The 72089-nt window shown below is 47.3% G+C and overlaps 1 pseudogene; it reads left to right on the top strand.

The window, feature by feature from the left end:
• The first annotated feature begins 27454 nt into the window (after positions 1–27454).
• Positions 27455–44974, top strand: LOC132344429 (ubiquitin-like modifier-activating enzyme 1; annotated as a pseudogene).
• The last annotated feature ends 27115 nt before the right edge of the window (positions 44975–72089 follow it).

Raw genomic sequence — 72089 nt, 5'->3', positions numbered from 1 at the left:
AAATACAAAGGATCAAGAGACTGCTATGAGCCACTATATGCCAATAAAATAACAACTTGGAAGAAATGGATACATTCTTAGAAAATTATAGCCCTCCAAAACTGAACCAGGACGAAATATAAAATATGAACAGACAAAGCACAATCATGGAAATTGAAACTATAATAAAAAATTTTCCAACAAACAAAAGTCCAGGGCCAAAGGGCTTCACAGTTGAATTCTAACAAATGTTTAGTGAACAACTATTAGATATTCTGATCAAATTCTTCCAGAAAATTGCAAAGGAAGGAAAATTGAAAAACTCATTTTATGAGGCCACCATCACCCTGATAGCAAAGCCATAAAAAATGTCACAAAGAAGAAAATTACAAGCCAATAACACTGATGAACATGGATTCAAAAATTCTCAACAAAATTCTAACAGAATCCAGCAACACATTAAAAAGATCATACATCATGACCAAATAGGCTTTATCTTAGGGAAAAAAAAAAAAAAACAAATAAGAAATCATAAAAGGATGGTTTCACAGCTTAAATGCCAAGGTGGGACAGAGAGGGACTGAAACTTAAGGGACCATGACACATTGGAAAACTCAGGCAATGACGACTTGCACCACCTGCTTACCCACAGTATAAAGGGGAAGTGAAAGTGTTAGTCAGTCCTGCCTGATTCTTTGTGATTCCAGGGCCTGTAGCCTGACAGGCTCCTCTATGGAATTTTCCAGAAAAGAATAATGGAGTGGGTAGCCACTCTTTTCTCCAGGGGATCTTCCCAATTCAGGGACTAAGCCTGTGTATCCTGCATTGTAGGTGGATTTTTTTGCCATTTGAGCCACCAGGAAAGCTCAAATCAAGGTGATGCTAATTTCCAGGACATTCCTAGATTATACAGCCCCATGTATATATGATGCCAGTCCCAGCTCCTTCGGTCACAAAAAGGGATATAGTTGGAGCCCTCCACTCTTAAGGGGTGCTCTTATTTTGTTTAGTTTCTAAATCTTCTCTGAATCTTAGAGGACTTGGTCTCAGCAAAGAGCTCAGATGGGAAAAGAGAATTAATTAAAAACCTTAGTGCTGCCAGGTTGGCAGAGAACCAGTATTTGGAGGGAATTTTATCTTTACCATGTAGCTTAAGGTAAAAACTTAAGGATTTTTTTTTTTAAGTTACATATGAATCACACCAAGGATAAAAATGCCAAGTTACAATCGACGCTGAAATATTGAACTCAGAAGTGACTTTTTTTGACAATTGGGAATGAATTTCTGTCAGCCTTTGAATACATAATTGTGTGTGAAAGTTTTGATTAATGTAAAAACAAAATAAAACCTGTGGGGATATTAGTGGCATAAAAGCACCTTTAGACAATGGATTTAGGGATGTTGGGTTGTTTCTTAGAAACTGGAGGCTTCCCTGGCAGCTCAGATCGTAAAGAATCTGCTTGCAATGGAGGAGACCAAGTTCAATCCCTGGGTTGGGAAAATCTCCTGGAAAAAAGAATGTCTACCCACTGCAGAATTCTCACGTGTAGAATTCATAGGCAGAGAAGCCTGGCAGGCTACAGTCCATGGAGTTCCAAAATGTCAGATATGGCTGAGTAGTGGGAAGGTGGGTACAGGCTGGTGAGTCCCAGAAGTGCCAGATTGTCTGCTGGTGATTATCCCCCAGGACTCCGGGCCTGACATTGCACAGTGAACCTGTCTTGGCACTGCCCAGGGTCTGAGATGGAGGCTTCGCATCTGCTGGATCCACTGGGGAAAATGCTCCAGTCTAGTCCTTGGCAGCGAGGGTCCCTTGAAGGAAGGTTCCCTCCAGTGGTGCTAACTCCTGGACACTTAGTTTGTTCCAGGCCCTGAGGACGCACCTTGTATATGATGACAGATTGAACAGCCTCCGAAATAAGTAAGGAGGTGGATGCCCTGGAAATGAGAACCACAGGGCATGGGTAAATGGTGCCCTGAACTTCTGTAGCTGATCCTTGCCTATCAGAGACCATATAGGCCCCACTCATGCTCAGGCCCTTTTATTTAACCACCAACAGGAAAGTCATGAGTTTAAAGGGGAGAATCATGGTCATAGATCACAGTGGACACCCAATGATTGACACTGAAGTTCCCTTTATTTCTTTGTAACAATCCAACAGAAGGGTAACAACCCCATCAACCTCCCAAGCCCAAAATTCTCCCTCAAAATTCAGATTCACATTTATAACTTTGTAGGAACACATGTCTCCAAAAATCCCACCAAGGCCTCCCTTCTGCCCACTCTAAATCACCTTTCCTTTTCCTGCATGCACTGAACAATTGTCTGAAACTCTGGTTTGTGCTCCTTCTAGAAGCACTGTCTGGGTTGCAGTATCCCAATGCCAGGGACAAAGCCTGAAACTCGTGAGCTGGGTTAGGCGGGCATGTAGCAGGGGCACAGGATGGGCTCATTGTCATAGAAGATCTGGTCACTGCCATGTGGACAGGGGCTGGTGTTGAACCAGACCATGCTGGGCCACCCAGACTCACACAGCAGCTGCTTGAGTCAGGCGTGTGGCTGAGCCATGAGGCCCAGGTACAGGATGCCATTCACATCCTCATAGCTCTCCAGGAGTGCGGGATACAGCATGTAGCTCAGCTTGATCAGCCCCACGGTGTAGAGCAGCAGGATCTCCAGCATGGCCATGGAGATGGTGTTGCCACCCGAAGCTGTAAGTGGTGAGCTGGGAGCAGTGGCTCAGGGAGGGCAGTAGGGCACTAAACTGGGAGTCCATGATGCCACACTCATCCAGGTCCAGGTCCTGCAGGGTGGCCGAGGTCCACTTGATCAGGACCTGCAGGGGCTACAAGCTGAGGCCGGTCAGGTTGACCCCACTGAGGCCCAGGTCCTTCAGCAAGCTAACGCTTGGGCACTGTGACAGGTATGTCAGGTCTGACTCCGAAATCAGGCATTTGGTGATCCACAGGGTCTCCACGGGTGTCTTCAGGCACCTGGGGAGAGGCAGGGCAGTCAGTCCCAGGAGCAGAAGTGTTGGACAGAGAGATGTGGCGAGGAGAGGCCTATTTCACCAGAACACAGGGCATCTCATTGGCTTGGAGCTGGCCTCTCACCTTGACAGGAAGGCAGGGGGTCTTCCAGAGGGAAGGTCATGCTCACATGAGTATGACATCCCCCTGCCCAAAATGATTTATTATTTTCAATGTGGGAAACAAACAGTAAACAAACCTTATTTGCCTATTTCAGCTTACTACTATTTGCTTTGCAGGAATTAAGATGTTTTTACAGGACACGACTAGTTGAATTCAGCAGCAGGCTGGATGCAGTGGACGTGGGTTAGTGGTTCCCAGCAGTTACAGACAATCCCTGGGTGAATATCCCCCAAATATTCAGGGGCCACAAACCTTCCATCAACACCTACAATTCTTTTTTTTTTTTTTCCTGTTTCTTTCTTTCTTCTGGTTTCTCAGGGAATATATTGATTTCTAATACTTGGAGTTTGCAGCTGCCAAAGAGGGAATCAATGCAACTCATTCATACATACAGACTAGGCTGCATCCTCTGTTTTTATCACTATGGTTAAGGCATAGCTGTAACTTGTTACTGAGGATTTCCAATGTATTCAGCAGTCTTAGAGGAAAACAATAATTGTAATTTGGACTTAAAGAAATTGGAGCCACTTCAACAAGGATGCTCATTTCAATTTTTCTCTTCTCTTGACTACTTAGTAGCCACAATTTCCCCTTCCTGATCCCAATGCTTCTGAACTGTGGTGTTGGAGAAGGCCCTTAAGAGTCCCTTGGGCTGCAAGGAGATCCAAATAGTCCTTTCTAAAGGAGATCAGCCCTGGGTGTTCTTTGGGAGGAATGATGTTAAAGGTGAAATGCCAGTACTTTGGCCACCTCATGTGAAGAGTTGACTCATTGGAAAAGACTCTGATGCTGGGAGGGATTGGGGGGCAGGAGAAGAAGGGGACAACAGAGATGAGATGGCTGGATGGCATCACTGACTCAACGGATGTGAGTCTGAGTGAACTCCAGGAGTTGGTAATGGACAGGGAGGCCTGGTGTGCTGCAATTCATGGGGTTGCAAGAGTCGGACATGACTGAGCCACAAACTGAACTGAACTGACCCTCCTTGTCATCTCCAGAATCACCCACTTCCCACAGTTCACCTGGAGCCCAAAACAGCTCAGGACAGAAGCAGCAGGTGGGAGGGAGAGACAGAGCTTTGGCATTCAAACTTCACACCTCATGGACCAATGTCCTTCTCGCTTAGTTATCTGTCATCATCTCAGCTAAGACATCACTCTCTTGGAAAGAATTCCCAAGGGAAGTACACTTGACCCCCACTACGTGGACTCCCAGCAATAAGTCCCCTTTGTCATCGTCTAACCTAGGACATGCCTCTGACCCTAACCAGGGAGGTGACCTGACAAGATACCTGGGGACAGAGTGGCAGCATCCTGAGGAATTCCGAGAGGCCCGTGCACCCTGGTAATGTCCTCAGCGGGCACAGAGAAGATGCCCCAAGGGTAATGAAAAGGAAGAGGCCCACTCTGGTCTGTGGAGCTGGCGCCACACCTCGCCTGAACACCTGGGGCAGGCAGCCTTCAAGGAAGGAGATGGAGTCCAGGTAGAGCTCCTGCAGGTGGGGCAGGTTCAGGAACTGGGTAGTGAGCTGGCCAATGCAGTGCTTCTCCTGGTCGGGGGTGGTATGCTGCCGAGATCTAGCCCCGGCTGATCCAGGGAGTTCTAAGCGGGGATGGCATTGGTGAGGATCAGGATACAATAGCTTCAATTAAATATTAATTAGAGATGTAAAGAGTAATAGAATGAGGATAGCTCAGCAGGAAAAATCAGTGGAGAAAAGAGGCTGAATAGCTTGGTTTATGCGGGAGACCAATAAAACTTCAAGACAAGAAGTTTGCACCACTTATGTAGGCCGCAGGCGTCCTTCCGTTCTCCCAAAGGAGAGGAGACACTGAGGCCTCCTCGGTTGGATCTTAGAAGCCCAGGCAAAATTAGTAAGCTTGGTGGGTTCCACACTCCAGATGGATACTCAGCCAGAGTTTGAGAAAAAGAGCGACATGGGGAGACCAGTATTTCGAGAAACTGATCCCGATTCTTTATTTTCCATGGTCTACTTTTACACACTGAGATGTTATGCAAAAGTCACACGGGGTCAGGTGCTTCATACAAATGTATACAGAGGTCTTAGGGGTGTTACATCATCTTCTGGCCAGGGGGCATGCTGACAATTTATGACCCTCTCCTTGTGACAGCAGTCAGTCAACCAGGACACTTATTTCTCCAGGGGTGATTATTCTTAAAAAAGACTCCACCTTCCAAAGGTACCAGATAAAGTTACATTCCTATAGGGTGAGGGTGTAGTGGGTTTTAATTAAGGAAAGAATCTACTTAGCCTAAGGTCTAACGTGATTAATATCAAAGGTTAATACTTATTTCTTCTATATATTCATTAATGTGTGTAACGGCAGGGGATGTGGAGACTCAGCAGCAAACATTGGCTCAACAAATGAAAAACCCTTCACCAATACAATTTCTAATCAGCCCACTATATTTATACTAATGGTTTTCTAACTTCTATAAATAACCTGTTTTTAGAAGGTTTAAAGCATCTCGTGCTTCTCATGGTTAGGAGGCTGTGAGCAATCACATGTGGCCGGACAAGCCTATAAGGCAGGCTAGAGAACCTTCAGAGGAGTTTGTAGGTTAAAACACTCTTGTCATGCCCAGGAGTTTTTCTTAACTGGAGCTCTAAGTTAACTCATTCTCTGAAAGAGGTGGCGGGGGACAGCCCCCCGTAAAGTCAGGGGTGTAGGTGAGAGCACAAAGTAGTAAAGTAGGCAGGCTCTGGTTATGGGTGTAGATGCTCGAGGATTTCCAGGGGGACTCCTGAGGCTCGATCCCGCCTTTGTGTATGTCGAGCCTCCTTCCTCATGACCTTTGCCACGGGCTGAGTGCCTCAGGTTGGCCCCCAACAGTATGCAGCAACTCATGGATGCAAGACAGCTGCAGCAGGCACAGGTTGCCCATCCAGCCCAGATGGGCACAAACCTGCCCAGCATGGCCAGCTTCCAGGTGCAGTTCACCTCCAGGTCCTGGACGGTGTCACCTGCACCACCTTCAGGATCATCCTGATGCTCTACATGGGCACGGCTAAGATTTTCAGCTTCTGGCAGTGTAGCTGCAGCAGGCTCCTCCTCTGCTTGGCCGTCTTCAGCAGGTAGCTGAGGGTCTCATCCAGGGTGTCCTCCTTGAGGCACAGGTTGACCAGCACCTCCACAGGGGCCTGCACTGGCTTCAGCCCCACCTGCGCATCCACCCTGCACCTCTTCTGCATGGTCTGGACTGGCTCAGGCCCCAGCAGTGATTGAATGCCAGTGATTATGCCAGACCACAGGGTCCAGAAGTCCTGGCGGGCGTTCCAGCGCAAGTCCAGCACCTGCAGCTTCCACCACCTTTGGGGCTGTGGGGGACATGCTGAGCTGTGCAGAGGCCCACAGGCACCAGGACCCTACGAGTGCTCTGTACTCCTCACACCACAGCTCCTCCAGCTTCTGCCCCCCCCCTTGGTCCCCACACTAAGGGACCCTGGGTGGGGGGGTGGGCCCACATGCCTTTTATCCCCTCTGCCCCTCTAAGCAGTCCTGTACACCCAAACGCCTGTTCCCAGGTGACCCTTCATCTTCTGCCCCAGCTGCATCTTGCTTACACCCCTAGTCCCCACCACTCTGCCAGATTAACCTTAGCTGGGGCGGACCTCCTGGGCAAGCAGGAGGTCCAGGCCATCGAGTGCAGCCTGGAAGGTCTCCAGATGAGGCTGGTGGTCCTTCAACAGGGTGCCCAGGGGGAGGCAGGGTAAGGGCCAGGCCTGCAACATCACCTTCAAGGCCTGGGTGTGCCTCCTGGCAAAGGCCACTGTAAACAGCGGCAGGAATAGCTCGATGGGCAGCTCCTACAGAGCCATGATGGCCAAGTCCTCATTCTGCAGCAGGCTCCATCCAGCCAGCTCCAGGACCTGCGGTGGGTCCCAGATGGCCATCCTGAAGAGCCTAGGCCAGAACGAGTCCTGGGGGGATGGCAGAGAGTAAGTGGGGGGAGGGTCCTTCTCTGGCCAAGGAACCGGGGAGACCCTGCTGTCCCTCCACCCTCAGGGAAACCAAGGCAGGGTCAGAGACATCCTCTGGCCACAGAGTCACAGCTTTGGCCCTGCTGGCACCAGGACAAAGATCTCTCCAGGCAGAATAAAGGGACAAGGTGATTTCTTGCCCCATACCACATCTACCAGCTGGTGCATTTTATCCCAGCCCTGCTGGCCATTAGAACCTAGGACTCTGACAGATGACACCACTCTCTTCAGAGAAAGCTTCTGATTATTATTCAAAGGCTGAAAACAGGAATGAGTTTAGCCCAAAATGGCCTGTCTCTAAACACCAACCAATAACTCACGCAATGGCTTCTGTCATGTCACTCAATAAAAAGATGTACCTTTCACTGTGTGTCTCTTCTACAAATGTTATTACCATTCGGTTCAGTGGTGCAAAGCACTCACATTCAGAACAAAGCCTCTTTCAAATATTCTACAGATTTTTTTTTTTTTTTTTGGTATTCCATGGAATTAAAAAACAGTTTTTAGCTTTAAAAACAAAAAGAAACCCCAAGTAAAATAAAAAAAAAAAACTATAAAATGATATGAACTATAATCACTGGTCACAATAAAAAATGTAAATTGTCACCCAAACATTCCTAATTAGATATCTTTCATTAAATCAATTCCAGGAACTTCCCTGGTAGATCAGGAGGAGGACTCTGTGCTTTTACTGCAGAGGTATGATTTCTATTCCCATCAGGGAACTACGACCCCAGATGCTGTTCAGTGTGCCCCCATCCCCTCAGTCTCACCCCACCCTACCCCATCCCCCACCCCGCCAAATTCTATTTAGTTAAGAAATATTGTAACGGTTTGTACAAGGGGCAAAAATCAGAGATGTAACAAAACTGTCTGGCAGAAAGGTAAAACTGCATGTAGAAGCAAAAGCAAAGCATGCAATTGCCAACGTGAATCGAAAGGCAAAGAAAATTCTCTACAGGATCATGGCCTGTGTGGCTTGTCCCATGAAGACGCCAGCAGGTACAGCTGTCAGAGCCCAAGGCTCCAGCATGGAGCAGTGTGCTCAGGCCTGAGTGCCTCTTCTCTTTCCAGGACACGCTTTTTTGATTTTGGCTGAAATTTCCATTTCTGGCTAAAGTGCTACCTTACTATTAGATCTCCATCCAGCTTAGTCTGAGTGTTTTTTTTTTTTGTTTGTTTGTTTGTTTTTAACTTTCTCACTACATACACCCGGTGGGATCCTATGTCTGTTCACAAAAGCAAAATATAAAAGAGGAAAACCAACCTGAAAGTACATTCATTGGGGGAGTTTGGGCCACATCAAAATCACCCAAATGTTCACATTCATACAGCTTTGGGCAGATGGTGGTGTCACCCCAGAAGAAAAACAAATAAAGTAAGATTTCCAAGTATCACATTGTCACTTACACATTACGTCTGATGGCGAAATATGTGCCTGTTCACCGGGGAACAGAGGTATAATGAAGGGATGGTAGGTCCTCCAGATTTTGAGGGTCCAGGCTTCCCTGGAGCTGGCCAGGTCAAAATGACACCTAGGAGCTGGCCAGGAGAATAGAGGGACCAGACACTTATAAAGAAACCAAGGAAAGTACCCAAGACAAATGCGTTTTGTTTGGAGGAATTCCAGGACTTTTCTTTGGCTAGGCTTGAGAAATTGCCAGCAGTTCAGTTCAGTTCAGTTCAGTCACTCAGTCGTGTCTGACTCTTTGCGACCCCATGAATCACAGAAAGCTAGGCCTCCCTGTCCATCACCAATTCCCGGATTTCACTCAGACTCATGTCCATCGAGTCAGTGAAACCATCCAGCCATCTCATCCTCTGTCGTCCCCTTCTCCTCCTGACCCCAATCCCTCCCAATATCAGAGTTTTTTTCCAATGAGTCAACTCTTCCCGTGAGGGGGCCAAAGTACTGGCATTTCAGCTTTAGCATCATTCCTTCCAAAGAACACCCAGGGCTGATCTCCTTCAGAATGGACTGGTTGGATCTCCTTGTAGTCCAAGAGTCTCTACTCTCAAGAGTCTTCTCCAAGACTCTTGGACTTTTGAACCACAGTTCAAAAGCATCAATTCTTGGGCACTCAGGTTTCTTCACAGTCCAACACTTACAGCTATACATGACCACTGGAAAAACCATAGCCTTGACTAGATGGACCTTTGTTGGCAAAGTAATGTTTCTGCTTTTCAATATGCTATCTAGGTTGGTCATAACTTTCCTTCCAAGGAGTAAGTGTCTTTTAATTTCATGGCTACAGTCACCATCTGCATTGATTTTGGAGCCCCCCAAAATAAAGTCTGACACTGTTTCCACTGTTTTCCCATCTATTTCCCATGAAGTGATGGGACCAGATGCCATGACCTTTGTCTTCTGAATGTTGAGCTTTAAGCCAACTTTTTCACTCTCCACTTTCACTTTCATCAAGTGGCTTTTTAGTTCCTCTTCACTTTCTGCCATAAAGGTGGTTTCATCTGCATACCTGAGGTTTTTTTATATTTCTCCCTGCAATCTTGATTCCAGCTTGTGCTTCTTCCAGCCCAGCATTTCTCATGATGTACTCTACATATAAATTAAATAAGCAGGGTGACAACATACAGCCTTGATGTACTCCTTTTCCTGTGAGGAACCAGTCTGTTGTTCCATGTCCAGCTCTAACTGTTGCTTGAGGAAGTGGCTAAAAAGGGACCAGGTGGATCCCTTAAACCCAAGGCAAACCCAAGACCCACACTTCCTCCCTCCCTGAAGGCAAAGGGCACTTCCACCCTGAAGCTAGGAGATTAAATTTAGGAATGTGGGTTAGGATAGGATGGAACTGTTTTGGCTGGCCAAACCTGGGACATGCCTTGTTCTGCCTGAAACCCCATGAGGGCTTAGGGCCGTGGGCTCTCCTAAAGGGAAATAAACGTGGGCCAAGGACATAAATCTGTGTCAGCAAACGGCTGCAACGGGAGGCTCCAGTGTCCCCCTGCACATCCCAGCCTGGGCTCTGTCCAGCGACCTGTACCCGCACCATGACCTTCACAGGCTTCTTCCCAAGTGTACCTGGGTAACCTGACGTTCCCTCTGTGCCAGTGAACAAGGAATGCAAAGCGCCTTTGAAACCCCCACTCCCCACACCTCTCCCTCCCCTAAGGCTCTCACTTACACAGATTCTGATGGGAGCTCAACTTTAAGCCCACAAACTCAATTTAGTTTTTCCTTTGCTCTGCCTTAAGCACAGGTAGCAACACAGACTTTCTCCCTGGGGAGGTGCAAAGCCTGCATGAAAGGGCCTGGGGTGAAGCCCCTGATGGGTTGCTGACACACTGGTTCTGCTGTGGTCTCAGAACACAGATGGATGGAACCTCTCCACCCCTGGCATTGTGATGCCCCAACAGTTGTTCCATTTAGAGGGCAAGAAGGTGTCCTTCCCTGAAGGATACTCTACAGTTTGGTAACTGCCTAGATGTGGCATTCACCAAATTCCTACCATTCCCATCATCAGCCGGAGATGTGGGTGTCCCTTAAATAAAGTGAAAACCTAAAAATAGGGTTAAGTTGGAATGTGCCTTGTGGGCATTTTGACTTCCGGCAATTACCTTGATCAATCAGCTGCAGGAGCCAAGGTTCGAAACAAAGATAATCATCAAGTCCCTGATTAAGGAGCAGCCATGATGACATTGGCACTTTCCAACAGTGCCTCAAATACCTTTCAGAGAGAAGCCAAAGTTCACCCCTGGTTTCCTTTCCAGCCTAGTGAGCCCAAGACAGCCAAGGCAGGATGCTGTCATGCTCCATGAAGGAGGAACTGGAAGAACCACTTGGGAAAACATGGATGGATGGACAGATCTGCCCCACTGAACATTAGGAAGAACTAGCCAACTTCATTGGGACTTGGAGGGACAGGAAACAGCAGAGGTCTAAGCTTGGGATGTTTCCATGGGAACTCAGCATCCAGATCTAAGGTTGCAGGAGGGACCACTGTCTTTAAATGATCTAAAAATGGGAAGTATCAGTCAAAAAGTCTTTCTGAGTGAGGCAGGGGACAGGCCTCTGTCCACCTCCAGCTCCACAGAGTCTGTTTGTGCAGGGGACTCGCTGGACACAGAAGCCCTAGAGGCTCATCTGCATGAAGATGTGTTCTTTCGGCCCATTGTCAGGTAATCCCAGGACAACTCCCAGGGCCTAAGCATGAGTCAACCTGGGGGACATTTCTACCTGTTTTTGTGTTTCACAGGCTGGTGCAGCCTCTGAGCTCATTTTGGGGTGGGAAGAGCTCATTCCCTCTCTAGTTGCAGAATTCTTTCTGCGACTGCAAATCATGTGCTACCCAGGGCCTTCCTGGGGGATCTTTGGAACACATCTGTGCCCAAAGAGGCACTGGAAGGCTGGAAGATGACCCTCCCTTGATCCTGGAGAAAAAGCACAGCCTGGCTGGTCCTCAGAGGCCCCAGACTGACAAGAAGCCCTGGAGACCCAGCCTCCAGCAGACAAAATCCCACCTGGAGTTCCAGTATGACTGTCCTCCCTCCACTCTGGAGTCAGATCTCTTCTTACCCTAGAAGAGTCTACCCTTTCTATGAGCCCTCTCTGCCTCTTGTTGTGCTTGGCAAGACAGATTCAATTACATCTAGATCTAAACAAAAGAGGCTTCCTCCTTCCTACTCACCAGTGAAGACTTGTCAGATGTCCAGGTCACCCTAACTCTAGCCAGTTACTCCTGAGGGTGGTGCGCCTAGAGGCAAAGCAGCAGTAGGGTGTAGTGGGCAGGGGTGGGAGGTTGAGGGTCTGCTCCAGGCAGGTAGGACTGCAGGACTTGGAAGGGGAAGCCCAGATCTAGGGGGAGGAAGGAAATGACAGCAGAACTAGGAACCTGGTCTCCTGGCTCTTAGAGCTGCATCTCATTTGATGGAGTGGTGTTGGGATCACTGAGGGCACTGCAGCCTGCACTTGGGGGCTGGGAGAGTCCCCAGGTGGCAGGGACAGAATAAGAGAACAGAATACTCAGTTAGCATGATATCGTATTAGGGAACTGTAGATAGAGAGGAAACATTATGGGGTTTTCAGGAGACCACAATAAGACTAATGACATTCAAGGAAGTAATGAGAAAATTATGAAACATGTCGGCTTTCTCTATTCATAAAGCAAAACAAGTCACTTAGCATCAAAGCCAACTTGCTTTGCTTAAATCAAGCCAACTTGCTTAGCAACAAAACCGTGCAACAGAACCATGAGACATGGCCCAAAACAATCAAACAATGGTGGCATGAGACTTACATCCTGCCAAGTGAGCTCCATGAGTTAATAAACCCCAAAACATGCTCTTTGGCCCCTAAGACATGTTGTTTCCAGAATGTGCCCCCAAACAATAAAACAATAGCAGAAAACAAGACTTACAACCTGTCCAGTGGTCATCAAGGTAATAACTCCCCAAAACAGGCTCTGCACATACAAAACACAATAACTTATGGAAAGGTGACTTTTCAAAATGAAAGACCTGCCTTGTACTGAGACCTGAAAATATTTTTCCCAAGTAATACGACAGGGAAGTGTAGTGTGCTGCAGTCAATGAGATCGTAAAGATTCGGTATGACTGAACAACTGAAGTGAACTATAATAGTCCTAGCATGACCATATAGAGTGGGACAAGTAAACTTGCCTGTCCTACCTTGGGGAGGCACTGATGATGGAAACGTGCTGTCTACTCAAGAAAAAGAAGATCTTTCCCCGCTCCCCTCATCCTCTGATTGTGAAAGTGTAAGTGAGTACTTAGGGCAACACAACACTTGGGAACTTCCCAAGTGCCCTACTCTAATAAATCACTTCTTTTCTAGCACTTCTCTTCTTGCCTAACTTCTTTCTAGTATTAAGTCATAGTCACTCAGTTGTGCCTGACTTTTTGCCACCCCATGGACTGTAGCCCACCACTCTTCTTTGTCCATGGGATTCTCTAGGCAAAAATACTGGAGTGGGTTGTCATTTCCGATTATAGGGGACCTTCCCAACTGTACATGAATAAGACTTCATTAATGTGCAGTAGAGGATATCCCCGGTTAACCTTTTACAGAAAACTGCTTCTTGAGTCTTTAAATTCTATACCAATTCTATACCTCTGCTTGGCCGATTGTCTATTTATGTTGGTTTTAAGGTGAATGATCTGGGACTATTTGTTCCATCATGAGACATAAAGGACTATGGTGCCAGAGCTCTTTGGAGCCCTGGAAACAACACCTAATGTTTTCACAGGGCCCGACTCCATTTCTCTTTGCCTAGGGGAGATGCCAGTGGCTCTTCCCCCTTCCTACTTGCAAGGGCATATGGAGGGAGCACTGAGACTGGACACACAGATGAGAGAGGTTCAGAGAGAAGTAAGTGTGGGCAGCTTGGGAAGGGATGTTTCAAATATTTACAAAGTGGCTGGGGGTCATCTTTCTCAGTGACAGGAGAGACACCTCGTGAAACTATCATGTTCATCTTCTAGTTAGAAGTATGTATGAGGGAGGTGACATACAACACAAGTACAACTAACACTGTTTTATTAGGTGACATACAACTCAAGTATAACTAATGCTGTTTTATGTTAGATATTAAAGTTAATAGAGTAAAATCTAAGAGTTCTCATCAAAATGAAAATACTTTTTCTATTTAATTTTGTATCCATATGAAATGATGAATGTTCAATAGACTTACTGCACCCACCACTGCAGGATGGAGTGGACTCATGATGCTGAACCCCTTAAACTTACACAGGGCTATATGTCAATTCAATTAATATCTCAGTAATACTGAAAAGAAAAAAAAAGTCATGATCTTCCACTCAGGGTGTCTGAACAAATGAAAAGCAAGCAAGCCTCAAAAATAATGACAGGCAAACCTAATCTGTACAGTGGAGCAGGGCCACCAGGGTGACCACTCATGCTGAAACTGCAAAGCCAACCTTCATAATCTAAGGCACAATTATGATATTTTCCATGGCCATTCCCTATTTTTTTTTAAGTTAAGACCCCTGTTATACTGACTGTTGTAAATGTTTGTTGTTGTTCAGTCACTCAGTCCTGTCTGACTTCTTAGGACCCCATGAACCTTAGCACACCAGGATTCCCTGTCCTTTACTGTCTCCCAGAGTTTGCTCAAACTCATGTCTATTGAGTTAGTGATGTCATCCATCATCCATTTCATTCTCTATCATCCCTACTCCTCTTGTCTTCTATCTTTTCCAGTAGCAGAGTCCTTTCCAATGAGTCAGCTCTTTGAATCAGATGGCCAAATTTTTGGAACTTCAGGTTCAACATCAGTCCTTCCAATGAATATTCAGGGTTGATTTCCTATAGGATTGACTGATTTGTAAATGTTTAGAGAAATAAATATAGTAAGGTTTTTTTTTTAGTACTCTGTGATCTTAAGCATTAAGAATTAAAGTGTTTCATTTCTTTGCAAAAACATCAGCAAGGAGTCCTCTCAACTTTATTTCCTTCTTTTCTCAGCACATACCTTCCAACTAGGGTGAGGATCTTTCCTATGCATGACCTGGCCAATCTACTTCCTAAGCCTGTATCTGCTTCCAAAGTCCTATTGTCCTTTCAGGCCTGATACTAACTCCAAGTTTCTTTATCACTGTCAACTGAAGTAACATTTGCTGGCATCATTGACTCTGAGACATCTTCATTTCTTTTGTCACAAACATGCTTTTTATTCCAGTTTTTCCAGGGGATGGGGAATGAGAGGCTGAAGCTGGATTATAAATCAAAATGACAGTTCAGTTCAGTTCAGTCACTCTGTCATGCCTGGCTCTTTGCGACCCCATGAATTGCAGCATGCCAGGCCTCCAGGTACATCACCAACTCCTGGAATAAACTCAGTCTCACGTCCATCGAGTCAGTGATGCCATCCAACCATCTCATCCTCTGTCGTCCCCTTTTCCTCCTGCCCCCAATCCCTCCCAGCATCAGAGTCTTTTCCAATGAGTCAACTCTTCACATGAGGTGGCCGAAGTACTGCAGTTTTAGCTTTAATACCATTGCTTCCAAAGAACACCCAGGGCTGATCTCCTTTAGAATGGACTGGTTGGATCTCCTTGCAGTCCAAGGGACTCTCAAGAGTCTTCTCCAACACCACAGTTCAAAAGCATCAATTCTCAGGCTCTCAGCTTTCTTCACAGTCCAACTCTCACAGCCATACATGACCACAGGAAAAACCATAGCCTTGACTAGATGGACCTTTGTTGGCAAAGTAATGTCTCTGCTTTTGCATATGCTATCTAGATTGGTCATAACTTTCCTTCCAAGGAGTAAGCATCTTTTAATTTCATGGCTGCAGTCACCATCTGCAGTGATTTGGAAGCCCAGACAAATAAAGTCTGACACTGTTTCCCCCATTTCCCCATCTATTTCTCGTGCAATGATGGGACCAGATGCCATGATCTTCGTTTTCTGAATGTTGAGCTTTAAGCCAATTTTTTCACTCTCCACTTTTACTTTCATCAAGAGGCTTTTTAGTTCCTCTTCACTTTCGGCCATAAGGGTGGTGTCATCTGCATATCTGAGTTTACTGATATTTCTCCTGGTAATCTTGATTCCAGCTTGTGCTTCTTCCAGCCCAGCATTTCTCATGGTGCACTCTGCATATAAGTTAAATAAGCAGGGTGACAATATACAGCCTTGACGTACTCCTTTTCCTATTTGGAACCAGTCTGTTGTTCCATGTCCAGTTCTAGCTATTGCTTCCTGAAATGCATATAGGTTTCTCAAGAGGCAGGTCAGGTGGTCTGACCTGTGAAATTCAGCCTTTAGCCTTTGTTCTGTCCTTTTCGTCATAGCTGAGTGTGATGTAAAAACAGGGAGTCAAGAAATACATGTAGTAACAGGCAAGTTTGGACTTGAGGTACAAAATGCATCACTTCATGGGAAATAGATGGGGAAACAGTGGAAACAGTGTCAGGCTTTATTTTTGGGGGCGCCAAAATCACTGCAGATGGTGACTGCAGCCATGAAATTAAAAGATGCTTACTCCTTGGAAGGAAAGTTATGACCAACCTAGATAGTATATTCAGAAACAGAGACATATTGAGTGTTTTGAATAAAGCCAGCCTGGGAAATGGTCAATAACGTAACATGATTAAAAACAAAAATAAAAGTATTACAGTCCCCATACCTCCCCCTTAATGTGGGAAATGAATTCATATGATTTTACCATCCCTATGACAGGAGCATAGACATGATCCTTGTCCCCAGCGTTAGAGAATTCAAGGGTAAGAAAGCTACACAAACAAAATCTGATAGTTCTCTATTAATGTTATTTTCTAAGCACAAGCTTCTTTATTTGTGAAATCTACAAATAAATATCAATCCAAAAATCATATAGAGTCCTCCTTCATCTTGCGTAGGGATTAGATATTCTCCCTGTTTCTGAAGAAGATATTAGTTTCTTCTCATGATTGGAGAGCTATATATTTTATCTTTATTAAAGATAAAATCATATATATTGAGCGTGTTTTGGTCACTTAAGGCATCCCATTTCTTTGAGACCTCTGTGTTCATGAATTAAATTGGTTGATTTTTTCCTGTCTCCAGAGAAGGATACATGAGTGGGTTGCCACTGCCATTGGAGGAGAATGCTACACACGAGGGAGCCTAGTGGTCTAGCTTCCAAGTGGTCACAAAGAGTTGGACATTACTGAAGGAATTTAGCACACAACATAGCACTTTAACTGATGACTAATGTATCTAGTACACCTGTGCTTTTCATATTTGCCATTTAAATGCTCATAAAAATATTGGGTACAGTACACCATAAAGATTATCTGGTTATATGCTTCTATTTATAGAAAATATGATTACTAATATATCCTCTTTGTTGTTAAGCCTATTCCGATTTTCTCATGTTTTAAATTGTTTCAGCAAGTCTGTTCTTATAGCAATTTACTGCTTCATAAAACTTAAGACTTCTCTTGGCATAAATATTTGTCCAAAGTACCTAACAATCCTCTTTATTTAGTATGAATTCATAGCAATGCCATTTTAATCATTCCCCTTTCAGTATCTGAATCTCTTACCCTTCTGTTTGTTCAGTTTACCTATTTTTTTCCATTTTTATTAACTTTGTTTTTTGACTTTTTTCTCTTCTTTTTCTATTATTGCATTTCAAATCTAAACTATTACTTTTCTCTTTCACCTTTCTTTGGGGTCAGATTTTTTTCACACTGTTTCTGAAGGAGATACTAGGTTCTTCTCTTGATTGCAAACACACACACACACACACACACACACACACACACACACACACACACAATCTTTATTAAATACAAATGCATTAGGTACTTATTGTGTATTGAGAGTTTATTAATGGATCGTGCCTCTGATGACACTTATTGTTTTACTCATTTTATTGTATTGAAATAAGAAACTGCTTTGGTAACATCAGCTTTTTGATATTGAGACTCGGTGTGGATGGGGGTTTCATGGACTTATTATAAAATAATGCTCCCAGATGGAGGTTTCTCTGGTATTTGGGTATATCATAATCCATAACTAATTTTATATGAATATGGAAAGTAGACAGTAAATTCAGATGGTAAACAATCCGCCTGAAGTAACAGACCTGACTTCCATCACTAGGTTGGGAATATCCTCTGGAGTAGGCCATAGCAACTGATTCCCATATTCTTGTGTGGAGAATCCCATCAACAGAGGAGCTGGTGGGTTACAGTCCATGGGTTGCAAAGAGTCAGAGACAACAGGGAGTAACACGGTTGCTGCTGCTGCTAAGACACTTCAATCATGTTCAACTCTGTGCGATCCCATAGATGACAGTCCACCAGGCTCCCCCATCCCTGTTAGTTTCATGAAAAAGTTGTATTAATATATTCTATGGAAATATTTAAAATTAACAGTGTTTACTGCATAAGATCAGTTCAGTTCAGTTCAGTCGCTCAGTCATTTCCGATTCTTTGCGAGCCCATGAATTGCAGCACGCCAGGCCTCCCTGTCTATCACCAACTCCCAGAGTTCACTCAAACTCATGTGCATTGAGTCAGTGATGCCATCCAGCCATCTAATCCTATGTAGTCCTCTTTTCCTCCTGCCCCCAATCCGTCCCTGCATCAGAGTCTTTTCAAATGAGTCAACTCTTCGCATGAGGTGGCCAAAGTACTGGAGTTTCAGCTTTAGCATCATTCCCTCCAAAGAAAACCCAGGACTGATCTCCTTTAGAATGGACTGGTTGGATCTTTTTGCAGTCCAAGGGACTCTCAAGAGTCTTCTCCAACACCACAGTTCAAAAGCATCAATTATTCGGTGCTCAGCTTTCTTAACAATTCAACTCTCTGTACATGACTACTGGATAAACCATATCCTTGATAAGACGGACCTTTGTTGGCAAAGTAATGTCTGCATAGAAAACATTACTTTGTTGTGTGAAAAGTTTTTACACAATATTGATTACATAAGTCATCTTATTTCCATATACCAAGGACTTCAAATTTCATAACTGACTGAACATATGAGATTGCTGCTGTCATTATACTTGCATAAAAGAGGGAAGAGAGGCATTAGTCCACAGTGAAGTATTCAGTTCAAGAGTGAGGAATGGAACCAGTCAGCTGAAGCCACAGACTTGAAATTTTAATCTGTTACAGTATGTCCTCTAGTCTTTCCCAGTCAATGGTTTTCCTCTATTTCTTTGCACTGGTCACTGAGGAAGGTTCTCTTATCCCTCCTTGCTATTCTTCAGAACTCTACATTCAATTGGGTATACCTTTCCTTTTCTCCTTCGCGTTTTAGTTCTCCTCTTTTCTCAGTCTAAGTGTAAGGCCTCCCCAGACAACCATTTTGAATTTTTGCATTTCTTTTTCTTGGGGATAATCTTAATCACTGCCTCCTGTACTGTGTGATGTGCTGCCATCCATAGTTCTTCAGGCACTCTGTCTATTGGGGAATCTGTTTGTCACTTTGACACTACAATCATAAAGGGTTTGATTTAGGTCATACGTGAATGGTCCAGTGGGTTTCTCTACTTTCTGCATTTTCAGCCCGAATTTTCAAATTCAGAAGTTAATGATCTGAATGACAATCAACTCCAGGCCTTGTTTTTGCTGACTGTATAAAGCTTCTCCATCATTAGCTGCAAAGAATATAATCAGTCTGATTTTGGTATTGACCATCTGTTGATATCCACGGGTAGAGTCATCACTTGTGTTGTTGGAAGAGGGTGTTTGCTATGACCATTGCATTCTCTTGGTAAAACTCTTGTTAGCATTTGCCTGCTTCATTTCGTATACCAAAGCCAAACGTTCCTGTTGCTCCAGGTATCTCTTGGCTTCCTACTTTGGCGTTCCAGTTCTCTATGATGAAAAGGATATTTTCTTTATTTTATTTTCACAGTGTTAGTCCTGGAAGGTCTTTTAGGTCTTCTTAGAACTGCTCAACATCAGTCTTCAGCTGTACTGGTTGAACCATAGACCTGGATGACTGTGATGTTGAACAGTTTGCCTTGGAAATGAACAGAGATCATTCAGTCATTTTTGAGATTTCACCCAAGTACTGCATTTGAGACTCTTTTGTTGACTGTGAGGGCTATTCCAGTTCTTCTTAGGGATTATTGCCCACAATAGTAGATACAATGGTCCTTTGTATTAAATTCATCCATTCCAGTGCATTTCAGTTCACTGATTCCTAACATGTTGATGTTTACTCTTGCCATCTCGTTTGACCACTTTTAATTTATGTTGATTTGTGGACCTAACATTCCAGGCTCCTATGCAATATTGTTCTTTACAGAATCAGACTTTACTTCTGTCACCAGTCACAGTCACCACTGGATGTTGCTTTCCCACTGGCCCTGTCTCTTCATTCTTTCTGGATTTATTGCTCCATTCTTTCCCACTAGCATGTTGGTCACCTACAACCTGGGGAGTTCATCTTTAAGTATCCTAACTCTTTGCCTTTTCAAACTGCTCATGGGGTCCTCAAGGCAAGGATACTGAAGTGGCTTGACATTCCCTTCTCCAGTGGGCCACATTTTGTAAGACTCTCCACCAAGACCCTAATATTTTGGGTGGCCCTACAAGGCGTGGCTCATCACTTCATTGAATTAGACAAGGCTGTGGTCCATGAGATCCGTTTGATTAGTTTGCTGTGATTGTGATTTTCATTTGGTCTGCCTCTGATGGAGAAGGATAAGAAGCTTATGAAAGCTCATTGATGGGAGAAACTGACTTTGGGGGAAACTGGGTCTTGTCCAGATGGGTGGGTCACGCTCAGTAAACCTTTAATTCAATGTTCTGTTGATGGGTGGGGCTGTGTTCCCACCCCCCATTGTTTGGCATGAGGGCAAATTGGGTAAATTGTGGTAGGGGTAATGAAGATAATATCCTCCTTCAAAAGGACTTGTGCAGGCACTCTTGTATTCAGTGTCCATGGCCCTGCAGGAGGACACTGTCAACCTACACCTCCACCGGAGAATCCAGGACACTCACAGGGAAATTGGCTGAGTCTCTTGTGGGGACACTGCTCCTTTCTCCTGGCTCCTGGTGCACACAATGTTTGGTTTGTGCTCTCCAAGGGTCTATTTCCCCAGTCCTGTGGAAGATCTGTAATTAAATCCCATTGGCCTCCAAAGTCAAAGGGATTCTCAGTTCCTTTGTCAGATCTCCAGTTAGGGAAACCTGTTGTGGGTCCTGGAACATTCGTAACAGTGCAATAATTTCTTTGGTATACTTGTCCTGTAGTTTGCAGGTCATCTGCTCAGTGACTTAATGGAGGCTAATGGCAACCTCCTCCAAGAGAGATTATGCTATATTCTGTGAGCCAGGCTGGCTGTGCCCAGAGCCCCTGCTGCTGCAGCAGGCCACTGCTGACCCAAACCTCTACAGGAGGCACTCAAAGCCAGTTCTGGATGTTTGTCTGTGGGGTCTCGGCTCCTGGTCCACACAAACTTTGTTTGAGCCCTCCAAGCATCTCTGGTGGATGTGGGGTTTGATTCTAAATGTGATTCTGTCCCTACTGCCATCTTGCTGGGGCATGTCCTTACCCTTGGATGTGTAGTATTTTCTTTGGGTGGGATCCAACATTCTCCTCTTGATGGTTGCTCAGCAGAGTTCTTGTTTTGGAGCACTCACAGAAAAAGATGAGCAAAAGTCCTTCTAGTCCACCTTCTTGATGGAATAGTACTGCCCTCAAGAAAGGTCCCAGGCATGGTCACCAATGAAGAATCCAATACACAGCAGAATGCAATTCAGGAGACGGTTACACTCACATCCCAGATCAAATTCAAGGGAAGTTGTGAAGCTCATTGTCTTTGTGGGAGCCCACATTTATGGAAAAGCACTGTGAGTAGTGTCCACTAGTAGCCACCATGTGTTGGGTCCTCTGGATGACCTTCAGTCGCAACTCTCCACTCAATGCCCTGATGACGCTGGGATGCTAGAGACCCCAAGGCCAGGTCTTTCCTATGGGAAAGACTAGGGACCCCTTTAGGGAAATTAGAGATACCAAGGGAATATTTCATGCACAATTGGGCACAATAAAAGACAAATCTTTGGACCTAACAGAATCAGAATATATTAAGAAGAGGTGTCAAGAATACACAGAAGAACTATCCAAACAACAACAAAAAAACCCAAAAACTTAATGACCCAGATAACCATTATGATATGATCACTGACTTAGAGCCAGACTTCCTGGAGTGTGAAGTCAAATGGGCCTTAGGAAGCATCACTATCAACAAAGCTAGTGGAGCTGATGGAATTCCAGCTGAGCTATTTCAAACCCTGATTATGGTGCTATGAAAGTGCTGTACTCAGTATGTCAGAAAATTTGGAAAACTCATCAGTGACTACAAAGCTATAAAAGGTCAGTTTTCATTCCAATCTCAAAGAAAGGCAATTGCAAAGAATGTTGAAGCTACTCACCTCACACACTAGCCAAGTAATGCTCAAAATTCTCCAAGCCAGACTTCAACAGTACGTGGACCAAGAAGACTTCCAGATATTCAAGCTGGATTTTTAAAATGGCAGAGGAACCAGAGATCCGATTGCCACCATCTGTTCAATCATAGGAAAAGGCAGAGTGTTCCAGAAAAACATCTACTTCTGCTTTATTGCTTATTCCAAAGCTTTTGACTGTGCAGATCATGACAAACTGGAATATTCTTAAAGGGATGGGGTTTCTAGACCACCTTACCTATCTCCTGAGAAATATGTATGCAGGTAGTGGGCAACAGTTAGAACTGGACATGAAACAATGGACTGGTTTCAAATTGGCAAAGAAGTACATCAAGGCTGTATATAGCCACCCTACTAACATGCAGAGTACATCCATGGATAAGTGGGGCTGGATGAAGCAGAAGCTGGAATCAAGATATCCATGAGAAGTATCAGTAGCCTAAGGATGCAGTTGACATCATTCTTATGGCAGAAAGTAAAGAGGAACTGAAGAGCCTCTTGATGAGAGTGAAAGAAGAGAGTGAAAAAGCTGGCTTGAAACTCAACACTCAGAAAATTAAGATCATGACATCCAGTTCCATGTCTTCTTTGAAAATAGATGGGGAAAGAATAGAAACACTCGGAGACTTTCTCTTCTTGGGCTCAAAAATCACTGCAGATGGTGAGTGCAGTCTTGAAATTGAAAGACCCTTGCTCGTTGGAAGAAAAGTTATGGCCAACCAAGACAGCATATTAAAAAGAAGAATATAGGAAGACAGTGAAAAAGCTGGCTTAAAACTCAACACAAAAAAACTACGTTGATGGGAACTGGTCCCAACACTTGATGGCAAATAATTGTGGAAATCGTGGCTGACTTTACATGGGCTCCAAAATCACTGCAGATGGTGATTGCAGCCATCAAACTAAAAGACGCTTACTCCTTGGAAGAAAAGTTATGACCGACCTAGACAACAAGTTAAAAAGCAGAGACATTACTTTGCCATCTAGTAATGGTCCAAAGGTCCATCTAGTCAAGGCTAAGGTTTTTCCACTGGTCATGTATGGATGTGAGAGTTGGGCTATAAAGGAAGCTGAGTGCCGAAATATTGATTCTTTGGAACTGTTGTGTTGGAGAAGACTCTTGAGAGTCCCTGGGGCTGCAAAGAGATCCAACCAATCCATCCTATAGGAGATCTATAGGTGCTGGGTGTTCATTGGAAGGACCAATGTTGATGCTGAAACTCCAATACTTTGGCCACCTGATGCGAAGAGCTGACTCCTTTGAAAAGCCCCTGTGCTGGGATGGATTGAGGGCAGGGGGAGAAGGGAATGACAGAGGATGAGATGGTTGGATGGCTCAATGGACATGAGTTTGGGTAGGCTCCGGGAGTTGATGATGGACAGGGAGGCCTGGTGTGCTGCAGTTCATGGGATCGCAAAGATTCGGACAAAACTGAGCGACTGAAATGAACTGAACTGAACTAATCTGAACTAATCTCTGGAAGAACAGCTATGACCAACCTAGACAGCGTGTTCAAAAGAGACATTATTTGGGGACAAAGTTCTGGTCCAAACTATGGTTTCTCCAGTAGTTATGAATAGATGTGAGCACTGGTCCCTAGAGAAAGCTGAGAATCCAAGAACTGACGCTTTTAAACTGTGGTGTTGGAGACGCCTCTTGAGAGTTCCATGGACTGCAAGGAGTTCAAGCAAGTCAAACCTGAAGGAAATTAGTCCTGAACTTTCATTCAAAGGACTGAGGTTGAAGCTTAATCTCCAGTACTTTGGCCACCTGATGTTAGAACTGCCTCACTGGAAAATACTCTGATTCTGAGAAACATGAAGGCTGGAGGACAAGTGGAGGACAGAGGATGAGATGGTTGGATGGCATCACTGACTTGATTGACATGACTCTGCCAGAGCTGAGGGAGTGGCTTTTGGACAGGGAAGCCTGGCATGCTGCAGTCCATGGGGTCTCAAGGAGTCTGACATGGCTGAGGGAATGAAGTAACATTAAAGTACTTGTCTAAGTACTTAAAGTACTTAGAAGAAGAAGAAAGAAAGAAAGCAGATAGGAAAGTTTGCTCGTTTAATTTTCCTGTTTCCACCCCAAAACACTGCATTGAACTCATGGGCACCTGAACTTTCTCTATTTCTTGCTTTGATAGGCCAATACTTTACCACTGAGCTACGAAGGAAGCCCACAAAGACGATGCAACTATTGCATTTTATTTTGTACCAATTTTAAAATGGCAAGCCATTCCACTATTGTATTATAGAGAATTCCATGGAAAGAGGAGCCTCTGGGACTACAATACTTGGAGTCACAGGCTGTAGGACATGACCGAGCTATTAACATTAGTGTAATTTTGAAAGAGATGGGAATACCAGACCACCTGAGCTGCCTCTTGAGAAACCTATATGCAGATCAGGAAGCAACAATTAGCACTGGACATGGAACAACAGACTGGTTCCAAATAGGAAAAGGAGTACATCAAGGCTGTATATTGTCACCCTGCTTGTTTAACTTCTAAGCAGAGTACATCATGAGAAACGCTGGGCTGAAAGAGGCACAAGCTGGAATCAAGGTTGCTGGGAGGAATATCAATAAGTTCAGATATGCAAATGACACCACCCTTACAGGGGCAGAAAGTGAAGAGGAACTAAAAAACCTTTTGATGAAAGTGAAAGAGGGGAGTGAAAAAGTTGGCTTAACGCTCAAACTTCAGAAAACTAAGATCATGGCGTGTCCTCCCGTCACCGCATGAGAAATAGATGGGGAAACGGTGGAAACAGTGTCAGACGTTACTTGTCTGGGCTCAAAAATCACTGCAGATGGTGACTGCAGCAGATGAAATTAAAAGACACTCCTTGGAAGGAAATTTATGACCAACCTAGATAGCATATTGCAAAGCAGAGATATTACTTTGCCAACAAAGGTCCGTCTAGTCAAGGCTATGGTTTTTCCAGTGGTCACGTATGGATGTGAGAGTTGGACTGTGAAGAAAGCTGAGTGCCGAACAATTTACACTTTTGAACTGTGGTGTTGGACTGCAAGGAGATCCAACCAGTCAATCCTAAAGGAGATCGATCCTGGGTGTTCATTGGAAGGACTGATGCTGAAGCTGAGACTCCAATACGTTGGCCACCTCATGACAAGATTTGACTCATCGGAAAAGACCCTGATGCTGGGAGGGACTGGAGGCAGGAGGAGAAGGGGACGACAGAGAATGAAATGGCTGGAGGCATCACCGAGTCGATGAACATGAGTCTCAGTGAACTCTGGGAGTTAGTGATGGACAGGGAGGCCTGGCGTGCTGCGATGCATGGGGTGGCAGAGTCCGACACGACTGAGCATTTGAACTGAACCGAACGAATCCAGCCACCAGAGGAAGCGATCTTTATCCCTCTTGCGGCACACGTAATGACGTCTCAAACGCTGCTGAAGTCTGCTGGGATTCACTAGTGGGCGTGACAGACAGTAAGAACAAGCTTAGGCGGCCAGCGAAGCGGCCGCCATTTTGTCTCGGTGTTTGAGGTAAACAGGTGTATCCATGAAATGGACAGCAGGGAGAGCGGGGAAGGCTGAGGCTGCCGCAACTATCTTTAGCTAGTCGGCGGGGGAGGAAGAGTTAAAAGAGTGCCGCGGCTGGGTTTGTCTTCTGTTCCACGTGAAGTTGCCTGCGGAGCCACCTGGCGAACAGGCATTGGTAACAAATGGCCTTTCTCTGCTGCTCTCGCCTGGCAGCACTTTCTGCCAGGGATTCTTCTGCAGCCTCTTTGGGCAGAGTTTTTGGAAGCTCTTGTATACCCTAAAGTGAGCTTAAGTGGTGGTGTAAGTGCCAGCACAGGGGCGTAACATCCAAGTGCAGGGTGGATGTTCCCCTTTCTTCCCTTGGGTTCCAAAATTGGACCTCAGTACACCAGAGGCCCCAATTTCTGCCTTTAGACGCTGAGGCCCAGCATATGTGGTAAAAAATTCTTATTTCCTAGTATGTTACAGTACCAGGTTCAGAATCACTAATCATGTATTCCTAGGAAGACTTTAAATCAAGTTATTACCCTCACAGCTTCCAAGAAGAACCAGAGACCAGGCAAGGTCTTTTTACGCTTCAATTCCCTCAAAGAAACTTTTCTCTAACATCTTGCTTAGACACCATTTTTCTCACTCGTTTTCTCCTCCTGGTCACAGTTCAGAGATTAAAAAAAAAAAAGTGCAAGACCAGTGAATACTACTGACCCTAACCCCTACTTCAAGACCCCATCCACACAGCTCACCTTCCTTGTAATCCCGAGATCACTCTGGACCCAGTATTTCCAGTTAAAATACAATGTGTGTGTGTGTGTGTGTGTGTGTGTGTGTTTTAAGCATGTCAGTTCATTGCTACATCACTTTTAAGAAATGTCCCTATAACCCAAGATTTCTGCTTAGTGGCCCAGCTCCAGAAATTCCACTTTAGCATTTCCATCAAGAAACAGCTCTGAATCCAATTTTGTCATTCACTAACATGCTATACTGCTATGCCAGTACTTGCTGTTGGAGAATACCCAGTTTTTTCTTGTGTCATAATTCTTTTCAAATAACCCCAAGTATCTTTTCTCAGAAACCCCTAAGGGGTAAGACACCAGCCAGGAATCCTTTGGATACATAATCCTTCAGACATCCTTCCCCTTTACCTCCCATCACCGTGGCAGCATCTGATAACACCCTTTCAGATTTTGGTCCTAATCATCCCTATTAGAGGCTCATCATCCCAGTCTTGCCTTGTGCTCTATGTGTGTATTCAACAAGTAGCTGGTTTTCTAGCTTTTTAAAAAATCCAGTTACTCCACATTGCCTTAGAGTATACCCAGAGTGCCTTGGGAGAGCCCCTGAATCCTCGTTCAGAAGCTGGAAACCTTCACTCACAGTCTCAATGGTCCATGTGGCATTATAATAGCCCCTCCTCCAATAGCGTTATATCAGTCTGCCTCTCCTTCTCAGCATCTGTTCATCTTGCCTGAAACCCAGCCAGACTTCATGATCTAGCCAGTGGGTGGTCACTGAGTCTTTGGTTTATTATGTTCCTGAAAGTCTTTTGTCTCTTCTGATCCTAGGGAATGCCAACTGTCTGAGCTCAGCCTTCTGTTTCTTTCCACTCACGGTGGCTTTAGTACCTAGCATGTCTTCATTCCTGTTTTCTTAAAATGAGATTATATAGTCCTAAACCCCTTCTCTCCCTCAGAGTTGCCATTATCAAAGAGAAAAGTCTGCCTACATCTGGCTCATCTCTGACCCTTTTTCTGAAGATGTCCAGGGCCACTGTTGAAGAAACAGTGTGTGTCTGGGCCTGATTCAAAACCAAGTCCTGATTTCTCCTCTGCTTGTTCTCTAATGTCCAAAGACCCATCAGAATCACCCAGCGTGAGTGTCTGACATAAATCATGAAGGTGGGATGGAATTGGTGGTGGTGGGAAAGTATCTCTGTTATTTAGTAAGCTCTTCTTTTATCTTGTTGAAATTTCTTTGCCTCCATTCGTAGGGAACGCCAACAAACGGCAGTGAAACGGACATAGATGAAGGTCTTTACTCTTGACAGTTGTTAAGTGTGACTCAGCCTGGTTACATGAAGCAGGAGAGGGACAGAGAATATAAACGGAGATGGGCCAGGCCCTGACCCAGAGTCTTCTTCAAATCTGGCAGATATGGCCTTGGCCATGAGGCTGTGAAGCATCTCCAGGCATCCAGTGTGCTGGTATCAGGGCTTCAGGGCCTAGGGGTGGAGATTTCCAAGAATATCATCCTTGGTGGTGTCAAAGCTGTCACCCTGCATGATCAGGGTACTGCTCAGTGGACTGACCTATCGTCCCAGGTACCTCTTTCTGACTCCGTTTCCTTGCCCAAGCACAAAACTGCCTGATCTCTGCATTCGCCTCACTGTTTTCCTTTCTATACCTTGTAGTTCTACCTGTGAGAGGAGGACATTGGTAAAAACTGGGCTGAGGCATCACAGCCCCACCTTGCTGAACTCAACCGCTATGTGCCAGTCAACTCCTACACTGGGGCCCTTGTGGATGACTTCCTTAGTGGTTTCCGGGTATCTTGCAACATCTACTTGCCTTACTTTTCTCAGATCCATTTTCTGGTTTGTTTGCTTGTTTTCTTTAACGGACTGAGCATGCCGGGTGCTGAAACACTGCCTGGAGTTTCCTAAAAAACTTGGGCGCTGAAACTCTTCTTTTGTGGTAGATCCTTACCCTGCTGAAAAGAGAAGAACATTTGCACAAAGATTCTTTCCAGACTTTTGCGGAGCAGGGTTAGCTTTGTCCTGTTTTGTTTAGTTTGAAAATGGAAACAAAATTGTAGGATCTGGGGTTAAATGCCAACTTTTACAAAGTATGTTAAAGGGCTTAGAGGATTGTAGGCAGGTAGGAGTGGGTGTTTATTTTTAAAATAAGTGAATTAGTTGGTCTTCAGATTCTGTCCTGTTAATATCTCTTTACTTTTCATGTCATAGTCTGGGAATTCATATTTTTCTTGAGTTTTCACCACCACTGAACGTGATGCATGTACTTTATATTTGTAGACAATATAGAACCAGAAAGCTTGAGACCTGACCTTCTGCCAGTTCCTGACCTGCCTTTCTCCTTTATTTTCTTACTCCCCTTTACCCCAGTGCCAGTCCTTTTCACAGTGAGCTTCTTTCTTGTTACAGGTGGTGGTCCTTACCAACTCTCCTTTGGAGGACCAGCTGCAGGTGGGTGAGTTCTGTCACAGACACAGAATCAAGCTGGTGGTAGCAGACACTCAAGGCCTTTTTGGGTGAGTGCCAGCTTCTCCCTTTATCCCTAAATCCTTCTTAGCCCAGGCCCAACACCCCTGGCTCTCTGTCCGAATGATTCTCTTAGGAAAACCATGAATACAAGTCTGCATGTCCACCTCTGCCCATAGTGCGTAAGCACTGTCTTATTACCAGCATGGTGCCTGACTACCCAAGTTCCTGGTCTCAGTTGTGTTTTCTCCTTTTATAGGCAGTTGTTCTGTGACTTTGGAGAGAAAATGATCCTCACTGATTCCAATGGGGAACAGCCTCTCACTGTTATGGTGTCTGTGGTTACCAAGGTATGGAGTCTGGCCCCAGGCAGCCATGTTTGTAGCCTTAGTCCTTGTCTGTGCTCCTGGTACCTGGATTCTACACGAGACTATCTTTACTTCTCTTCCAACCAGGGCAACCCCGGTGTGGTCACTTGCCTGGATGAATCCCAACATGGATTTGAGAGTGGTGACTTTGTCTCCTTTACAGAAGTTGAGGGCATGAATGAACTCAATGGCATCTGTCTACTAGGGATCAAAGTCCTGGGTATGCTAAGCTGGGGGTCAAGAAATGAGTACCTAGAGCAAAGGGAGAATTGTCCCTGTGGTCATATGTATGTGTACGGAATTGCACCACAGGCCAGGAGGAGATAACTCTGGAATCCCTCACCTGGGATTTATAAAACATGCATCCATGTAGCCTTAGTTGAGATCTGTGAACTGAAGCTAGAAGCAGAAAGATTAATACTACTAGCATTTGATTCCATTTGGCTCATTGGCTGCACCTTTCTTTTATTTTTTCTTTAACTTTTAGACTGTGTAAAAGTAAATTCTGCATTTGCTTTTCCAAGTAATACTTCATTAGTGCACACACACAACAAAGGATTTACAATTTCATGTGTGTCATAAACTTCTTCAAGCATTAGAAAGCTAGAAGAGCTTTTTTATTTTATAATCCTTAGGTTAAAATTATTTGTTTGGGTTTCACAGATTCATGTTCTCTACATTTAGATGTGCGTCCAGTACCATTTTGCTTCCACCCAAACTCTATCATATGTTGAACTTGAGTGGTGACTCTTGTTGCTTTCTAGTGTTTGAAATTGTTTTTCTTTCAAAATGCCTGATTTTGAGAAAACATTTTTGCAGCATGTAGCATTCTAGATATCATTGCTTAAAGATGTAGTACTGTTCTTTCTTGCCTGTTTTCCCCAAGAAGTCTCCTGTTCTTAGCCTTGTTCCTTTGTATTTAATGTTCTTATATTTTCTATCACTGACCTTAAGAAATAGATTGATGATTATATACCTTAGTATATTTTGTGATTATGATAGAGTGTCGTGTAGTTTTCTTGGTGCTTCCTTTCAAATTTATTTTACCTCTGAGATCATAGCTTTATCAAATTGGGAGTATTCCTGCTCCCACCCCCACCCCCACTTCATTTGGGCTCAATCCTACTTTCTCAGCCCACTCCCCAGTCCATCATCTCTTTGCAGATCTCCAATTACATGTATTTTAAGCCACTTTACTTTTGGGGTTTTCTCCCTGCTCTTTGTTGTATTGTGGATAATTTCTTCTCCTTTGTTAAATCTCCTACTTTTTTTCTCATGTGTTAATTTGTTAAACATAGCAAGTTTATAAAGTCATTGCACACATACATGCATGCTAAGTCACCGAAGTCGTGTCCAAGTCTTTGCAACCCTACAGATCATAGTCTGCCAGGCTCCTCTGTCCATGGGATTCTGCAGGCAAGAACACTGGAGTGGAATACCATTTCTTCCCCCAGGGGATCTTCCCACCCAGGGATCAAACCCGGGTCTCTTTTAATGTCTCCTGCATTGGCTGGCAAGTTCTTTACAACTAGTACCATCTGTCAAGTCATGAATATATTTTATGCATCAGCATCAGTTCTCAGTAATCCTGAATATGGTAAAGAATGATTTGGAAGATATAAAAAAGACACATGGCTGCTTCATGTGAAATACGTGGAATCTAATAAATCCCAACAAAGATGTGAGCCAAAAAAGTTTTTTAAAGAAATAACGTTTCAAAGTTTAAAGATTTGATGAAAATTAAAGCCAGATATACATGATCTGGAAATATTTGATGCATGCAAGATAATTGTGGATTTTAGAGTTTTCGAGCTTCATGTTTTGTTCCTTTCATAAGTTTTGAGCTTAACTCGTGGATGTTGGATCCTTTCAGAGATTGCTTCTTTATGCTCCGGAGTGTGACATATTAGACATAGAGAACCTATGTCTTTGAGGAAATCAGCATTGTGGGGTTTTTTTTGTTTGTTTGTTTCTAATGAAATTATTTTTAATTGAAGTGCAGTTGGCTTAGAATCTTGTGTTAGTTTCTAGTAAAGTGATTTCTATATACCTATATATATACATTCTATATACATATATATATATATATATACATTCATATACATCATGTTATGTATTCTTTTCCATTATAGTTTATCATGGGGTATTGGAAATTGTTCCTTGTGCTATTATATAGCAGGACCTTGTTGTTTATGCATCCTGTGTATAATAGTTTGCATCTGCTAATCCCAGGGTAGAGCTGGGTGGTGGAGAGGGAGAGAGGGAGGTTCTTCCTTTCTAGTTTTGATAGTACTGTTGATCCTGGGAGGGTGTGAATTAACACATAAGTCTTCATGGTTTTTATCCTACAGGTCCCTATACCTTAAGTATCTGTGATACCTCAAATTTCTTTGATTATATCTGTGGCAGCATCGTCAGTCAGGTCAAAATAACTAAGAAGATAAGTTTTGTGAGTATGTGCAGGAGGGTGTACTGTAGGGGGTCCAGGTATTTCTTCTTTGGTTTTGTTTTGCTTTTCTAGTTCTGATGTGCTGGTCTCTGTTCTCCACCAGAAATCTTGCTCAACTCACTGGCAGAGCCAGACTTTGTGATAACAGATTTTGCCAAGTATTCTCGCTCTGCTCAGCTACACATTGGTTTCCAGGCCTTGCACCAGTTCTGTGCTCAGCATGGCCGGCCCCTGCTGCCCCACTAGGTAGGTGGGTTAGTGAGCCAGCCTGGGTCCTTGCACCAAAGCTCCACCATTTTGTCTTCTTCCCTTTACTTTTTCTACCTCTCCCTCTCCCTACAGTGGCCTGACTGAGTCTTTGTGTCTTGTGTCGCACCAGAAGGATGCAGTGGAACTGGTGACCCTAGCAGAGGCTGTGAAGGCTCAAGCCCTGCCAGCAGTGCAGCAAGACAGTTTGGATGAAGAGCTCATCCAAAAGCTGGCTTACATGGCTGCTGGGGATCTAGTACCCATGAATGCCTTCACTAGGGGCCTGGCTGCTCAGGAGGTTATGAAAGTAAGTTTGGGTGGAAGGACAGTGGTGGAGTGGACAAGGTGTCTTTCTGACTGTCCTACTTGCTGTCAGGCTCTGATTAACCAAGGATCACTTCCCCTTTCTTACCTCCTCTTTAGGCCTGCTCTGGAAAGCTTATGCCTATTATGCAGTGGTTGTACTTTGATGCCCTTGAGTGTCTCCCTGAGGACCAAGAGGCTCTTACAGAGGACAAATGCCTTCCAGTATGTGATAGGGGCCCACAGAGAAGGTATTTCTTTGGTCCTCTCTGACGTACCTTTACTCTAATCGTCTCCTCCCTTCACATGATGCAATGCCAGAACCGTTAATGATGGGCAGGTGGCTGTATTTGGCTCCAGCCTGCAAGAGAAGCTGAGCAAGCAGATATACTTCTTGGTGAGAACTCCTATTGGGCAAAAGCTACTTTTATTTATTCTAGTTTGGGCCACCTCTTCTGAAGTATCCTGTTGCCTTGGAAGGGAGGGTGTTTGACTGTACCTTAATCCCTTCTGTGTACCATTTTATTTTTTTCATACCAGGTCCTTTGTTCCTGGTCTTCTGCCTCTTTCCTGATGACCATGCATTTTTATGCTCCTGGGACTTAACTTCAATACTAGATTCTCTGGCCCAACACTCTCTTACAGCCTCCAGGAGGAATAAGGACTGAGGGGTGGCATTGTTACCCGAGTGCCCCTAAACATTACCTCTCTCTCTTCTTGACTGCCTCTCAGGTGGGTGCAGGGGCCATTGGCTGTGAACTGCTCAAGAACTTTTCCATGATTGTGCTAGGCTGTGAGGATGGTGGGTCAATCACAGTTACAGACATGGACATCATTGAGAAGTCAAATTTGAACTGACAGTTTCTGTTCCGTCCTTGGGATATCACAGTGAATGAGATGGACAGGGTTAAGTTGTTGCATTTTTCTCCTTTTTCTTCTTATCTGTCATACTGACTTAGGTCTTTTTTGTTTCCCCATTTCCTTCAGTTCCTCAATTTTTCTCTACAGTTCAGTCTTTCAGCAGATATTCACTGAGTACTTACATCTTGCATTTGGCATTTTACATCTCTCCCTACTCTTTTTTTCCTCTGATTTTTAGTTACTGCTTACATGAGGTTACAGAAACTGGGCTATAGGTGAAAGGCTTATATAAAAGTCAGGGTTATTTTTTGCTTGCTTAGTGTCTCCCTTTACTTTTATCATGCAGGTACTAGGCAGTACTTTGATAGTTGAGAAATTAAGAAAATAGAGAATTTCTGGTTTTTTCTGATGCAATGCTAAAAGATGGAGAGATTCTCAAAATTCAATGGAAGTAGACAGCACTCTTTCCTCAGGTCCACAGATGTGTCAAGACTTACGAGGATGTTATTTTCTTTTTATTCTCATTTCACCAGTGGAATGGGGAATCTTCCTCTCTACTTTTGAAAGCTGTCTGAAAAGGACACGGTGTTTTCCAAATGACTAGATCAATGTATGATGGTACAATTTCCTTAATTGTACATTAAGGAAAGATCCATTCAAAATGTGTTGAAAAACAGTGGATGTTGATATGGATTCCACATTTCACCTTGCAACTACATTTGTAGTCACTTGTCAAGTGTTATGTATTTTTTTTAATATCACCTAAAACTGTTCCTGAAACATTTTTTTGGTAAGGCTGAATATCCCTTATGTTCTTTTAAACAAAATATATATTGCAGTAGTTGTGAAAAGTCATCTGTCTTCTAAAATAGCTTAAGAGAAATTTGCAAAACCATAAATACACTCGATCCCTGTCTAATAGTACAGTTTTTCTCCATGATTTTACTATATAATGGAATTATCCTAGTCTTAAACAGGCTAATATTATTTAACCATTCTCTGTTTAGAGGTCTAACAGAGCCAAATAAATCCACACATCCAGGTTATAAGCCATCAGAACTGTGTGGGCCCTGAGACAGAGCATGTGTATGATGATGACTTCTTCCAAAACCTGGATGGTGTAGCCAATGCCCTGGACAGTGTGGACACCCGTAAGTGTTCTGGATGGGTGAGAAGATGGCCAGAGCGATGTATGTGTTTTCAGGAGGCAGTGTCACCATCTCATGTACTGATGGTTACCTCCCCTTCATCTGCTGACTCTTTTCCACAGGCAGGTACATGGACTGCCACTGTGTTTACCACCATAAGCCACTTCTGAAGTCAGGCACACTGGGAACCAAGGGCAGAGGCATACAGCTCCAGCCAGGACCCTCCTGAGAAGCCCATCCCTATCTGCACGCTGAAGCACTTCCCAAAAGCCATCGAGCACACTTTGCAGGTGATCAGCTGTGGGGGTAGAAAGAGGTGGAACAGTAGGCATCTGGACAGTGCCAAGCTCTTTTGATTCCAGTGATGCGCACCTCAGTGTATATAAAATGTGCCCTGCCTTCAAATCTCCTTCATTCACTTACACCTAGTACCCTAAACTTTTTGGAATGCTTTTTCTTAACTTGTGAATTTTAGTTTGCAAACATACAGGGAAGTATTATGTATACTATGTAAACTATTTTACATAAGAAATGTATATCTAACAAGTGAAGATGTTTTTCTTAATATACAGGATATTGTTCTCTTGCTAAACAAAATCATCTTCTTAATATCAGCTCTGCTTGTTATTTAAAGGCCTTTCTAACACTGAGTACATAGTTTTGAATATAGCTTTCTGATTTTTGTCCAAAAAACATTTAGCAGCTTGTCAGAATAATTCTGTTTATATAATGCATATATATATTTAAAGGCCTCTCTAACACTGAGTACATAGTTTTGAGTATAGCTTTCTGATTTATGTCCAAAATATATTTAGCAGCTTGTCAGAATAATTCTTTTTATATAATGCGTATATATATTTATGTATAGAAGCACATATCTTTCATCTAGATTGACAACGTAAAAGCCTTCTGTTAACTGGCACTCAGAGCCTACTCCTAATTCCTGTGTCCTTTTCGGTCCCCAAATAACCATCATTTTATGAAAATATTTCTTAATGCAGTTTTGAGTATGTTTAGGAAGTATGGGAATAGTAAAAAGAAAATGAGAAGAAACAGTTGTATCTGTCACTTTTCCTTTCGGGATGAGTTTATACTTAGGGATTCAGTATGCATGTGTCTCTCTGCCTGTCCATGCCTTCCATGTTTGTGTGTGTATGTATATGTTTATAGTCAGAGACAGAGGGAGAGGTAGTAAGATGTGTTGGTGTGTGTGTGTGTGTCTGTCTGTTTCTCTGAATATGTAAAACCTTTGCAAGATTATGGTTCCATTACTCTGTTTCTTTCGACTAACATACAGAGAGGCCAGTAAAAGGGCTTTTGAAACAAATACCTGTTTGACACTTGGACTTAAGCTCTTCATGCTTCAGATCCCCTTATCTGTAAAATGGAAATGAAACTTGTCAATCTGACAGGACTTTTGTGAAGCATTTACATTTGGTATGTCCTTGTGACATTCACAATAAGTTTAAAATACATACCTGTGTGGTGGTTCTTTGATATTAACCTCTTGAGGTATAGATATTAGTGATGTAGAGTTTTGAAATGAGGATAGAAAAGACAAGATGTGCCTGAAGGTCACAAAAGTGTGGCAGAGCTGGCATTTGAATCTGGATCTCCACCAACAGGATGCTTCACATCACTTTGCCTGGGACTGTATTTATTTATCTCTTTAGTTCTCAAGGGGCAAAGTGCTATTATCTTCTGCCCAGTCCGCAGAAAATCACTGTGGCAGGATCGTTCCTGCTTTATTCTTCATGTGAACTTTTTTCTGTAATTGAGGCATGACATACCTAGGCTAGCATGTACAACCTCAGAAGAAGTTTTCCACAAACTTAGGCTTGGCAGTAATCTCTGCCCAAGAGATTGATTTTTATTTGGAATGGTGGGGGGTTCAAAAGTTTGAGGAGTCCCATTGGTAGGGCGTCATTCCTCTGTTTTCCCATAGCAGACATGCTCTTCCCTGTTTCTGTATTTTCCTGATGGTCTCTCTAATGCCTGCAGGAAACTTGTTTCCTGTATCTCACGTAATGTTTTCTGCTCTGTCTTCAGTGGGCTCAGGATGAGTTTGAAGGTCTTTTCAAGAAGCCAGCAGAAAATGTCAACCAGTATCTTACGTGAGTACTTTGGTGCAAATGCCTGCTCACCCTGCCTCTGGCCTGTCAGTCAAAGTACTCTGTAACCATTTAACAGTTAGGACCTACTGTACTTTTTTTTTTTTAGGGGTTTGGGGGACACACCAAGAATCACACCAGTGGTGTATGGACACTTAGTTCCATAGTCAGGGATGGAAACCATACTCCCTGTGGTAGAAGCACAGTTAGTGGTACCCAGGGAATTCCCTGGTCTACTTTCTGAATAAATTAATGGTTGCTCGGGCCTTATACTTTTGGAAGACAGGACTGACTCTCCACAGACATAAGCTTACTGCTAAGATCACTTTGTAATTCTGCATTGGTTTCCCGTCTGATTCTTGATAGAGACCCCAAGTTTGTGGAACGAACGCTGTGCCTGGTAGGCACCCAACCTCTGGAGGTGCTGGAGACTGTGCAGTGCAGCTTAGTGCTGCAGCGGCCACAATCATGAGCTGACTGTGTGACCTGGGCATACTACCACTGGCATACCCAGTACTCCAACAACATCAGACAGCTGCTGCATAACTTTCCTCCTAACCAGGTAGTAACACTGTTACAGGGACCATTTGTCAGAATAGGTCTACTGGGAACAGTCTGCCCTAGCCTTGTTTAATTTACTTTTTATTTATTTTTATTTTGTTTATTTTTTTTGTTTTTTTTTAAAATTTTATTTTATTTTTAAACTTTACATAATTGTATTAGTTTTGCCAAAAATTTTACTGTCATATACCCTATCTTATGTGTTTTTTTTAAATTTTATTTTATTTGTAAACTTTACATAATTGTATTAGTTTTGCCAAATATCGAAATGAATCCACCACAGGTATACCTGTGTTCCCCATCCTGAACCCTCCTCCCTCCTCCCTCCCCACACCCTCCCTCTAGGTCGTCCCAGTGCACCAGCCCTAAGCATCCAGTATCATGCATCGAACCTGGACTGGCAACTCATTTCATACATGATATTATACATGTTTCAATGTCATTCTCCCAAATCTCCCCACCCTCTCCCTCTCCCACAGAGTCCATAAGACTGATCTATACATCAGTGTCTCTTTTGCTGTCTCGTACACAGGGTTATTGTTACCGTCTTTCTAAATTCTATATATATGCGTTAGTATTTTTAAATGGAGGGTAGTTGCTTTACACTATTGTGTATTGCCACTATTGTGTAAGTGTAAGCCACTATTTGTTGTAATTGTGTAATTGTGTATTGTTGTAATTGTGTAAGCCACTATTGTGGGCTTCTGCCATGCTTTTGACATGATTCATTACAGTTAATCCAGTTGTGGCAAGCTCAGCAAGGCTTTGAGAGCTCTTAAAACAAATAAACCAATGAGTTTTGAGGTCAAAGACTGCCACTGTTCTCCTCTAATCCCCAGTTACTGTTTCCTCTAGCCCTGAGATGCTTGGTATCAATTTCCTTTAGACATAGGATATGTCATTCTAGATTCCCAGTCAGGACTGTACAAAGTGTAGAAGAAAAAATTCAGAGTTGATGGCATCGAATCTAGCTGTGTCCTCTTGGAACTAGTTATGCAGTTCCTCTCTTCACCTCAGCATAGTCATCATGGAATTAGGTCATAATGGTGACCTAATTTCATGAGAGTTTTGTGAAGGTTAATTTCTCTTTATTAAGTTAGTAAGTTAATTTGTTAGCACAGTGCCTGGAGGGCTTCCCTGCTGGCTCAGTGGTAAAGAATCTGCCTGAAGTGCAGGAGACCTGGGTTCGATCCCTGGGTCAGGATGATCCCCCGGAGAAGGGAATGGCTCCTCACACCAATATTCTTGTCTGGAGATTCCCATGGACAGAGGAGCCTGGTGTGCTGTAGTCCACAGGGTCTCAAAGAGTTGGACATGACTTAGCATTTGAACAACAAGAACACAGTGGCTGGCAGTCCGTAAAAGTTTCATCAGTATCTCTGTATCTGGCAGAAAGCAAGTGTCAAAATATAGTGAATTGGGCCCTCCAGGACTGAAAGTGAGGAGTTGTGGTTATCAGAGAGACTTCTTGTGGCAGGTTCTGCTCCCCTAAATCTTTCTGTTTTCTAGATTACAGGTTCAGGAGCCCCTTTCTGGTCTTGCCCCAAATGCTGCCCACACCCACTCATCTTTGATGTCAACAGTGTAAGTCTACTCTCCTGGGTCTCCTGCAGTTGGGTAGAAAGTCACTAAACAGGTGGTAAGGAGGCCGAGCCTCTGTAGGGGAGTACTGATGTTCTTACCCCTCCTTACCTTGCCTTCTCTTAGCCCCTGCATCTGGACTACGTGATAGCTGCTGCCAACCTCTTTGCCCAGACCTATGGGTTGATGGGCTCTCAGGACTGGAGTGCTGTCACCATACTCATTCAGTCTATGCAGGTCCCTGAGTTCACCCCAAAGTCTGGCATCAGGATCCAAGTTTCTAATGAGGAGCTGCAAACCAGTTCCTCCATTGGTGAGAGCATTTTCGTTGGGCTGCAGCCACCACACTACTGTAGCCCATGTCCATGCAAGCCTCTTGTGCACTCGTGTTTTGCCCCTGGCTCTGCTCTGAGATCTCCTGTCAGAGATTTACCCACTGCCATTTTTCCTTGCTTCTTCAGTTTCCAGTAGCATTTGACTGAGACAAATTTTCTCTCGTACTGCTTCTTTCTTCTCCTTCTCTCAGGAAGACCAGGTTGTCTTTTCTTTGTGTGTTTTTTCTTTTCTTCTTCTTTTTTTTTATGCTATTTCCTATACTTCTTGTGTTCTTCTGAGGGTAGAAATGGATATGATTTCTACCAGTAGTCTCTCTGTCTGATTTCTTCTCTGGTTCCTCTTGACAGATCTCCTCATCTACATCCTTACTTCTCTTTAATATGTATCATTAACCTGTTATTAATCTGTGCGTATATCTTTCCTCATCTCTCTCTCAAGATATGCCTCATTGCTCCATGTGTAACTGTCCCTTAACTCAAAATTCCAGGTCACCCTTACCCTTCTCATGTTCTATAAATCCCTGTCTACATTTTATCTTCTTTGAATGTATCCCTCAACTTCTTCCTTTGAATATCTGTCCTCTCCTCTTATATCTCTTGCATTTTTTGTCTGAAATAGCCACTCTCTCAGATGCCTCTTTGTATATATTTCTCTTTAGGCATCTCCCTTTCAGAGAGATGTCTCCCCTTCAGGTACTTTCTACTATCTTCTTTCCTGTACATTTGTTTAATCTGCACTGGTTTTCACCTCCTTCATTCTCAGATAGGTCCTGTTTACCTCATTTCACTGCTCTCTTCTTTCTCTTAGTGCTTTTCCCCGCAATATATTCCGTCTGTATCTGTTATGCCCTGGTCTCTTGTTTGCACTAGTGTCTTACTCCTTATCTCCTCTTGTCTCTGTCTGTCTGCTTTAAGATGCCTTATATTTATGTTTTCATTGACATCCTGTGTTTGTTTGTTTAAGATTTTGGTAAAAAACACAAGAGATTTTCCATCTTAAATCATTTTCTAAAAAATATATTTCAGTTCAGTTCAGTCGCTCAGCCGTGTCCTACTCTTTGCGACTCCATGAGTTGCAGCATGCCAGGCCTCCCTGTCCATCACCAACGCTGGGGTTCACTCAGACTCACGTCCATCGAGTCAGTGATGCCATCCAGCCATCTCATCCTCCGTCGTCCCCTTTTCCTCCTGCCCCCAATCCCTCCCAGCATCAGAGTCTTTTCCAATAAGTCAATCTTCACATGAAGTGGCCAAAGTACTGGCGTTTCATCTTTAGCATCATTCCTTCCAAAGGTCACCCAGGACTGATCTCCTTTAGAATGGACTGGTTGGATCTCCCTGTAGTCCAAGGGACTCTCAAGCATCTTCTCCAACACCACAGCTCAAAAGCATGAATTCTTTGGCACTCAGCTTTCTTCCCAGCCCAGCTCTCCCATCCATATATGACTACTGGAAAAACCATAGCCTTGACTAAATACAGTTACATTGTACAGGAAATTTCTAGAACCTAAATTGCAAATCTTAAACCCTAAACCCATCCAACAGTAGCACCCCAGTCCCCTTCCCCTATACCTCTGGCAGACAATAATGTATATTCCATCTCTATGATTTTGACTTTTAGGTACCTTATGCAATAACTGTCTTTCTGTCTCTGGCTAAGCATGTAGTTCTGAGTCCATTTATGCTATTAAACAGCAAGGATTTCAAATGTTCCTTTTTAAGGAGGCTTAATGTTTCACTGTGTAGAGCTGACTGTATAGAGCTTCTCTATCTTTGGCTGCAAAGAATATAATCAGTCTGAGTTCAGTGTTGACCATCTGTTGATGTCCATGTATATAGAGTCTTCTCTTGTGTTGTTGGAAGAGGGTGTTTGTTATGACCAGTGCATTTTTTTCGGCAAAACTCTTATTAGTCTTTTCCCTGCTTCATTCTGTATTCCAAGGCCAAATTTACCTGTTACTCCAGGTGTTTCTTGACTTCCTACTTTTGCATTCCAGTCCCCTATAATGAAAAGGACATCCTTTTTGGGTGTTAGTTCTAAAAGGTCTTGTAAGTCTTCATAGAACCGTTCAACTTCAGCTTCTTCAGCGTTACTGGTTGGGGCATAGGCTTGACCAGGAGCTGACTGTGGCTCAGATAATGAACTCCTTATTGCCAAATTCAGACTTAAATTGAAGAAAGTAGGGAAAACCACTAGACCATTCAGGTATGACCTAAATCATATCCCTTATGATTATACAGTGGAAGTGAGAAATAGATTTAAGGGCCTAGATCTGATAGATAGAGTGCCTGATGAACTATGGAATGAAGTTCGTGACATTGTACAGGAGACAAGGATCAAGACCATACCCATGGAAAAGAAATGCAAAAAAGCATAATGGCTGTCTGGGGAGGCCTTACAAATATCTGTGAAAAGAAGAGAAGCGAAAAGCAAAGGAGAAAAGGAAAGATATAAGCATCTGAATGCAGAGTTCCAAAGAATAGCAAGAAGAGATAAGAAAACCTTCAGCGATCAATGCAAAGAAATAGAGGAAAACAACAGAATGGGAAAGACTAGAGATCTCTTCAAGAAAATTAGAGATACCAAGGGAACATTTCATGCAAAGATGGGCTCAATAAGAGACAGAAATGGTATGGACCTAATAGAAGCAGAATATATTAAGAAGAGATAGCAAGAATACACAGAAGAACTGTACAAAAAAGAGCTTCATGACCCAGATAATCACGATGATGTAATCACTGACCTAGAGCCAGACATCCTGGAATGTGAAGTCAAGTGGGTCTTAGAAAGCATCACTCCGAACAAAGCTAGTGGAGGTGATGGAATTCCAGTTGAGCTATTCCAAATCCTGAAAGATGATGCTGTGAAAGTGATGCACTCAATATGCCAGCAAATTTGGAAAACTCAGCAGTGGCCACAGGACTGGAAAACGTCAGTTTTCATTCCAATCCCAGAGAAAGACAATGCCAAAGAATGCTCAAACTACCACACAATTGCACTCATCTCACATGCTAGTAAAGTAATGCTCAAAATTCTCCCAGCCAGGCTTCAGCAGTGTGTGAACCGTGAACTTCCTGATGTGCAAACTGGTTTTAGAAAACGCAGAGGAACCAGAGATCAAATTGCCAACATCCGCTGGATCATGGAAAAAGAAAAAGAGTTGCAGAAAAACATCTATTTCTGCTTTATTGACAATACCAAAGCCTTTGACTGTGTGGATCACAATAAACTGTGGAAAATTCTGAAAGAGATGGGAATACCAGACCACCTGACCTGCCTCTTGAGAAATTTGTATGCAGGTCAGGAAGCAACAGTTAGAACTGGACATGGAACAACAGACTGGTTCCAGATAGGAAAAGGAGTATGTCAAGGCTGTATATTGTCACCCTGCTTATTTAACTTCTATGCAGAGTACATCATGAGAAACGCTGGACTGGAAGAAATACAAGCTGGAATCAAGATTGCTGGGAGAAATATCAATAACCTCAGATATGCAGATGACACCACCTTTATGGCAGAAAGTGAAAAGGAACTAAAAAGCCTCTTGATGAAAGTGAAAGTGGAGAGTGAAAAAGTTGGCTTAAAGCTCAACATTCAGAAAACTAAGATCATGGCATCCGTTCCCATCACTTCTTGGGAAATAGATGGTGAAACAGTGGAAACAGTGTCAGACTTTATCTTTTTGGGATCCAAAAATCACTGCAGGTGGTGACTGCAGCCATGAAATTAAAAGACGCTTACTCCTTGGAAGGAAAGTTATGACCAACCTAGGTAGCATATTCAAAAGCACAGACATTACTTTGCCAACAAAGGTTAGTCTAGTCAAGGCTATGCTTTTTCATGTGGTCATGTATGGATGTGAGAGTTGGAGTTTGAAGAAGGCTGAGTGCCAAAGAATTGATGCCTTTGAAATGTGGTGTTGGAGAAGACTCTTGAGAGTCCCTTTGACTGCAAGGAGATCCAACCAGTCCATTTTGAAGGAGATCAGCCCTGGGATTTCTTTGGAAGGAATGATGTTAAAGCTGAAACTCCAGTACTTTGGCCACCTCATGCGAAGAGTTGACTCATTGGAAAAGACTCTGATGCTGGGAGGGATTGAGGGCAGGAGGAGAAGGGGATGACAGAGGATGAGATGGCTGGATGGCATCACTGACTCGATGGACGTGAGTCTGGGTGAACTCCGGGAGTTTGTGATGGACAGGGAGGCTGGGTGTGCTGCGATTCATGGAGTTGCAAAGAGTCATACACGACTGAGCGACTGAACTGAACTGAACTGAATGTTTCCCTGAATGGATCGACCATGTTTTTGTATCCATTCATCCATCCCTGAGCAAGGTGGGTTGTTTCCATCTTTATTACAAATAGTATAACTGACTAAACCTTTCTTAGTGCCTCAGTCTTTTCCCTCAGTGTCTCTAGATATACTCCTTTTCAAGTCCCACACACCGTTCTACTTGTTTTTTCTTTGGGGTGTTTCTGCCTTACCTTTCGTGCTTCATTTGACTCTTTCCCATGATGTCTCTCCATTTTAAATCCTTTATCTGTGTGAATTTCTCTGCCATACTATGGACTCCTGCTCTCACTTCAGACCCTGGTCTGGAATCTAATGTGTATCTGAGGACTGGCATGTAGTACCTCCTTTCTGCAGATGATACCCACATGCAGGAGCTCATAGCTATGCTGCCCAACCCACAGAGCCTTTCTGGGTTCAAGATGTACCCAATCAACTTTGAGAAGGTGCTTAGGAGGGGGGTACCCTCAGCAGGATAGGAGGATGGGCTGAGCCATCTTTAGCTTTTGTGGGGTTTACACGCTTACCATATGGCCTAGTTATTTTGCATTCTGGGACATCTTTGGCTGGACTGGCAGGTAATGGAGGAGAATAGATGTCAGTCCATACTATCTAAAAACCTCTGGTTCCTAATCTGCTTCCTCTATTCTTCCTCTGTCTCCACTCAACAATAGGATGATGAGACCAACTTTCACATGGATTTCATTGTGGCTGCATCCAACCTCCGGGCAGAGAAGTATAACATTCCCCCTGCAGACCGGCATAAGGTAACAAAAATTTGCATCTAACCTTGAACCCCTTGCAAATTTGAATCTGCCACATAGGACCTTTTCAGTGGGCCCTCAACCTCTCTTAACAACCACCTCTGCTCATCACATTCTGTGTCCTAGAGCAAGCTGATTGAAGGGAAGATCATCCCAGCCATTGCTACAACCACAGCAGCTATAGTTGGCCTTGTATGTCTGGAGCTGTACAAAGTGGTACAGGGACACCAACAGCTTGAGTCCTATAAGAATAGCTTCATCAACTTGGCCCTGCCCTTTTTCTGCTTCTCTGGGCCCCTTGCCCCACCCCACCACCAGGTAAAGTCTTGCTTTTTGTGGAAACATTTGGTAGTACACATCAGTGAGTGATACTGTGTATGTATATGAGTAGACAGTATATGTATCTTACCTTGGATAACTGGCTCTGCTTTTCATCATTCTGGAAGTTTAATTTTGTGCACCCTGTGTTCATTGTTTGAACCTGTGCACTGTGGAAATGAAACTGTCATATTTGTGATTTAAAGGAGAGAGTCTAACAGGGGCTTATCCCCTGATTTAATCTACTGTGCTTTATCCTACAGTTTTATAGCCAAGAGTGTACACTTTGGGATCACTTTGAGGTCCAGGGACTGCAGCCTAATGGTAAAGAGATGACCCTCAAGCAGTTCCCTGACCACTTTAAGGTAAGGCCCTTTCTTCACTTACTACACCTAGGGTAGTGCTTGCCCAGGTCCCTGGTATAGTCCATCCTAGAGACACTGTGGCCCCTCCTTTCTAATGTCTTCCGACAGAGCACAAATTGGAGATCATCATGCTATCCCACGGTATATCCATGCTCTACTCCTTTTTAATGCCACCCAGCAAGCTGAAGGAACGGATGGATCAACCGTGAGTTGGACTCACTGGGCAGGGAGAAAGAGGTCCTGTCTCGGCTAGGAAGCATCAGCTATCTGTGCAACTCACGTTTACTTATATGCCCCTTTATATCCTTTCCTCTTTTTCTACTTGCCTGACCCTGTTATTCCTCATACTAGGATGACAGAAATTGTGAGTCAAGTATCAAAGCAAAAGCTGGGACACCACATGCAAGCATTGGTGCCTGAGCTGTCCTACAATGATGAGGATGGTGAAGATGTGGAGGTTCCCTATGTATGATACAGCATTTGCTAATTCCTTTATGTTCCTCTTCCATGTTTCCAGTCATCTCAACTTTCTGGCAAAAGCTGAGCATTACATCCTTTTGGACGTAATTTCTTGTTGCTGCTTTCTGTGTTCAGCATTGGAATTCTTAATAAAGAGGCATTAATCCCAGTGTGTCATATCCTTCCTTGGGCAAAGGCCTGAACCCAATTGTCTTTGGAAGAAGCAGGTTCGCATATTAATGCAAAAGGTTCCACACTGCACCAGCATGGAATTTCTCTCAAATCCAGGGTTATCAGATCAGATTAAATCCAGTTCTGCCAGATGCTTGTCTTGCATCATTTTCCTCCTGTCCTCTGCTTACAGAGAAATAAAGACATTTGTAGGTTAGATGTAGAGCATACATATCTAGCCTTGCTGCTGCTGCTGCTGCTGCTGCCAAGGCACTTCAGTCATGTCCGACTCTGTGCGACCCCAGAGAGGGCAGCTCACCAGGCTCCCCCATCCCTGGGATTCTCCAGGCAAGAACACTGGAGGGGGTTGCCGTTTCCTTCTCCAATGCATGAAAGTGAAAAGTGGAAGTGAAGTTGCCCAGTTGTGTCCAACTCCTAGCGACCCCATGGAATGCAGCCAACCAGGCTCCTCCGTCCTTGGGATTTGCTATGCAAGAGTACTGGAATGGGTTGCCATTGCCTTCTAGCATTACCATGTGTGTTAAATCTGATTCAAGATCTACTATCTTCCCTTCCTGCAAGTATCTTGCAATGACAGTTTGCAAGGTGGTAGACTCTGGGTCTGGATTATGGGTCTGAATTCTGAATCTTGCCTGTGTGAATATTGTTTGTTTCATCTCTTGAATGATCGGATGAAGAGTTGTTTGGAAGAATAAAAAGATTTAATTAATACCTCTAAGTGTTGAAAGCAGTACTGCACATGATACTTTTTTTTTTTTTTTTCATTGAGAATTTACTTTAGCTTCTCTGAGTCCTAGATCTTGGTCCTCTGCTAGCTTACTTGCACTCAGATGGTTTACAACCATGCATTTTTGCTGTGCAGGAGCCTGATCTTAAGTTCTACTTACCTGAGGTTTCATGGACTTAAAATGTACACTCATGAGGAATGTACTGACTAGAGAAGAAAAGTCCTTTTGTGTTGGACCCTGTTTCCCTCATCTCTGGGTCTCCCTGTTTTTCCCTTGAGTATCAGCAGACTGGGAAGTCTTAAAGGGTTTTATCTCCTAGATGAACTGTAAGGGTACCAACAGTGGCTACACAAGCATTGTTGAGCACACTAGGCATACTGTCCAGATAGCTGAAGAATCGAGTGTTTTCGGCTGCCACCATATCTCTTCCTTAGCCTCTGGTACCAACTTGGGTGGTTAAAGGTAGCTACTCATACCCTCTGTATGTCACCCAGATATGTAAAACCCTTGTTCTTATACATCACTTGGAAATATGCCTTATTCTCCACTCACAGCTGGGTATTGGGAACAGCTCAGCCAGTCCATGAACCAGACAGGCCTGTCAAAATCTAAGATGGTGTCTGGGCCAGCTGCAAGCCAGATACCGTGTATGTCCTTGACTCTTTGTGGCCATACTATTAATCTGCTGGGTGACCTCGGTTCTCCCATATGTTCTTTTTGTTCCCAGCAAAGCCTTGGGCATAAGGAGCAGATTTTCTTTACCACCGGTATCTTCCTGAGTGGCAGTGCTAGCTGTTGAGTTTAAATGGAGAAGTTTCCACAGGATAGGCACTTTTACATCATACTTGCTCTACATCACTGAAGACGCTAACATTTATCCACTGTTTCCATCATCCTGGTCTTTGAAGGTTGTCTAGAAACTGTATTCTTCTCTTTCCTCCACTCTCATATGTCCATATTTTCTAGCCCAGCATTGTAAATCTGTCTGCACAAATAGTTCTGTTGCTCAGTACTGTAGCCCTGAAACCTCATGTGGCTGTTTAGCACTTGAACTGAGGCTACTACTACTGATTTACTTAATGCTTCATTTTTTTTGTAACTTGAAATGTATACATGTAGAAAGGGGCTATGCACTGAACAGAAATACGTCCCCACTTCTTAGCCTTCATGTCAATCAGCTCGTGAATCACTCAAGAGTCATACACACTGCCAAGGACGAGACTCCAGAGAAAGCAAAGAATTCACATCAGGACTATCAAGGTGAGCAATGAATGGGGCATCTTCAGAAGGACCACTGTTACCAAGTCCATGAAATGAATACCAGCCATTTCTGAACTGACCCCCAGGGGCACTGGCTCCATACCATGTCTCTCAAGAACCAAGGTCTCTGCATGCAAACAGCCCACATTCTTGCTTCCTCTCTGTTAGCTCCCTAAGAAGCACACTCCGGAAGAGAGGCAAAAACATACACACAACCCAGAGGCTTTCATCAGCTTTCTGCACTACCAGGTAGGCGGGAAGTGCCTGGAGGCTTGCCATGCTCACAACCTGTCCTAGAATGCCTGGGGTTTTGCACGGACAGCCTACCTTAGCGTGTCTCACATTTTGTGTCACATCATGCCAGTGTGTGCCACCCTCAGGAAGAGATCATGCTGGCTGACGGGCTGATCCTGGGCAGCACCGGCCCAGGACCTTCCCAGGTCTCCTAATGACATGTGTGGAACAAGTCTCCAGTGCAGCAGACTCTCTGTGCCACTTTGTCCTTTGGGTCTCTGCCCTTCACTTCAAGACCTTGGCCTCCTCACCATCCCAGGTGTGCCATAGCCACATCCACTATTTCAACTGGCTGGCCCATGTCCCCACAGACTATGGGGTACACAGGCAGTGGTTTCAAAACCTCACGCCACCTGATTTGCTCTGTGTGAATCCTCAGACAATGTACCCCCTCTTACCGGTCCAAACACACACAACAACACTGTAGAAATGGTGAGCGTGTTTTGTGTTTGGTCTAATTGCTGATTTCTGGAGTCATGGTCCAGAGTTATCACTGGCCATCCTTTGCTCATTCCCATCTTGGACAGGGTCACTGTGGAATATGTCGACCAACCACCCTCAGACTGGGGACGCCTCTTGCCTCCTCTTCTGGTTCTCAGCACATCCTTTCCTGTTGCTTTCATCTCTGCATCTGCCCTGGGCCAGACACACACACAGACACACATAAACACAGGCGACACAAGCTCACACGTGTATACACATGCTCGGCATGGGGACAGAAACACAAATAGGGGATACAGGTGTAAGAGAAGCTGAAGATGCCCATGTCCTGCAATGTTGGAGATGGTGTCATTAGGAACCAAGTCTTGCTCATGGGGCTCTCTGGCCACCTCCTCCCCCAGCTCTTCTGTATTTTCCCAAGGCAGCCTTAAGCCACTTCCAGCACAGCATCTGTGGTGGTGGTGAGACTCAGTCCCCTACCCACCCAATTGCAGTCTCCCTCATTGACCTTCTTTTTGATCATGTAGCTAAGAAAGTCTTCATCTTTGTCGCTGATCATGATGGATGCTAGAGGATGGTTCATAATCTGCTTTAGGTCAAGGAGCCATTCAGGACACATGCCGGGCCAAGAAAAGCCAGGAGCATCAGTCCTAGTCTGGAATGGAAGAAGGACACTGGAACAGACATCTGCAAGGATGCTGGGCACTCCCCCTTGGACGGCCACCACTGGATGGCCTCAGGCCCTGCTGTACCTTCAGACAGGCTCATGGCTCTGGGTGGCTTATGATGTTGTGCATCTGAAGTGATCTGCATTCCCCAAGCAGGGGCTGTTTCTGACTGCTACTGTCCTCCCCTGACCTATGAGCTGGGTAGCAGCACGTCACTGCTTAAATGGTCAGGAATTGCAGTCCTTGTTAAAAAACGTGTCAGAAAGCAAGGGGTGCTATCTGTGTGTGTGTGTTTGTATGTGTGCATGACTTCCATGGCTCAGCTATTTCCCAGTATCATCCACATTTACAATAACAATGGCCGAGGCTGCTCTGGTGTATTGTCTCTGGTCATTCCTGACCTAGAGGCCTCGAGTGCTGTTCCTCCTCAGATCAGGCCTGCAAGAGACATCCCAAGTGGTGGCTGCGAACTTACAGCTGTGGCCCTAACCAGACTCTACTCTGCTGTGCCTTTCCATTCAGTTCAGTTCAGTCCCTCAGCCGTGTCTGACTCTTTGCAACCTCATGAACTGCTGCACTCCAGGCCTCCCTGTCCATCACAAACTCCGGGATTCACTGAAACTCACGTCCATTGAGTCCGTGATGCCTTCCAGCCATCTCATCCTCCGTTGTCCCCTTCTCCTCCTGCCCCCAATCCCTCCCAGCATCAGAGTCTTTTCCAATGAGTCAACTCTTCGCATGAGGTGGCCAAAGTACTGGAGTTTCAGCTTAGCATTGTTGTTCCAAAGAAATCCCAGGGCTGATCTCCTTCAGAATGGACTGGTTGGATCTCTTGGAAGTCCAAGAGACTCTCAAGAGTCTTCTCCAACACCACAGTTCAAAAGCATCAATTCTTCGGTGCTCAGCTTTCTTCATAGTCCAACTCTCACATCCATGCATGACCACAGGAAAAACTATAGTCTTGACTAGACAGGCATTTGTTGGTAAAGTAATGTCTCTGCTTTTGAATATGCTATCTAGGTTGGTCATAACTTTCCTTCAAGGAGTAATCATCTTTTATTTTCATGGCTGCAGTCATCTGCAGTAATTTTGGAGCCCCCAAAAATAAAGTCTGACACTGTTTCCACTGTTTCACCATCTATTTCCCATGAAGTGGTGGGACTGGATGCCATGATCTTAGTTTTCTGAATGTTGAGCTTTAAGCCAACTTTTTCACTCTCCTGTTTCACTTTCATCAAGAGGCTTTTTAGTTCCTTTTCACTTTCTGCCATAAGGGTGGTGTTATTTGCATATCTGAGGTGATTGATGTTTCTCCCAGCAATCTTGATTCCAGCTTGTGCTTCTTCCAGTCCAGCGTTTTTCATGATGTACTCTGCACAGAAGTTAAATAAGCAGGGTGACAGTATACAAGCTTGACATACTCCTTTTCCTATTTGGAACCAGTCTGTTGTTCCATGTCCAGTTCTAACTGTTGCTTCCTGACCTGCATACAAATTTCTCAAGAGGCAGGTCAGGTGGTCTGGTATTCCCATCTCTTTCAGAATTTTCCACAGTTTATTGTGATCCACACAGTCAAAGGCTTTGGTATTGTCAATAAAGCAGAAATAGATGTTTTTCTGCAACTCTCTTTCTTTTTCCATGATCCAGCAGATGTTGGCAATTTGATCTCTGGTTCCTCTGCATTTTCTAAAAGCAGCTTGAACATCAGGAAGTTCACGGTTCACATATTGCCGAAGCCTGGTTTGGAGAATTTTGAGCATTACTTTACTAGCATGTGAGATGAGTGCAATTGGGTGGTAGTTTGAATATTCTTTGGCATTGCCTTTCTTTGGGATTGGAACAAAAACTCACTTTTTCCAGTCCTGTGGCCACTGCTGAGTTTTCCAAATTTGCTGGCATATTGAGTGCATCACTTTCACAGCATCATCTTTCAGGATTTGGAATAGCTCAACTAGAATTCCATCACCTTCACTAGCTTTGTTCGTAGTGATGATTTCTAAGGCCCACTTGACTTCACATTCCAGATGTCTGGCTCTAGGTCAGTGATCACATCATCGTGATTATCTGGGTCATGAAGATCTTTTTTGTACAGTTCTGTGTATTCTTGCCACCTCTTCTTAATATCTTTTGCTTTTGTTAGGTCCATACCATTTCTGTCCTTTATGGAGTCCATCTTTGCATGAAATATTCCCTTTGTATCTCTAATTTTCTTGAAGAGATCTCTAGTCTTTCCCATTCTGTTGTTTTCCTCTCAGAAAGCCTAAAACCTGAACTTAACAGAGACTTTACATCAGGTAGTATAAATAAAAAGAATACAAGAAACAGTGTGTATAATTTTTTTTTTAATTATCAAGAATATTTCACTAGAGAATCAAGACATACAGATTCTTTCAGAGGAAACCAGTGGGGATGAAAAGTGGAGTGGCTGACTTCGAACTGTCTCTTTAAATCACTAATAGAATAATCACACCAAAAAATCAACAAGGAAACAGAAGAGTGAAACTTTTACAAATCAGAAAGTCTTAGGCATTTACAGAAAACATGACCTGATAACAGAATAGAGAGAGACAGCCATTATTTCACTCAAAATTTAATGAAACACAGGCAATGTTTTTGACACAGAAATCAAAAGGAAAAAAAAAATCAAAAGGATTTCTGTTTCTGTCTCACAGTCATATTCCAAACATTGAGATAATAGTGGGCAACTCTCAAGTAGTTCTCTAAGTATTCATCTCAGATTTATAACTTACACTTTAACAGACCTAGTCTATGTCTTACCTTTCTCTTATAAGCGCCAACCCCCCCCCCAAAAAAAAAAAAAAACAAAACCCTTTTTTGGAGATAGAGGTTTTGCCTTATTTAATTGCATCATCTACAGCAGTGGTTTCTCAGATTTGGATCTGAGACCTTTAAATTTAAAAATCATAACTGAGAACCCAATATAAACTTACTAAATGTTTTCTTTTGATGAGTGAGAATACTAATGAAAATCACTGTCATATGCTACTGTTCTTATTTCAGCAAAGGTCATTTTTCAAAAATATTTAAAAAGCAAAACTGGAGGGAGTTCTCTGGTGGTCCAGTGATTAGGATTCAGGGCTTTCATAGCAGTGTTCTGGGTTCAGTCCCTGACTGGGGATCTAAGATTCCACATCCTGCAGTGCCATCAAAAATTAAAGAAAAAAAATGGAAGGAAAATGAATAATCTAACTCTGTGAAATATATATGATAAAATACAAAGATATCTTCTCGTTTTATTACAGAACACTGAAAATGTCAGCCTGCAGCATAATCCCTGAAAAACTAGCACAGAGCCTTGAATACACCTGGACTTCAAAGGAGGACAGAAGGATGAGCTATAGTATTTATCCAAAAGTATGAGAGAATATTTATTTCATGTTATATTTATAATCAGAAAAGAAACAACCAGTCTTCCCACAGAAAACATATACCATCAGTCAGCCAGGATCCTATCATCTTAAACGTAAGTGGATCATAACAAATTATGATGCCAGAAGGATGAGAATCATAACTGGCTAGAACAGGTCAAATGCAATTTATTGCATCACTGAAATACTGATATTAATGATTCCTAAATTCAAACATTATAAATTTAAGTGTAATTGTTACCTGATAGTCTCAAAGACCAATCAATATAATATCTGAAGTATTTATCCAAATCTATAAAAGAAAACTCACAGTATATTATATTTAAAATGCAAACAAACAATAGTGTTTGAAGTTAAGCCATATTTAATGGGATACAAAAAATACAATTCACTCAGTGTGTGAAAAGTATCTGCTAAGAATTAGGGGAAAAGTACAGATGAGTGTGTGTGTGTGTGTGTGTCTTATGTGTGTGCAGGTATGTGTGTATGATGTGTGTGTGTGCACATGCCTATGAGACAGTCTAGTTTAGATAGTTACAGTATATTAAGCATAAACTAAAGTTAGGCAGTTCAATTTGGGTCAAATTTTCTAATTTAGTATATTAGAGTATACAATAGTTTTACTTCAACTAAAGGGTTTTAAAATTACAAAAGCATAGTTCTTTGTCAGGTAAATTACTTTCATACACAAATCTCTCTGGGAATTTTTAGTTATTTTAAACAAATGAAAATAAGTAATCTACACCTTTGGAGGAGGCAATGGCACCCCACTCCAGTACTCTTGCCTGGAAAATCCCATGGACGGAGGAGCCTGCAAAGCTGCGGTCCGTGGGATTGCTGAGGGTCGGACACGACTGAGCGACTTCACTTTCACTTTTCACTTTCATGCATTGGAGAAAGAAATGGCAACCCACTCCAGTGTTCTTGCCTGGAGAATTCCAGGGGCAGGGAAGCCTGGCCAGCTGCCGTCTATGGGGTCACACAGAGTCGGACACGACTGAGGCGACTTAGCAGTAATCTACACAAATACATCCATCTAGTTACAAATATTATGGCACAAAGTGAAGAGGAACTAAAAAACCTCTTGATGAAAGTGAGAGTGAAAAAGTTGGCTTAAAGCTCAACATTCACAAAACTAAGATCATGGCATCTGGTCCCATCACTTCACGGGAAATAGATGGGGAAACAGTGGAAATGTGTCAGACTTAATTTTTCTGGGCTCCAAAATCACTGCAAATGGTGATTGCAGCCATGAAATTAAAAGACGGTTACTCCTTGGAAGAAAAATTATGACCAAACTAGACAGCATATTCAAAAGCAGAGACATTACTTTGCCAACAAAGGTCCATCTAGTCAAGGCTATGGCTTTTCCAGTGGTCGTGTACAGATGTAGAGTTGGACTGTGAAGAAAGCTGAGCACTGAAGAATTGATGCTTTTGAACTGTGGTGTTGGAGAAGACTCTTGAGAGTCCCTTGGACTGCAAGGAGATCCAACTAGTCCATTCTGAAGGAGATCAGCGCTGAGTGTTCTTTGGAAGGAATGATGCTAAAGCTGAAACTCCAGTACTTTGGCCACCTCTTGCGAACAGTTCACTCATTTGAAAAGATTCTGATGCTGGGAGGAATTGGGGGCAGGAGGAGAAGGGGATGACATAGGATGAGATGGCTGGATGGCATCACCAACTCGATGGACGTGAGTTTGAGTGAACTCCGGGAGATGGTGATGGACAGGGAGGCCTGGCGTGCTGCAATTCATGGGGTCGCAAAGACTCGGACACGACTGAGTGACTGAACTGAATTGAATTACAAATCTACATCAATTCAGGCCCAAAATAACTAACTGGAAAAGAATGACTCAAGAGGAAAAAACTATTTTTAATGCAAAATTAGGCTTGAGGGAAATTTTAAACAATATGATTAAAAAAAAAGTGCCAAAATTACTAAATAAGATGGTCTATTGTGTTCCAATTTCAAATGTTCCTAACACCTCCTACAGCTGTTCCCACAAATCAAAGTCTTATCCAGGACCACACACTATATTTAATTAGCAGTTAGACTCCTTTTACCTTAAAAATAATTTTTAGGGCTTTTTCTTTCTGTCTTTCATGGCTTAATATTTTTAAGATTCTAGGCCATTTGTTTCATACACAGAATTTGTCTGTTTCCTCAAGTGGGAACATATCTGGCATAAGTGCAGCCTAGGTGTCACAAATCATTCTTTCTAAATATAAATCTTATTATGAAAGTTATGAAGGATTTTCTTATTTTATGCATTTTCATTGCCACATAAATCACTATTTTTGAAGTTTTCAAGAATTCACAAAGTCAGTCACTTGGAAGTACAGGTTAATTTTTAAAGGTAACTTGCATATTAAAGTAAAATATATCTCCACACTGACCTTTTGTCTCAAGCTTCCTCAGATATGACATATCCTTGTCACATCATCAAAACATATTGCTTCCAATCGTGCATTTCTCAACATTTTGGTTACTTGAGCATATTATTCAGAAGAGGCAAAAAAGAAAAAAAAAAAGCAAAACAAAACTGTAAGATACTGTTTGATTTTTCTTAAAATGTAACATTTTTTATTATGTTGGTAACTTCAGTTTCAATGCTACTTTTAGACCAAACAATGATTTAAAAAAAAAGAAAAAAGGTCAAGTACTATAACAAATGAGAGCTGTCTCAAGGTGACATATATTATTTTTTTCCGTGAAAATGAGAGGGCTCTTAATCTCTCAAACAATTTCTATAGTGTCTTTCAGCTATACTTATGTATTTACCCCCTTATTGTTAGAGCAAGTAAAAGTCAACAAAAGTGAAGCTGTTAATCCAAAATCACAAATGTTATTACCACGAAAATCTATCTGCTACTGGGAATATTTAAGTTATCCACTAATTTGAGAAGAAAATTCAGTCTTAGTCTTTACCTTTGGACATCAAAGCGGCTCATTTCAAATTGCACCCTCAATGCTGACTTAGCCACCTCTCACGCTGAGTATTCATCAAGTTGTGGCTCTCCTTTCCCTCATTAACTCTATTGATAATAAATAGTAGTTTGATAATTAACAAACTTTTGCTTGAGAACACGTTGATGCTTATTCCAACGTTCTTAAAATTGTATTTCAAGACAAAGCGTCAAATGTTTAAAAACAATTATATCTAATTGTCAAGAGGACACCTGAATCTACTGTCACTAGAAAATATTGACATAAGCATTAGCCACTATGGGATGATTCTTCTTGACTTAAATGACAAAGGCAGACATCAGAATAAAGAGAAAGAAACAGGTAGCTAGTATAAAACCTCTACATTACTAATTTTTTTACTAAGAGACTAACATCAAAGTGATAGCCACTGCAGCCATGATTAAAAGGTGCCTGCTCCTTGACCATTAAGGTACAACCTAAATCAAATCCCTGACGATGATACAGTGGAAGTGAGAAATAGACTTAAGGGACTGGATCTGATAGACAGAGTGCATGATGAACTATGGAGTTCTGTGATATTGTAAAAGACCCAGTAATCAAGACCATCCCCAAGAAAAATAAATGGGAAAAAGCAAAATGGTTGTCTGAAGAGGCCTCACAAAACTGTGAAAAGAAGAGAATCGAAAAGCAAAGGACAAAAGGAAAGAATATCAAGGAAGACAAGAAAGACTTAGTCAGGAAAGAGTGCAAAGAAATAGAGGAAAACAGTAGAATGGAAAAGACTAGACATATCTACAAGAAAATTACAGATACTAAGGGAATATTTAATGCAAAGATGTGCACAACAAAGGATAGAAATGGTATGGACCTAAAAGAAGATGCTAAGAAGAAGTGGCAAGAATACACAGAAAAACTGTACAAAAAGATCTTCATGACCCAGATAATCATGATAGAATGTTGACTCACCTAGAGCCAGACATCCTACCTTGAGAAAAACACCTGAGGGCACATCTCGGTTCCTAAACCGAGATAGGGTGGGTCCTGCCCTTGATCAATCACCCGTGAAACACTGCTGAGCCCGCATCTTGGTCCCCGCACTGAACCTGGCTGGGTTCCTAACACCAGGAAATACTCCTGAAGCTGCATCTCGGTCCCTGCACTGAACCAGTCTAGGTCTGGCCCTTGTTCGATCCCCCAACATATACTCCTGAGCCCCCATCTCTGTTCTGCCCTGAAAGAGGCTGGGTCCTGCCCATGGTATAGCCCCGACAAATACTCCTGAGCCCACCTCATGATGCCTGAACTGAACCAGGCTGGCTCCTGCCCTTGGGCAACACCCTGAAAAACACTCGTGAGCCCACATTGAGTCCCTGCACTGAAACAAGCTGGCTCCTGCCTTTGTTCAAGCACCTAGTAAACAAACCATCGTGAGCCTACAACTGGCTCCCTGCCCATGAACTTCGGTGTGCCGTGCCTTTGTTCACTCGCCAGGAAAAAGCCCTGACCCCGCAGCTCACTCCCGGCACTGAACCTGCCTCGGGCTTGCCCTTGTTCAAGACCCCGAGAAATACTCCTCAACCTACATCTCGGTCATCGCACTGAAGCAGTCTAGGTCCTGCCTTTTTTAGATTCCCACGACACACACTCCTGAGCCCACATCTGGGGCCCTGCCCTGAACTCGGATGGATCCTGCCCTTGGTCAAACCCCCACAAACACTCCTGAGCTTTCCCCTCGGTCCCTGCACTCAACCACGGTGGTTTGTGCGTCTGGTCAAGCCCTGACAAACAATTCTGAGCCAAAAACTCGCTCCCTGTCCCTGAACTAAGTAGAGTCCTCCCCTTGTTCAAACCCCCCAGAAACACTACTGCGCCCTCATCTCATGAGCTACACTAAAGCAGGCTGGGTCCTGGCCTTACCAAAATGCCTGTGAAAACTCCTGAACCCGTCTCGGTCACTGCACTGAACGAGTCTAGGTCCTGCCCTTGTTAGGTGCCCTAACACATACTCCTGACCCCACATCTCGGTCCCTGCACTCAAGCAGGCTGGGGACTTTCCATGTTCAAGTCAAGGAAAAACAATCCTGAGCGCACGTTTCAGTCCCTGCCCTGAAGCAGGCTGGATCCTTCCCATGTTCAAGCCCCGAGAAGCACTCCTGAGCCCACATCGGGTTCCCTGCCCTCAATTAGGCTAGGCCCTGCCCTTGGACAAACCCCCGGCAAACACTCCTGAGCCTGCATCGGTCCCTGCCCTGAACTGGGCTGTGTCTAGCGCTTGTTCCCAACACTAACAAACACCCCTAAGCCAACATCTCGGTCACTGCATGGGAAGAGGGTAGGTCCTGCCCGGGTTCAATCCCCCGACAGACACTCTTGAGCCTGCCTCGTGGCTACTGCACGCAACTAGGCTGGGTCCTACCCTTGTACACGGCGCCGTCAAACACCCCCTAGCCAACATCTCATTCACTGCACTGGCCAAGGCTTCGTCAAGCACTTGCTGAAGCCACTAGCAAATTCCCCTGTGGCCACCCCTCGGTCGCTGCACTGAACCAGTCGAGGTCCTGCCCCTGGTAGCTACCTGAACACATCCTCCTGAGGTCACCTCTCGCTCTCTGCCCTGTGGCAGTCTGCGTCCTTCCCATGTTCAAACCTCCAGAAACCCTTCTGAGGGCACATCTTGGTCCCTGAACTGAGATAAGGTGGGCCGTGCCCTCATTCAATCACCCGGAAAACACTGCTAAGCCTGCATCTTGGTCCCCGAACTTAAACTGGCTGGGTTCCTGCCCCAGGAAATACTCCTGAAGCTGCATCTCCGTCCCTGCACTGAACCAGTCTAGGTTTGGCCCTTGTTCGATCCCCCAACACATACTCCTGAGCCCCCATCTCTGTCCCTGCCCTGAAAGAACCTGGGTCCTGCCCATGGTCCAGCCCCGACAAATACTCCTGAGCTCACCGCAGGATGACTGCACTGAACCAGGCTGGCTCCTGCCCTTGGGCAGGACCCTGGCAAACACTCCTGAGCCCACCCTGGGTCCCTGCACTGAAGCAGGCTGGCTCCTGCCTTTGTTCAAGCACCTGGCAAACAAACCATCGTGAGCCTACAACTCGCTCCCTGCCCATGAACTTCGGTGTGTCCTGTCCTTATTCACTCTCTAGGAAAAAGCCCTGATCCCGCATCTCACTCCCAGCACTGAACACGCCTTGGGCTTGCCCTTGTTCAAGACCCCTAGAAATACTCCTCAACCTGCATTTCGGTTATTGCACTGAAGCAGTCTGTGTTCTGCCCTTCTTAGATTCTGACGACACACCATCCTGAGCCCACATCTGGGTCCCTGCCCTGAACTCGGATGGATTCTGCCCTTGGGCAACCCCCCACAAACCCTCCTGAGTTTTCATCTCGGTCCCTGCACTCAACCACGGTGGTTTCTGGCTCTGGTCAAGCCCCAGACAAACAATCCTTAGCCAAAAACTAGCTCCCTGTCCCTGAATTAAGGTGAGTCCTCCCCTTGTTCAACCCCCCCGGAAACACTGCTGCGCCCTCATCTCACGCACTGCACTAAATCAGGCTGGATCCTGCCCTCCCTGAAATGACCGTCTAAACTCCTGAGCCCCGTCTCGGTCATTGAACTGAAAAAGTCTAGGTCCTGCCCTTATTAGGTCCCCTAACACAGACTCCTGAGCCCACAACTCGGTCCCTGCAGTCAAGCAAGCATTGGACTTTTCATGTTCAAGACAACAGAACATAAATCTGAGCCCACGTTCAGTCCCTGCCCTGAAGCGTGGTGGATCCTTCCCATGTTCAAGCCCCGAGCAGCATTCATGAGCCCACATCGGGTTCCCTGCCTTCAATTAGGCTAGGTCCTGCCCTTGGAGAAACAACCGGAAAACACTTCTGAGCCAGCATCGGTCACTGCCCTCAACTGGGTGGTATCCTGCGCTTTTCCTGACCCTAAAAAACACTCCTGAGACAACACCTCGGGCCCTGCACGGGACGAGGCTGGGCCCTGCCCGGATTCAATCCTACGACAGACCATCCTGAGCCTGCCTCACGGCCGTGGCATGCACCTAGGCTGGTTCCTACCCTTGTATATGGCGCTGATCAACACCACTAAGACAAAATCTCCTTCCCTGCAGCAGCTGAGGCTTCCTCAAGCACTTGCTGAAGCCACCAGCAAATGCGCCTGGGCCCACACCTTGGTCGCTGCGCTGAACCAGTCAAGGGACCTACCGCAACACATCCTCCTGAGGCCACCTCTCGCTCTCTGCCCAGAAGAAGTCCGCGTCCTTACCATGGTCAAACCTCAAGAAAGCCTCCTGAGGGCACATCTCAGTCCCTGCACACAGACAGGGTGGGTCGTGCCCTCATTGAGTCACCAGCGAAACACAGCTTAGCCCACATCTAGGTCCCCGTGCTGAACCTGGCCGGGTTCCTACCCCCCAGGAAATACTTCTGAAGCTGCATCACGGTCCCTGCCCTGAACTGGTCTAGGTCTGGCCCTTGTTCGACCCCCCAACACACACCCCTGAGCCCCAATCTCTGTCCCTGCCCTGAAGGAGGCTGGGTCCCGCTCATGGTCCAGACCCTACAAACACTCCTGAACCCACCGCCCGATGCCTGCACTGAACCAGGCTTGCGGTTGCCCTCAGGCAAGACCCTGACAAACACTCGTGAGCCCACACTGGGTCCCTGAACTGAAGCATGCTGGCTCCTGCCTTCATTCAAGCACCTGGCAAACAAAACAACGGGAGCCTCCAGCTCCGTTTCGGCCCGTCAACTTCGGTAGGTTCTGCCCTTGGTCCCTCACCAGGAAAAGCCCTGATCCCACAGTACACTCCCAGCACTGAACCCGCCTCGGGCTTGGCCTGGTTGAAGACCCGAGAAATACCCCTCAACCTACATCTTGGTCAGCCCATGAAGCAGTTTAAGTCCTGCCCTTCAGGATTCCCGCGACACACACTCCTGAGCCCACAGCTGCGTGCCCGCCCTGAACTCGGATAGATCCTGTCCTTGGGCAACCCGCCCCACAAAACACTCCTGAGCATTCATCAAGGTCACTGCACTCACCCACGGTGATTTCTGCCTCTGGACAAGCCCCCGACAAACAATCCTGAGCCAAAACCTCGCTCCCTGTCCCCGAACGATGGTGAGTCCTGCCCTTGTTCAAACCCCCCAGAAACACTTCTGCGCACTCATCTCAGGCGCTGCACTAAACCAGGCTGGGTCCTGCCCTTCCAGGAATGGCCACCTAAACTCCTGAGCCCTGTCTCTGTCACTGAACTGAACAAGTCGAGGCCCTGTCCTTCTGCGGGCCCCTAGCACAGACTCCCAACCCCACCTCTCGGTCCCTGCCGTCAAGCAGGCGTTCATTGGACATTCCATGTTCGAGTCCCGGGAACAAAATCCTGAGCGCGCGTCTCAGTCCCTGCCCTGAAGCAGGCTAGGTCCTTCCCATGTTCAAGCCCTGAGAGGCACTCCTGAGCCGAATTGGGTTCCCTGCCCTCAATCAGGCTAGGTCCTGCTCTTGGACCGACCAGCTGCAAAAACTCCTGGGCCTGCATCCGGTGCTGCCCTCAACGGGGCGATGTCCGGCACTTGTTCCCAACCCTAACAAACACTCCTGAGCCAACACCTCGGTCCCTGCACGGGACGAGGCTGGGTCCCGACCGGCGTCAGTCCCCCGACAGACCCTCCTGAGCCTGCCTCGCGGCCACAGCACGCACCTAGGCTGAGGCCTCCCGTTGTGCATAGCGCCGTCCTACGCTCCCGATCCAACATCTCCTTCCCTGCACCAGCCGCGGCTTAGGCAAGCACTTGCTGAAGCCACAAGCAAATGCGCCTGTGCCCACCCCTCGGGCGCTGCGCTGAACCAGTCGAGGTCCTGCCTTTGGGAGCTACCTCAACACGTCCTCCTGAGGCCACCTCTCGCTCTCTGCCCTGAAGCCATCCGCGTCCTGACCACAGTCAGAACTCGAGAAACCCTCCTGAGGACGCATCTCGGTCCCTGCACAGAGACAGGGTGGGCTGTGCCCTCGTTCAATCACCCGGGAAACACTGCTGAGCCCGCATCTTGGTCCCCGCGCTGAACCTGGCCGGGTACCACCCCCAGGAAATACTCTTGAAGCTGCATCTCGGTCTTTGCCCTGAACCTGTCTAGGTCTGGCCCTTGTTAGATTTGCCCAGCACAGACCCCTGAGCCCCCCTCTCTGTGCCTGCCCTGAAGGAGGCTGGGTCCCGCCCATGGCCCAGTGCCGACAAACACTCCTTAGCCCACCGCCCAGTGCCTGCACTGAACCAGGCTGGCTCCAGCCCTCGGGCAAGACCCTGACAAACACTCCTGAACCCACCCCGGGTCCCTGCACTGAAGCAGGCTGGCTCCCGCCTTCGTTCAAGCACCTGGCAAAGAAACCACCGGGAGCCTCCAGCTCGCTCCTTGCCCGTCCACTTCCCTGTGTCCTGCCCTTGGTCCCTCGCCGGGATAAAGGCCTGATCCCGCAGGTCACTCCCGGCACTGAACCCGCCTCGGGGGCTTGGCCTGGTTCAAGACCCCGAGAAATATATCTCGGTCGGCACACTGAAGAAGCAGTCTAGGGCCTGCCCTTCTTCGATTCCCGCGACACACACTACTGAGCCCAGAGCAGCGAGCCCGCCCTGAACTCGGATGGATGCTGCCCTTGGGCAACCCAACCACTTCCCCACAAAACACACCTGAGCGTTCATCTCGGTCCCTGAGATCAACCAAGGTGGTTTCTGCCTCTGGCCAAGACTAACAATCCTGAGTCGAAACCTGGCCCCCTGGCCCCGGACGACGGTGAGTCCTCCTCTTGTTCAAACCCCCCGGAAACACTGCTGCGCACTCATTTCACGCGCTGCACTAAACCAGGCTGGGTCCCGCCCTTCCTAAACTCCTGAGCCCCGTCTCAGTCACTGAACTGAACCAGTCGACGTCCTGCCCTTCTGCGGGCCCCTAGCACAGACTTCCAACCCACCTCTCGGTCCCTTCAGTCAAGCAGACGTTCATTGGACTTTGCATGTTCAAGTCCCGGGAACATATCCCTGAGCGCGCATTTCAGTCCCTGCCCCGAAGCAGGCTGAGTCCTTCCCATGTTCAAGTCCTGAGAAGCACTCCTGAGCCCACATCGGGTTCCCCGCCCTCAATCAGGCTAGGTCCTGCCATTGGACCACCACCTGGAAAACACTCCTGAGCCTGCATCGGTCGCTACCTTCTACTGGGCGGTGTCCGGCGCTTCTTCCCGACCCTAACAAACACTCCTGAGCCAACACCTCGGTCCCTGCACGGGACGACGCTGGGTCCTGCCGGCGTCAGTCCCCCGACAGACCCTCCTGAGCTTGCCTGGCGGCCATGGCACGCACCTAGACAGGGGCCTCCCCTTGTGCACGGCGCCGTCCAACGCCCCCGAGCCAACATCTCCTTCCCTGCACCAGCCGCGGCTCCGGAAAGCACTTGCTGAAGCCACCGGCAAATGCGCCTGTGCCCACCCCTCGGACACTGCGCTGAACCAGTCGAGGTCTTGCCCTTGGCACCTACCTCAACACGTCCTCCTGAGGCCACCTCTCGCTCTCTGCCCTGAAGCCGTGTGCGTGCTGCCCATGGTCAGACCTCGAGAAACCCTCCTGAGGGCGCATCTCGGTCCCTGCAGAGACAGGATGGGCCGTGCCCTCGTTCAATCACCCGGGGAACTCTGCTGAGCCCGCATCTTGGTCCCCGCGCTGAACCTGTCCGGGATCCTACCCCCAGGAAATACTCCGGAAGCTGCATCTCGGTCCCTGTCCTGAACTGGTCTAGCTCTGGCCCTTGTTCGATTCGCCCAGCACAGACTCCGGAGCCCCCATCTCTGTGCCTGCCCTGAATGGGGCTGGGTGCCGCCAACAGCCCAGCGCCGACAAACACTCCTGAGCCCACCACCCCGTGCCTGCACTGAACCAGGCTGGCTCTTACTCACGGGCAAGACCCTAACAAACACTCCTGAGACCACCCCGGGTCCCTGCACTGAAGCAGGCTGGCTCCTGCTTTCGTTCAAGCACCTGGCAAAGTAACCAAGTGAGACTCCAGCTCGCTCCCTGCCCGTCCACTTCGCTGTGTCCTGCCCTTGGTCCCTCGCCAGGACAAAGCCCTGATCCACCACCTCACTCCCGGCACTGAACCCGCCTCGGGGGCTTGGCCTACTTCAAGACCCCGAGAAATACATCTCGGTCGGCGCACTGAAGAAGAAGTCTAGGGCCTGCCCTTCTTCGATTCCCGCGACACACACTCCTGAGCCCACAGCTGCGTGCCCGCCCTGAAATAGGATGGAATCTGCCCTTGGGCAACCTCTCCGCCCCTCCCCCACCCCCCCCCCATACACACACAACACACTCCTGAGCGTTCATCTCGGTCCCTTTGCTCAACCACGATGGTTTATGCCTCTGGCCAAGGCCCCCGACAAACAATCCTGAGCCCAAACCTGGCCCCCTGGCCCCGAACGACGGTGAGTCTTCCCCTTGTTCAAACCCTCTGGAATCACTGCTACGCCCTCATCTCACGCGCTGCACTAAACCAGGCTGGGTCCCGCCCTACCTGAAGTGCCCGTCTAAACTCCTGAGCGCCGTCTCGGTCACTGAACTGAACAGTCGAGGTCCTGCCTTTGTGCGGGCCCCTAGCACAGACTCCCGACCCCACCTCTCGGTCCCTGCAGTCAAGCAGGCTTTCGCTGGACTTTGCATGATCGAGTCCTGGGAACATAATCCTCAGGGCGCGTCTCAGTTCCTGCCCCGAAGCAGGCTTGGTCCTTCCCATGTTCAAGCCCCGAGAAGCACTCCTGAGTTAACATCGGGTTCCCTGCCCTCAATCAGGCTAGGCCTGCCCTTGGACCGACCCCCGGCAAATACTCCTGAGCCTGCATGGGTCGCTACCCTCAACTGGGCAGTGCCCAGCGCTTCTTCCCGACCCTAGCAAACATTCCTGAGCCAACACCTCCGATCTTGCACGGGACGAGGCTGGGTCCCGCATGGCGTCAGTCCCCCGACAGACCCTCATGAGCCTGCCTTGCGGCCACAGCACGTACCTAGGCTGTGGCCTCCCCTGGTGCACGGCCCCGTCCAACGCCGCGAGCCAACATCTCCTTCCCTGCACCGGCCGCGGCTCCAGCAAGCACTTGCTGAAGCCACCGGCAAATGCGCCTGTGCCCGCCCCTCGGGCGCTGCGCTGAACCAGTCGAGGTCTGGCCCTTGGGAGCTACCTCAACACGTCCTCCTGAGGCCACCTCTTGCTCTCTACACTGAAGCCGTGCACGTCCTGCCCAATGTCAGATCTCGAGAAACACTCCTAAGGGCGCATCTCGGTCCCTGTACAGAGACAGGGTGGGCCATGCCCTCGTTCAATCACCCAGGAAACACTGCTGAGCCCGCATCTTGGTCCCCCCGCTGAACCTGGCTGGTTCTTACCCCCAGGAAATACTCCTGAAGCTACATCTCTGTCCCCGCCCTGAACCAGTCTAGGTCTGACCCTTGTTCGACTCAACCAGCCCAGACTCCTGAGCCCCCATCTCTGTGCCTGCCCTGAAGGAGGCTGGGTTCCGGCCATGGCCCAGCACCGACACACACTCCTGAGCCCACGCCAGGTGCCTGCACCGAACCAGGCTGGCTCCTGCCCTCCGGCAAGACCCTGACAAACACTCCTGAGACCACGCCAGGTCCCTGCACTGGAGCAGGCTGGCTTCTGCCCTCGGGCAGGACCCTGAGAAACATTCCAGACCCCACCCCGGGTCCCTGCAATGAAGCAGGCTGGCTCCTGCCTTCATTCAAGCACCTGCGAAAGTAACCACCGGGAGAGTCCAGCTCGCTCCCTGCCCGTCCACTTCGCTGTGTTCTGCCCTTGGTCCCTCGCCGGGACAAAGCCCTGATCCCGCAACTCACTCCCGGCACTGAACCCACCTCGGGGGCTTCGCCTGCTTCAAGATCCCCAGAAATACATCTCGGACGGCGCACTGAAGAAGCAGTCTAGGGCCTGCCCTTCTTCTATTCCCGCGACATACACTCCTGAGCCCACAGCTGCGTGCCCGCCATGAACTCGGATGGATGTTGCCCTTGGACAACTCCCTCACCCCACGCACACACTTACAAAACACTCCTGAGCGTTCATCTCGGTCCCTGATCTCAACCACGGTGGTTTCTGCCTCTGGCAAAGGCCCCCGAAAAACAATCCTGAGCCCAAAATTGGCCCCCTGGCCCCGAACGACGGTGAGTTCTCCCCTTGTTCAAACCCCCCGGAATCACTGCTGTGCCCTCATCTCACGCGCTGTGCTGCACTAAACGAGGCAGGGTCGTTCCCTTCCTGAAGTGCCCGTCTAAACCCTGAGCTCCATCTCGGTCACTGAACTGAACCAGTCGAGGTCCTGCCCTTGTGCGTGTCCCTAAAACAGACTCCCGACCCACCTCTCGGTCACTGAAGTCAAGCATGTGTTCATTGGACTTTCCATGTTCGAGTCCCAGGAAAATAATCCGGAGAGCGCGTTTCCGTCCTTGCCCCGAAACAGGCTGGGTCTTTCCCATGTTCAAGCCCCAGGAAGCACTCCTGAGCCCACATGGGGTTCCCTGTCCTCAATCAGGCTAGGTCCTGCTCTTGGACAAAGGCCCAGCAAACACTCCTGAGCCTGCATCGGTCGTTGCTCTCAACTGGGCAGTGCCCTCCACTTCTTCCCGACCCTGACAAACACTCCTGAGCCAAAATCTCGGTTCCTGCACGGGACGAGGCTGGGTCCAGCCCGGCGTCGGTACCGGACAGACCCTCTTGAACCTGACTCGCGGCCATGGCACGCACCTCAGCTGGGGCCTCCCCTGCTGCACGGCGCCGTCCAACGCACACGAGCCAAAATCTCCTTCGCTGCACTGGCTGCGGCTCCGACAAGCACTTGCTGAAGCCACCGGCAAATGCGCCTTTGCCCACCCCATTGGCGCTGTGCTGAACCAGTAGAGGTCCTGCCCATGTGAGCCACCTCAACACGTCCTCCTGAGGCCTCCTCTCGCTCTCTGCCCTGAAGCCGTGCGCGTCCTGCCAAAGGTCCGACCTCGATAAACCCTGCTGAGGGCGCATCTCAGTCCCTGCACAGAGACAGGCTGGGCCGTGCCCTTGTTCAATCACCCGGGAAACACTGCTCAGCACGCATCTTGGTCCCCAAGCTGATCCTGGCTGCGTTCCTACCCCCAGGAAATACTCCCGAAGCTGCATCTCGGCCCGTGCTCTGAACAGGTCTAGGTCTGGCCCTTGTTCGATTCGCCCAGCACAGACTCCTGAGCCCCCATCTCTGTGTCTGCCCTGAAGGAGGCTTGGTCCCGCCCACGGCCCGGCGCCGACAAACACCCCTGAGCCAACCGCCCGGTGCCTGCATTGAACCAGGCTGGCTCCTGCCCTCAGGCAAGACCCGGACAAACACTCCTGAGCCCACCGCCCCGTGCCTGCACTGAACCAGGCTGGCCCCCTCCCTAGGGCAAGACCCTGACAAACACTCCTGTGACCTCCCCGGGTTTCTGCACTGAAGCAGGCTGGCTCCTGCCTTCGTGCAAGCACCTGGCAAAGTAACCACCGGGAGACTCCAGCTCGCTCCGTGCCCGTCCACGTCACTGTGTTCTGCCTTTGGTCCCTCGCCGGGACAAAGCCCTGATCCTGCAACTCACTCCCGGCACTGAACCCGCAACGGGGGATTGGCCTGCTTCAACACCCCGAGAAATACATCTCGGTCGGCGCACTGAAGAAGCAGTTTAGGGCCTGCCCTTCTTCGATTCTCGTGACACACACTCCTGAGCCCACAGCTGCGTGCCCGCCCTGAACTCGGATGGATGCTGCCCTTGAGCAACACCCCCTCCCCGCACACACACACACAAAACACTCCTGAGCGTTCATCTCGGTCCCTGAGCTCAACCACGGAGGTTTCTGCGTCTGGCCAAGGCCCCCGACAAACAATCCTGAGCCCAAACCTGGCCCCCTGGCCCCGAACGACGGTGAGGCCTCCCCTTGTTCAAACCCCTCAGAATCACTGCTGCGCCCTCATCTCACGCGCTGCACCAAACCAGGCTGGGTTCCGCCCTTCCTGAAGTGCACGTCTAATCTCCCGAGCCCCGTCTCTGTCACTGAACTGAACCAGTCGAGGTCCTGCCCTTGTGCGGGACCTTAGCACAGACTCCCGACCCCACCTCTCGGTCCCTGCAGTCAAGCAGGCGTTTGTTGGACTTTGCATATTCGTGTCCCGGACACATAATCCTGAGCGCGCATCTCAGTCCCTGCCCCGAAGCAGGCTGGGTCCTTCCCATGTTCAAGCCCCGAGAAGCATTCCTGAGCCCACATCGGGTAGCCTGCCCTCAATCAGGCTAGGTCCTGCCCTTGGCCCGACCCCCGGCAAACACTCCTGAGCTTGCATCGGTCGCTGCCCTCAACTGGGCGGTGCCCGGCACTTCTTCCCGACCCTGACAAACACTCCTGACCCAACACCTCGGTCCCTGCTCGGGACGAGGCTGGGTCCCGCCCAGTGTCAGTCCCCCGACAGGCCCTCCTGAGCCTGCCTCGCGGCCACGGCACGCACCTAGGCTGGGGCCTCCCCTGCTGCACAGCGCCACCCAACGGCCCTGGGCCAACATCTCCTTCCCTGCCCCGGCCAGGGCTCCGGCAAGCAATTGCCGAAGCCACCGGCAAATGCGCCTGTGCCCGCCCCTCGGGCGCTGCACTGAACCAGTCGAGGTCCGGCCCTTGGGAGCTACCTCAACACGTCCTCCTGAGGCCTCCTCTCGCACTCTGCCCTGAAGCCGTGCGCATCCTGACCACGATCAGACCTCGAGAAACCCTCCTAAGGGCGCATCTCGGTCCCCGCACAGAGACAGGGTGGGCCGTGCCCTCGTTCAATCACCCGGGAAACACTGCTGAGCCCGCATCTTGGTCCCCGCGCTGAACCTGGCCGGGTTCCTACCGCCTGGAAATACTCCTGAAGCTGCATCTCGGTCCCTGCGCTCAACCGGTTTAGGTCTGGCCCTTGTTCGATTCGCCCAGCACAGACTCCTGAGCCCCCATCTCTGTGCCTGCCCTGAAGGAGGCTGGGCCCCGCCATGGCCAGGCGCCAACAAACCGTCCTGAGCCCACCGCCCGACGCCTGCCCTGAACCAGGCTGGCTCCTGCCCTCTGGCAGGACCCTGACAAACATTCCTGAGACAACCCCGGGTCCCTGCACTGAACCAGGCTGGCTCCTGCCCTCGGGCAAGACCCTGACAAACACTCCTGAGCCCACTGCCCGGTGCCTGCACTGAACTAGGCTGGCACCTGCCCTCGGGCAGGACCCTGACAAACACTCCTGAGGCCACCACGGGTCCCTGCACTGAAGCAGGCTGGCTCCGGCCTTCGTTCAAGCACCTGCCAAAGTAACCACCGGGAGACTCCAGCTCGCTCCCTGCCCGTCCACTTCGCTGTGTCCTGCCCTGGGTCTCTCGCCAGGACAAATCCCTGATCCCGCAGCTCACTCCCGGCACTGAACCCGCCTCGGGGGCTTGGCCTGCTTCAAGACCCCGAGAAATACATCTCGGGCGGCGCACTGAAGAAGCAGTTTAGGGCCTGCCCTTCTTTGATTCCCGCGACACACACTCCTGAGCCCACAGCTGCGTGCGCGCCCTGAACTCGGATGGATGCTGCCCTTGGGCAACCCCCCCACCCTCCTCCCCCCACCAAACACACAAACACTCCTGAGCGTTCATCTCGGTCCCTGAGCTCAACCACGGTGGTTTCTGCCTCTGGCCAAGGCCCCCGACAAACAATCCTGAGCCCAAACCTGGCCCCCTGGCCCCCTGGCCCCGAACAATGGTGAGTCCTCCCCTTGTTCCAACCCCCCGGAATCACTGCTGTGCCCTCATCTCACGCGCTGAACTAAACCAAGCACGGTCGTGCCCTTCCAGAAGAGCCCGTCTAAATTCCTGAGCCCCGTCTCGGTCACTGAACGGAACCAGTCGAGGTCCTGCCCTTGTGCGAGCGCCTAGTACAGACTCCCGACCCCACCTCTCGGTCCCTGCAGTCAAGAACGTGTTCGTTGGATTATCCATGTTCGAGTCCCGGGAACATAATCCTGAGAGCGCGTCTCAGGCCCTGCCCCGAAGCAGGCTGGGTCCTTCCCATGTTCAAGCCCCGTGAAGCACTCCTGAACCCACATCGGGTTCCCTGCCCTCAATCAGGCTAGGTCCTGCCCTTGGCCCGACCCCCGGCAAACACTCCTGAGTCTGCATTGGTCGCTGCCCTCAACTGGGCGATTCACGGCGCTTCTTCCCGACCCTGAAAAACACTCCTGAGCCAACACCTCCGTCCCTGCACGGGACGAGGCTGGGTCCCGCCCGGCGACAATCCCCCGACAGACCCTCGGGAGCCGGCCTCACGGCCACGGCACGCACCTAGGCTAGGGCCTCCCCTGGTGCACGTCCCCGTCCAACGCCCCCGAGACAACATCTCCTTCCATGCACCGGCCGCGGCTCCAGCAAGCACTTGCTGAAGCCACCGGCAAATGTGCCTGTGCCCACCCCTCGGGCGCTGCGCTGAACCAGTCGAGGTCCGGCCCTTGGGAGCTACCTCAACACGTCCTCCTGAGGCCACCTTTCGCTCTCTGCCCTGAAGCCGTGCGCATCCTGACCACGGTCCAACCTCGAGAAACCCTCCTAAGGGCGCATCTCGGTCCCCGCACGGAGACAGGGTGGGCCGTGCCCTTGTTCAATCACCCGGGAAACACTGCTGAGCCCGCATCTTGGTCCCCGCGCTGAACCTGGCCGGGTTCCTACCGCCTGGAAATACTCCTGAAGCTGCATCTCGGTCCCTGCGCTCAACCGGTTTAGGTCTGGCCCTTGTTCGATTCGCCCAGCACAGACTCCTGAGCCCCCATCTCTGTGCCTGCCCTGAAGGAGGCTGGACCCCGCCATGGCCAGGCGCCAACAAACCGTCCTGAGCCCACCGCCCGACGCCTGCCCTGAACCAGGCTGGCTCCTGCCCTCTGGCAGGACCCTGACAAACATTCCTGAGACAACCCCGGGTCCCTGCACTGAACCAGGCTGGCTCCTGCCCTCGGGCAAGACCCTGACAAACACTCCTGAGCCCACTGCCCGGTGCCTGCACTGAACTAGGCTGGCACCTGCCCTCGGGCAGGACCCTGACAAACACTCCTGAGGCCACCACGGGTCCCTGCACTGAAGCAGGCTGGCTCCGGCCTTCGTTCAAGCACCTGCCAAAGTAACCACCGGGAGACTCCAGCTCGCTCCCTGCCCGTCCACTTCGCTGTGTCCTGCCCTGGGTCTCTCGCCAGGACAAATCCCTGATCCCGCAGCTCACTCCCGGCACTGAACCCGCCTCGGGGGCTTGGCCTGCTTCAAGACCCCGAGAAATACATCTCGGGCGGCGCACTGAAGAAGCAGTTTAGGGCCGGCCCTTCTTCGATTCCCGCGACACACACTCCTGAGCCCACAGCTGCGTGCGCGCCCTGAACTCGGATGGATGCTGCCCTTGGGCAACCCCCCCACCCTCCTCCCCCCACCAAACACACAAACACTCCTGAGCGTTCATCTCGGTCCCTGAGCTCAACCACGGTGGTTTCTGCCTCTGGCCAAGGCCCCCGACAAACAATCCTGAGCCCAAACCTGGCCCCCTGGCCCCCTGGCCCCGAACAATGGTGAGTCCTCCCCTTGTTCCAACCCCCCGGAATCACTGCTGTGCCCTCATCTCACGCGCTGAACTAAACCAAGCACGGTCGTGCCCTTCCAGAAGAGCCCGTCTAAATTCCTGAGCCCCGTCTCGGTCACTGAACGGAACCAGTCGAGGTCCTGCCCTTGTGCGAGCGCCTAGTACAGACTCCCGACCCCACCTCTCGGTCCCTGCAGTCAAGAACGTGTTCGTTGGATTATCCATGTTCGAGTCCCGGGAACATAATCCTGAGAGCGCGTCTCAGGCCCTGCCCCGAAGCAGGCTGGGTCCTTCCCATGTTCAAGCCCCGTGAAGCACTCCTGAACCCACATCGGGTTCCCTGCCCTCAATCAGGCTAGGTCCTGCCCTTGGCCCGACCCCCGGCAAACACTCCTGAGTCTGCATTGGTCGCTGCCCTCAACTGGGCGATTCACGGCGCTTCTTCCCGACCCTGAAAAACACTCCTGAGCCAACACCTCCGTCCCTGCACGGGACGAGGCTGGGTCCCGCCCGGCGACAATCCCCCGACAGACCCTCGGGAGCCGGCCTCACGGCCACGGCACGCACCTAGGCTAGGGCCTCCCCTGGTGCACGTCCCCGTCCAACGCCCCCGAGACAACATCTCCTTCCATGCACCGGCCGCGGCTCCAGCAAGCACTTGCTGAAGCCACCGGCAAATGTGCCTGTGCCCACCCCTCGGGCGCTGCGCTGAACCAGTCGAGGTCCGGCCCTTGGGAGCTACCTCAACACGTCCTCCTGAGGCCACCTTTCGCTCTCTGCCCTGAAGCCGTGCGCATCCTGACCACGGTCCAACCTCGAGAAACCCTCCTAAGGGCGCATCTCGGTCCCCGCACGGAGACAGGGTGGGCCGTGCCCTTGTTCAATCACCCGGGAAACACTGCTGAGCCCGCATCTTGGTCCCCGCGCTGAACCTGGCCGGGTTCCTACCGCCTGGAAATACTCCTGAAGCTGCATCTCGGTCCCTGCGCTCAACCGGTTTAGGTCTGGCCCTTGTTCGATTCGCCCAGCACAGACTCCTGAGCCCCCATCTCTGTGCCTGCCCTGAAGGAGGCTGGACCCCGCCATGGCCAGGCGCCAACAAACCGTCCTGAGCCCACCGCCCGACGCCTGCCCTGAACCAGGCTGGCTCCTGCCCTCTGGCAGGACCCTGACAAACATTCCTGAGACAACCCCGGGTCCCTGCACTGAACCAGGCTGGCTCCTGCCCTCGGGCAAGACCCTGACAAACACTCCTGAGCCCACTGCCCGGTGCCTGCACTGAACTAGGCTGGCACCTGCCCTCGGGCAGGACCCTGACAAACACTCCTGAGGCCACCACGGGTCCCTGCACTGAAGCAGGCTGGCTCCGGCCTTCGTTCAAGCACCTGCCAAAGTAACCACCGGGAGACTCCAGCTCGCTCCCTGCCCGTCCACTTCGCTGTGTCCTGCCCTGGGTCTCTCGCCAGGACAAATCCCTGATCCCGCAGCTCACTCCCGGCACTGAACCCGCCTCGGGGGCTTGGCCTGCTTCAAGACCCCGAGAAATACATCTCGGGC

The sequence above is a fragment of the Bos taurus genome, chromosome Y (assembly GCF_002263795.3).
Source record: "Bos taurus isolate L1 Dominette 01449 registration number 42190680 breed Hereford chromosome Y, ARS-UCD2.0, whole genome shotgun sequence".
Taxonomy (NCBI): Eukaryota; Metazoa; Chordata; class Mammalia; order Artiodactyla; family Bovidae; genus Bos; species Bos taurus.
The sequence above is the reverse complement of the archived record's forward strand: the minus strand, read 5'-3'. Positions and strand labels throughout refer to the sequence as shown.